Source organism: Durio zibethinus, chromosome 18, assembly GCF_047325235.1.
Source record: "Durio zibethinus cultivar Kanyao isolate XHJ-2024 chromosome 18, ASM4732523v1, whole genome shotgun sequence".
Lineage (NCBI taxonomy): Eukaryota > Viridiplantae > Streptophyta > Magnoliopsida > Malvales > Malvaceae > Durio > Durio zibethinus.
This window is the reverse complement of record NC_143179.1, coordinates 13,233,491-13,305,579: the sequence shown is the minus strand read 5'-3', so window position 1 is coordinate 13,305,579 and position 72,089 is coordinate 13,233,491. Positions and strand designations below refer to the sequence as shown.

The 72,089-nt window shown below is 31.9% G+C and overlaps 2 protein-coding genes and 1 pseudogene across 4 annotated transcripts; 2 read left to right on the top strand and 1 right to left on the bottom strand.

The window, feature by feature from the left end:
* Window positions 1-17,101: 17,101 nt before the first annotated feature.
* Window positions 17,102-24,372, top strand: LOC111300582 (ABC transporter B family member 27-like). Its single transcript, XM_022896213.2, has 17 exons — window positions 17,102-17,362; window positions 18,282-18,356; window positions 18,448-18,483; window positions 18,570-18,644; window positions 19,547-19,671; window positions 19,905-20,004; window positions 20,221-20,392; window positions 20,479-20,597; window positions 20,734-20,844; window positions 20,973-21,117; window positions 21,567-21,699; window positions 21,854-21,929; window positions 22,129-22,194; window positions 22,328-22,435; window positions 23,049-23,156; window positions 23,266-23,463; window positions 23,896-24,372. The coding sequence occupies exons 1-17, from the start codon at window positions 17,279-17,281 to the stop codon at window positions 24,097-24,099; spliced, it is 1,935 nt and encodes a 644-aa protein (XP_022751948.2). The 5' UTR covers window positions 17,102-17,278; the 3' UTR covers window positions 24,100-24,372.
* An 881-nt stretch (window positions 24,373-25,253) lies between these two features.
* LOC111300581 (ABC transporter B family member 27-like) lies at window positions 25,254-33,101 on the top strand (annotated as a pseudogene).
* A 10,162-nt stretch (window positions 33,102-43,263) lies between these two features.
* LOC111299669 (uncharacterized) lies at window positions 43,264-66,205 on the bottom strand. Of its 3 annotated transcripts, none has more exons than XM_089747646.1 (8): window positions 66,036-66,205; window positions 65,803-65,946; window positions 64,847-65,021; window positions 64,358-64,672; window positions 63,913-64,063; window positions 44,152-44,249; window positions 43,945-44,014; window positions 43,264-43,583 (listed from the first exon to the last, which is right to left on the bottom strand). In XM_089747646.1, the coding sequence occupies exons 1-3, from the start codon at window positions 66,115-66,117 to the stop codon at window positions 64,879-64,881; spliced, it is 369 nt and encodes a 122-aa protein (XP_089603772.1). In that variant the 5' UTR covers window positions 66,118-66,205; the 3' UTR covers window positions 43,264-43,583; window positions 43,945-44,014; window positions 44,152-44,249; window positions 63,913-64,063; window positions 64,358-64,672; window positions 64,847-64,878. The 3 variants fall into 3 exon arrangements, with proteins under 3 accessions (XP_089603772.1, XP_089603771.1, XP_089603770.1); XM_089747645.1 differs by having other exon boundaries at window positions 64,358-64,495; XM_089747644.1 differs by having other exon boundaries at window positions 64,358-64,495; window positions 64,883-65,021.
* Between the last annotated feature and the right edge of the window lie 5,884 nt (window positions 66,206-72,089).

The following is a 72,089-nucleotide window of genomic DNA, read 5'->3' as shown; positions in this document are numbered from 1 at the left end:
CTCCAGCTCCGACTCCAAAGATTCGCCGATTCGGCAGCCGTAGAGGAGGCCATTGCACTGATAAGTGGTGTCGTCTCTCTTCACCATGACAGCAGCTCTACCACAATTTGGTTTCAGGAGTATTGTCATTATCATTACTACTAAAGCCAGAGAAAACTGATGAAACCCCATTTTCTTTCTTTCTTTCTCTCACCGCTCAATTTGCAATTCAAGATGGAAGGGAAAGTTGCCCACTTTATAGAGGAGATAGAGAATTTATTAAGGAAATCTTTAATTAACAAATAATTCATCAAATTATATTTTTCAATTTCCAAAAACTTCGTAAGAATTTTGCTGCTTAAAGATCCATTGTCATGAGACACGAAGCACTCTACGTTTCTGTAGCTCGGCTCCACCAGAAATAGAGGGAATAAAGTTTTAGCTTTGTCCTTATCTCACCGTTACAAAATGTTACAGCTAATCAATCACTGGACAAACTTGACATTTAATTGTGAAAGTCTTATACATTATCTTAATTTTTTTCATTTTTTTTCATTAAAACAAACAAATGTATAAAAATATATTAAATAAATAATTTTACTTAAGATTATGAGTAATTTTTAAAAATAATATATTTTTCATCAAATCAAGAAAAAAAATTATATCATTAAAAGAACAAAGTTAAAATTTTGATTTTAAAAATTAAGATACTTTTTTATTTTTATAAAGTGGTTTTAATTTTACCTTTTTATAAAAAAAAATTGCATGATAATAAAGAAAAAAGATTTAGAATAGAATTGAAAGAGAAAAATTATATGAAAGAAAAAATCGTAATCAATCAAAAAGAAAAAAAAATAAAAACATGTTTGTACTTGATTAGAGACTTAAAATCTTTTTGAAAATGCTGAAAAATCAATTTAAATTTTTTTAGATTTATATAATTATAAGTTAACTCTTGTGATAACATTTGTGTAATTTAGGCATCCAAGAAATGATAAGATAAGATCAATCACATTGAACTAGAAATATTTTACTATCTTAATTAAATTTCAATCTACCAAAAAAATTCAATCCCATTAGAGTAAATGGGTTATTTAGACAGTGGTTAGTTACCACTTTTGCTATTTATCATTTAAATTTATTAAAAGCATTTAATTATTAACTTATTGTTTGCATTTCATTTTTAAAATAAAAAGAAAAAAATATAACTATTAAAAAATATTATTCATAATATGGTAAAAAAAATATAAAAGGGAAATTGTGAAAATACAAATCCAAAAATGATTCATCTAATCATCTTTCATTTTTTCAATGAAAATCGAAAATCTTGGTGTAAAACAAAAAAAAAAAAAAATCGTTTATGAATTATGTGAGTAACATGAAGCAGTTCATATTTGTGCAGTTTATGAAACTTTAATTCTATTCTCTCTTCTTTCTTTCCGCGCTCTTTCTAAGAAATAGAGAAAGTAATAAATATTCCCGTCTTTTTCTGACTTTACAGCTGGAAAACAAACAGGAAAAAGGCAAGACGTCAAACACGTGATATGACACACACATATATAATCAAAGTGGGAAGAACTCATATTATTGAAATAAGAATAAAATACGGTATTGACTTCATTAGTCTTGGTCTTGGTCTCGGTCTTTGTCATTCAATAATTGTTTTTCAGTGTTGCTATTAGCAGAACTTTTACGATGGCCATAAACTTAATATTATTAATAATAGATAAAAAAAGTTTTAATAATGTTATGAATATAGACGTTTTACTAATTGATTATATTTTTATTAATAAAAAAATAAAAAAATAGTGGTTGAGTTTATTTGGATTAAAAGGTTTGAATTGGATTTGAGATTTATAGTTAAATTTAAAGGGAATTGAAATTTCTTTTCAAGTTAAGGTTCTCATATTTTAAACTTTATAAATATAAATTTTCATCAAGCTTCAAATACACAGATTAGAAAGGTAGAGAAAAATCATACATGAAAACAGCTAAAAATTTTAGAGAAATCTTTGTTTTGAAAAAAAGATTTGTAGTTTTTTTTTTTTTAATTTTATATAAATTTTTCATATTTTGGTAAAATTTTTCAGTTGAACTTGAATTTTTTAATGAGTTTTTTAGAATTCGTTGAAGATTCCGATGAAGATTGAATTTTTTGATTGAGTTTCAACAAAAAATTCAAACACCCTTGAAGATACCCAATTTTTAGCGACCAATTTTAGAAATCGATGAATATTCATCCGGTTATTTTTGGATTTTAGAGAAAGAGAGAGAGAAAAGAAAAGAGGAGAGAGAGAGGGGAAAAATCTAAGGAAAAAAAAAAGTTTGACATTTTTATACCTTAACAAAATGACGTCGTTTTTCTCTTAAGTAAGCTCAAGATTCGTGTATTTCTATTCAAGCTAACTCGATCTAAATGCTGACTCACTTCTTCAACTTGCATCTCAATCTTTGGCTCAAGTCAAGTGGAGCCGTAAGTTGAGCCGTTCTAGCCATCGAGCTAAGCCGTTTTTATTTTTATTTTTTTGATTTATTTATTTAGTTATTTTATTTGGTTTTAAAGTATTTTTGCATGATTAAATTTTAAGAAAAATTAGAAAGTTTTTTTTCTAAAAATAAAATTTAGAAAATAAATAATAATTATCCGATGATAGAATTTTTAAAATTTTCAAATGGTAAATTTTTATAAAATTCCTAGGAAAATTTTTTTTTCTAAATTTGTCTCAAATTGTAGAATAATTTAGATAAAATTTTAATAATAATAAGTAATATTTATTTTTCAATAAAAAAAGAGAAAACATAAAAAATAAAAATTTTTGAAATTTAAATACTATTTACCCAATGATAAGATCCTTAAAAATTTCAAATGACAAATTCCTAAGAAATCTCTAAGTGAAGAATTTCTCTAAATTTGTCTCAAATTGTGAAATTATTTAGATAAAATTTTAATAAAAGTAATTGTACTTTTTTTAAATAAAAAATTATTGGTTGAAATATTTGATAATTATCCAATGATGAGAATCTTAAAAATTTCAAATGGTAAATTTTTAAGAAATCTCTAGGTTAGAAATTTCTTTAAATCTATCCTAAATGCTGGAAGAATTTAAATAAAACTTAAAAAAAAATTGTCATATTATTTTCTTTCCAAAGATAAAAAAAAAAATAATTTTTAAATAGACCCAAATGGTAAAAAATTTAGAAATAAAAATAAATTTCAATGATGAAATTCTTAATAATCGCATATGGATGATTATCTAAAAAATTTTCAAGTGAGAAGATATTCTAATTTAGCCCAAATGATGAAGTAATTAGATATATTTTCAATAAAAAAATGATTAAACATTTTTTCGATGATAAAACCTCTTCAAGAAAATAAATGAGATTCTTGAATACTCTTAAGGTGAGAAAGTATTTTTAAGAATTTTACCAGATTGATAGAGTATCTTAAAAGTTATTTTCAATATTCAACATTAAAATTTAAGACCATTAGAATCAAGACCTTAGGATAATTTAAAATAAAATGGTATTGTCCTTTGGATTGGCATGTGGGGGTACTATAACCTTTTTCCATATGTAACCAAACTCTTAAACCCTATTCTGATTAGTGGATCAGAACTTATTCTTTTAGGGACCTTTAGTTAAGCTTAGAAGTTCCTTAAAAGGATAAATTCATTAGGTAGCCAATCACATCTAGAAAAAAGATTGGTGTGACTCTTTTTGTTAAGTGTAGCTATAGATTTATGGATCTTTATATTATGACAATTTGGCAACTCCACTGGAGACAAGTCATAGAGAGTCAAGTCATTCACTTTTAAATTTATTCTATTTTTTAAGCTAATGGTTTTAGATTGTACTGATTTATGTTATCTATTTACTAACCTTTTTTGTCTTTTTTGTCTTTTATTTTTAAGGTTTAAAACCTATATGTTCCTTCACACACATTATTACATGCATTTGCATTACATGAGCTCTATACCCGAACTCTATCCTTTATTAGGAAAGAGTAAAATACCTACATTCTCGTGACATGATAATCTCCATAATGGCTAGCGAAATACTCCCACTCAAATTGAATCATTTCCGTTAGTAGCCTATGATGGGTAAGGATTAAAATGCCTTACTAGTCTATAATGGACAAGAATGTAAGGAACAATTTGAGAACCTTTAATGGTCAAAATCACTTAACCCTACATATAATCTACATTTAAGAGATCAGCTTTAAGATAAAGCCATTCTTACTCATTGATAGATGTATCCCAAAATTAGGACACACGAAGAAACAATTTGTGATCTAACCATTTTGTTTGACTTTGTGCATTTGTATTATTTCAATATCATTCTATACATCATTTTATGGTCATGTTTAACATTGTCATTTGCATCATTCTTATATAGGAAATATTTGCTATATATCAATTATTGATAAACTGGATCTCACACCTACATCCATAGAAAGCCAAATACAATCAAAGACTACATCAATTTGTTATGAATCTGCTCATCAATTGAAAATCAAGCCAGAAGAAGGTCAAAGAAAATAGGATAATTGATTGCTTGAGGGTTTTATCTCATCATTGCCTAAGAAAGTTCATCTCGATCTTTAACAAAATGACCTGGCTAACTTAAGTAATATTTGAGGATGCATGAGTAAAACAAAACAAGAGGTGTTTGATAATAAATATGAAGACACAGCTTCACTACACCAAGTGGATGTAGACAGTAATTTGATTAGAGCCATCTTTCAATTTTAGGATCTTTCTTATAAGTACTTTATTTTTAATGAAACAGATATAGTGCCAACAATTGAAAAGTACATGGTCCTACTTCACTTTGATTTGTCAAACTCAGACAAGATTTATTGGTCAAATTCGATGGGTTATCGAAAGAAATTTATGTAAATACTTGGACTTAGCTTGCCTTAAGTTGATGCATATGTCAAGCCAAAAGATGAAAGTAAGGCTATTCCATGGGGTTTTCTGTGAGACTTCATCCAGAGGCATTTGGATAAAGATCAGGGGTTAATAACAATGGCTATACCTCTATATGGATTGATAATCTTTTCAAAAGTCATTGGATATGTTGATGTCATAGTGATAGACTTTGTTGATTAGTTATAATACAAAGTTAATGCAATACCAACCATTTTAGTAGAAACCATTCGCTCATTAAATTTTTGTCATAAAAATGCTAAAGGTTGATTTAATGGGTGCTTAAAACTACTTTATATATGGATAAAAAGTCACATCGAATGTGAAAAAAGCAAGTTTCGTAAACCATACCTTCATTTTAGTATTCTAATAAAGGAATTTTGTTGCAACACATGGCCTAAAGCAAAGTCGAAAGAAAAATGGGTTTTATATTTTCATGCGCTTGATAGCCAAAGGATAATTTAAAGAGCACATTGGATGCATCATGATATAGTGTTATATAATTGTGGGAATCAACCTTGGGTGTTTTTATTGGGCTTATGAGATGCTATTAGTTATGCCCCAACTTTGGTAAGAAAACAATCTGGATGTGAGCAATTTATTCCAGAAACCTATAGACTTAACCAGTGAAAATTTTCTTTCACTGAAAAAGGGGCATATGAAATGATTGAAATGATAAAAAAGGTATGGAAACAAATCATTAGGGTTAACCAAAGGGGGCTTGCTTATGATGTCACCCGAGAATATATTATGTGGCATATAAGAAAAGGCAAGGACATTGTGCTTCCTTGAGAATGAATAGTTGACTATTCCCTAAAGTCGATTCCTTAAGATCCCTTGCTCAAATTGGAAATAGCTAAAAAGAAACTTTAAACTAAGAAAGATGAGCTGGAACAAGAAAATAAATGATTGAAAATAGAAATAAAAGAAAGTCTGAAGCTGAAAGAATAGAAATTCTTGAGCCTCAGTGAGCAAAAATATCAATGGAAAGCCTTATTCAATGATCTAGACAAGGCATATTCATCAGTTACGCCCGAACTTACCTGACTCTTAAAAATATAAATTATTACAAGCAAGGTTAGAAGAGGGATAAAAGGCCACTGCTAGGGCGCACAGACATTGCCAAATGCTACGAGGGATAGTGAATTAGCACACAACATAGGTAAAAGCCTTGACTAATGAATGCAAAAAACATGCTAAACAGAGTGAGCTATGAAAAGGTATGCGCACAAAAAAACAAAAACATCTAAAGTACTTGTTCAATCAACTATACATTGATGCAGACAAAGTATCAGAAATGAAAGAAAAAGTGAAAGATTTGAAAGCTGTGGTACAACTAATAGGAGCTCATGGGCAACGATTGCTTGACTTCCTAGATGAGGCACACGATCATTACCAGCATGCTAGGAAATTTATAAAGAGACATTAGAGTATTGTTTAGGAATAAAAATTAATGTTTAAAACTTTGAAAAACTGCTTTGGCTTTGTTAGGATGTGGTTTTAAAATTTTATTAAATAAAGTTTCAAATTGAGATTTTTTTTATTAATAATAGTTATTTGGCAAATATTATTAGCGCATTACATTCATGCGTGCATAGCAAACATAAACCATAGCAGTTCTAATAATAATGCAATTATGGTACTTAAGGTTTAATGATAGTTACACCAAGAAAGAACCTCACATAATCAACTCACCAATATAATACAAAAGCTCGAGCTAGAAAAATGGAATAAAAAAATTTTAATCATCTCAAAATAGATACAGAATACTCAAAAGAAGCATGAAAGAGAGTTGAGTAAGATTCTGGATGCTTTGAAACAAGTTAAACAAAGAGAATGGTATAGAAAAAAATACTAGCCAATAGGACCATCCATCACAAGAGGTGGCTGACCTTCTATGACCTCCTAGTTTTGGTCCATAGCAAGCATAGTCCATACAAGATGCACCACTATAACAGTTTACATACCTTATAAGGTATACATACCTCAAAATGCTATCAGCTTTAAATCCAGGGCATTGTCAGAGCTATATAATCTTGTCTTTATTGAAAAAGTAGTAAAACCAATCTAAATCCCTGATCTGAATGATCCAAAATAAAAAAAATTAAAATCAAAAGGGGATAAGTCATTAGGGGACTTATAGTTGATAGAAATATGCATATGCTTAAGGAAAGGTTGGGACCAGTAGATGAAATTTGTTTTTATGGTTTTGTGGATACTGTTGGGCTCTATTTAATCCCAGATGTTATTATTCCTTTGAAGTTAAAAGTTTCAGAGTTTAAAAAATATGATGGTAAAAAGTGTCTAAAGACTCACATTACCATGTATTGTCAAAATATGGCAGTCCATGCTAATAATGAAAAGCCATTAATACATGTATTCTAAGATAACCTTATTGACTCTACTGTTAGGTGGTATATCCAACTAGATAAGACTTGTATTTAGTCCTAGAGTAATATAGCCCACGACATCATCAGTCAATATCAACATATCATAGATCTAGCCCCTGATCATTTTTTTTGTAGAATATGAAGAAAAAAACAATTGAATCATTCAAGAAGTATGTCTGAAGGTGGCAGGATATAACTATTTAAGTGCAGCCTCCTCTAATTGAGAAAGAGACTATAATATTATTTGTCAGTACTTTAAAATCTCCCTATTATGAAAAAATGATAGGGAATGTAATAAAAAATTTCATCAACATAGTGATCTCAAGCAAAATCATTGAGAATGCCATTAAGAATGACAAGTTAAAAGGAGGAAAAATCTCTTTTAAAAAGGCACCAAAGAAAAAATAAACTAAAGCTCAAGTTGTGAGCTTTGACAAACAATAGTTCAAGGGTTATCAACCCTATCCACCATAAGCTTACTCCACATATTATCTTGTAGTGAATAATACCTCACCCTACTCATATTAACCTACCTCATAACTGTCTTATCCACCAACATATCGACCTGTTTTCAAACCCTAAATTGCTATGTATAGTCCTAATACTCAAACTCCTACAAGACCTCAGATTCATCTTGCTAGCCTAGTTAGTAGCTTACGAGAGCTACAAACTACTTGAGAAAAATCCATATTTGATCCAATCCCCATGGCTTATACAAAATTATACCAAAAGCTCTACAACAACCACTTGACTCGATTTCTCTTCATAAAAAATGGTAACAGGCTTAAAATTCATTTGGTAAGACCTGCTTTTAGATGAATATCTCGTAACAACATTCACTAAACTTTTTTCATATTTTTCATAAAATTTGACTAGAAAAAAATCCATCATCTTCTACAATTCCTATCTAAATGTTTCACAATCTTAAAGCAAATGACCAACCATCATTCTTTGGATTTTATGTGAAATTTTTATTTTCTAAGTTTTCAGGTATTAGGCGAATCATATTAACTTTCACTAGAGCAGTAAATATTTTATCCATAAGGATTCTGATCTTGCTTACTTCTCTTTTAATATTTTGAGTTATCTCGATACTTAAAGTATTTATTGATCTTTTACCTTGATTAGCTAAAAGATTGTCCCCCACACTTGGTCTGGCTTTGATTATGAAATTCAAATTTTCATTATTAATCAAGTTTTGCACCTTATGTTTGAAAGCTATACAATTTTTAGCAAGTGGCTTTGAATCCTATAATGATAGTCATTAAAAGCTTAAGGATCATACCACTTTGGATATAAAGGTTTTAAAGGCTTTCTGAATTGTCAAGCCACCAAGTATTTTTGAAATAAATAAGGGAACAGTTTCATGTAAGTCATAAGAATTAAATTAAATCATTGTTGTTTTTAATTATTTTAGGTTTCCCTTCGATTAAAGTCTATGATGTTTGACTAAAGGAAAGGTCATAGTAAAGGTGCTTGGGGATGAACATTGGTTTGAAAAGTAGGTATCTGGGTTTACACTGGTTGGTAATGGTATGGCTTTTAAAAAATGTTGAAAAAGGTTAGGTAAGAAGGTTGGTAAATAGGATTTGAGTGGTATAGGGTAAAAAATCTTGGTTTTGCTTTTTCAGTAGTGATAGCTTGCACTTCTGCTTCTTCTTCTTGAGTGGTCCTCCTTTCTTTAATCCAAAAATATCACTCATTTTGATCTTTTTATTCTTAATGGTATTTTCTATTATCACACTTGTAATCACTATATTAGTAAAGTTTTTCTTGGCATGACCAATGAGCCTGTCATAGTATAAGGCTTAAAGGGTATTGATGAAAGAAAGTTATTTCTTTTTCAGTGAGAAAAGGCTAAACTTAAATGGCAACATCTTACCATCTCTGGGCATATTCTTTAAAGTTTTTGTTAGCCTTTTTTTCCATATTTGTAAGGACAATCTATCTAGAGCTATGTTTCTGATATACTTGTATTAAGTAATAAATTCTTTGGCTAGATCTTTTGATGAATGAATACAACTCTTATCTAATTAAATGTATCATCTGATAGCTGATCCGATAAGACTATCTTAAAAATAATGGAAAAATAACTTATTGTTGTCTATATTCCCAGTATTTTTCTATAAAACATAATGATATATGCTTGAGTGCATTTGGTTCTATCATATTTTTTAAATTTTGGTATTTTAAACTTTGGTGGGCTCGCCAAATCTAGAACTAAACTAAGTTCACTTACATTAATTGTGTCGAAAATATTCACACATTTAACAACTCGTAGCTTTTCTTCCAAGAGATTTAATATCTACTATGCCTTTATATTCTCAGATTGTTCGAACGTGCATTTTTTTAGTCTTTCCTATTCTTTTAGGTCATCTACATCTGGGATCATAATGGCCTCAACATGACTTACCCCAATATTTAGATCGTGTCCTTAACTACGTAGTTGAACCGTGAAAGGAGGTAAATTAAATTGAGCATGTGGTTGCCTTTCAGGCTGTGTCATTTGTTAATGCATTTGATAAGAGGCTTGAATATAGAATGGAGTGAACCTTGGTGGATACAATGGATATTTTCTATCATTGGTGTTTTCTTGGGCTTGAAGCTCTTTTTCAGTGGTCACTACTTCAACTACCCCTTTTCTCTTAGTCATTTTTCTTATCATGTCCATCATTCCAATCATTTTTTTTTCAAGTCTTTTCTTGAGACATAGTAATTTGTTATATAACTCTTATTGAAACCTAATCATTCGCTCTTGCATATCAAATTGAACTTTTTTCATCTTTTCCATTCTAGATGCTTACTCATTTTTTATGATTCTAACTAGTGAGTAAGTGTTGGAATGATGACGAATGGTCTGATTTATATCTTTTTATGGCCTAACTATCTTTACACCTAATCGAGTTAAAAGAAACTTTTGAGATTTGTTATTTTGAAGCCCCTTTCTTTAGTCATGATATATATATATATATATATATACTTTTTTAAGATTTAGTATTGAATGAAACACATGTATGATGCATGAATGCATGAATACAAAGGATGTGCTTGTTATATATCCAATATTTGCAAAAGGTTTTAAGTCTAAACTTGAACTACCACATCATGACATCACATTATTCTTACTGAATACTTCTTTCATTATAATATTAAAATTTTCAAAAGAAGGGCACATATGTTTGTATTGCTCATAAGCACTATCTAAAAAATTGGTCAAGTATTGGTTGTGTTATCTTGGGTAAACTTTTTTTTTTACTTGTTTAGCTTCTTAGGCCATGTATCTCGCTTTAAAGTTACTTCTCTTATTTATTCTACTAGGCGAATGGCATAAGATTCCTTCAATAGACATTCTTCCTTCCAATACTATGATCTATGTTCAAATTGATCTCGTTCTTCTCTCAAAACTTGAATGGCTTCACGTCGATAGTGTATTTGCTATTTCAAGTCATCTACGAAACTTTATAGCGTCTTTTTTTCTTTCATAGAGTAACTAAGCTCTTTTTCTTTTGACAATAAATTAGACTGGAGCTATTTTGCATTCTTTATAAAATTTTCAAACTCTGTGGTTATTGAAGTGATGAATCTATACTAGCTTTTAGAAATCTCTTTTTGCACTTTTTCAAGCCTTTCAGATCTTGCTTCACTCTTATCAATCTCATCTTTCCATTCATTAATCTCATACTAAAGCCTTTTCTTTTCTAACTCTTATATTTTTTTATTCTTCAAATTTATACTTCATAATCTTCATGTCTTCAGGGATCTCTTTATGATGTTCATCTCTTTGATGGCATGGTCTTTCTTCTTTGAGACCAACTTTGCTTGTGATGCATTAACTTTTTCATATCAGATATTCAAGTGTGGCTTGTCTATATACCCCACATAATCTACTCTTTGGGTCTGCTTCCATTCTTTGATAATATCTTTCACATTTTCTAAAAATTTTGGTTCTTTAAAAGAGAACTCTAATTCTCGAAAACCATGAGTCATCAAAATGAATTACTCTAATTCTCAAAAACTATGAGTCATCAGAATGAATTACTTTAATCCTGTTATTGATGAACCATTGCTAGAGCATAGCTTATACCTTTTCACTATCCTAAAAGTGGAACCCATGACTTGTCACCACACTTGTACAACATGGCTCTCATGGCATCCATGGAGCTCTCCATATAACTTTAGTATTTATGAGATTTTGTAAAATTAATAACTACTTTTCTTTAAACTTTGATTTAAGTCCCTCAACATTACAGCATTCTTTAGTTGGCCTACTTTTATTACCATACGTAGGATGAAATTTATCCATAGGATGCTGAAGGTGACTTTTTGTCTAAATGTAAAGTAACTATGCTCACCCTATGAAATATCCTCCTCTTCTTCCATAGTGATTCAATGATCTAAAAGTTTCTACTAGCATAAAAGAAATATGATTGATTTTGTTGTCCACCCACTTGAGGAAGTTAATTACTGATAATTCAATATGCCCCAGGACCTTTAAGAAAATGATCAAGCTATAAATTGCCAAAGCTATCATTCTCATGCCTCATTCATTCTCTAAATGTTTGACGATGTAATCATACAAGATTTTCCATAAGATGCAATCACTTTTGCCTTTTATATGAGTTTACATTATGAATGGGGACTTTCATCATACAAGCAAGTTTTTTTTTAAGTTCAAAATTTTGACATTGTCAATAGATTTTATCTGAATTGGAAAGATGTAACTATAGCACTGTAGTATACTTTTCGATCGTCGGAGTCATATCTATCTTGTTAAACATGAAACATTTGTATGTATGGTTCTAAAATTGAACTAGAGCTCTTATTAACTGATTTTTTATAGAAATCTCAAGGAGTGAAACAATATGACCATATTTTTCCTTGGAAGCCATCTTTTTAGGAGTTGTTACACAGATCTCGACCAACTCAAAAAGTCATTTATTGAAGTCCTAGTTTGATTTTTTCAGGCAAAATTTCAAGTTTAGATTCTTTCAGGTAGTTTCCCATTCTGCTTTGGACTTTTAAAGATAGAGTTATCACCATATTAGTCTCTTCATACATGGTAAGCTTTTAAGCTGAAAACATCATGATGGTGTTTTCGTAGCAAGATAAAAAATCTTTTAACTAATATTGGCACATTGATAAGCACATCCCATATGCAAGTGTTTATGATGATCCATGATCATGAAATAAAAGGAAAGCATAACAAATTAGGGTTAGTAATCGTATTAAAATAAATATTCCTTCATGTGTCCTAATTTAGGGTATAATCTACAAAAATGGTATGGCTCTATCTAAGGTTGGTTCCTTAAAGTTCACTATATGCATGGTTTAGTAAGTAACACAGGCTAAAAACATCCCTTAATTAATCCTCACTGTTGTCCTCTCTGGACTAGTAAGGCCTTTGATCCTCACCCATAACAAACTGCTGACGAAAAAAGTTCAACTTGAGTGAAAGTATTTCGTTAGTCTAAGCAAATACATTATAATCTCACAAAAGCGTAGGTACTCTACTCCCTCATAGAAAAGGATAGATTTAGGAACCTGACTATAAAGCTCATGCATGAATGCAAATGTATATGTGTGTGAGGGAATGTAATAATTATTAATCAAAATAAAATCAACAATATAAGACAAATAAAATAACATAATAAAACTAGATGAATCCATCAAATTTTTACCCTTTTTTCTTTATTTTTATTCTAAGATGAGATAAGAAATTAAAATTAAATATTGAAAAGACCATAAAATCAAAATTTAGATGACACATGTTTAATTTTGGTTTGACTTTTTAGCGTCCCCAGTAGAGTTGTCAAGCTGTCATAATGATTTTTCATCTGTGGGAGACTCAATCGCTAGACTTGGAGAAAATTTTTGGAGTCACCACCAATCTCTTTTGTAGGGTGTGATTGGCCACCCAAAAATATCATCTTTTAATAAAAATCTTAAAATTAATTAAGATTTACTAAAAAAATTTTAGATCTGCGAAATCAAGGTTAAGTTCGAGAGTACAGTTATGAGTTAGAAAGGTATTAGCATCCCCATATTGCCCGTTCAAGGAATGGTATCAATTAAACATTTGTAATCCTTTAATTTTGATAATTTGGTCTTTTTAGATTTAAATTTAATTTCCTTAAATTTATTTATGAAAAACTTTTTTTTTTTTGTGAAGTTAGTATTATTATTATTATTTTCATATTCTATAAATTCTCTAATGCTTTGGTTGAATTTATAGAAAATTTTTATTTAGAAAATATTTTAAGAAAATTGATCATTCACAAAATTCTTGAAACTTATTATAAGATATTTTATTTATTTATTAAAAAATAATTTTAGGAACATCTCAACTCTTTGTTATTTTTTCAAAATTTATTAAACAAATTTTATGATCATCCTAACTCTTTGGCAAAATCCTAACAAATTTTAAGATCATCTCAACTTTTTGGCAAGATTTTGAATAAAATTATTTTTATTGATGATAATTAAGGGATTTAATTAATTAATTAATTCTTATTGTGATTATTTTTATTATTTTTTGTTATTGTTTACTGTTTATTGTTATTTCCTTTGTTATTATTTAAAAAATTTTATATTACCCTAACTCATTTGTGAAATCTAAAAAATATTAATCTTTTCTTGTATTAAAGAAAATTGAACTCTTTCAATTTTTTTAAAAAATTACATTTTTTAAAAATATTTATTCAAAATATCAATTATTATTATTTTATTATTTATATTTTTTAAATAAACCTTTATTTTAGTAAAAATAATTTTGAATTATTCCAATTTTATGGTAAATCCAAAAAATTATTTTTACTTACAATAATTAAAGAAAACCAAACTCTTTCTGTTTTCTCTAAAAATTATATTTAAAAGATTCACTTAAACAATTTATTATTATTTTATTTTATTTATTTTTAATTTTATTTTTTAGGAAAAATTATTTTCTTTAAAATATTTCAATACTTTGGTGAAATTTAAATAACCTTTTGCTTGTAATAAAATTTTATTTTCCTTAAATAGTTATTATGATTATTAGTTTTTTGCATATTATATTTTTTTAGGTCCATATTTTGTTTTAGTTCTATTTTTCATTTTATTTATTTATTTCTAAAAGAATTATTACTAGTAATAACATAAAATAACAGTAATAATAATAACAATAATATCATAAAAAATAAACAAAATAAATAACATAAAAATCAACATAAAATAAATAAAATCAAAATCAAAACAAAATGAAAAAGACAAAGAAAAAGAAAAGGGAAAACCTACAAAATGAGTTAAGTCAGCACGCAGGTTGACACACGAATCCTATAAGGGTCGGTCGCAAGTATGGATGCTTAAAGCGACATTGTTTTTGTATGCCTATAAAAGGCCTATTTCTATTTTTTTTTTCTTTCTCCTCTCTATTTCAACCTTATAGCTCCTCTCTCTAAAACTCAAATCACATCTTCTCGTCATCCGTAGCTACTTGGTTTCCAGTCGGATGTTGCTGTGTTGTCATCAAAAACTTCAACTACCGTTGAAAAATTCTAACACAACCTAGATTCTGATGGATTTTCCAATTTTTGATGGTCAAAAAATTTAACAATCATTAAAAAATTCAAATTTTTTTAGTTTTCAACGACCTAAAAAAATTCAAAAATTTTTTCAAAAATTCCCAAATTACTCATTTTTCTGTTCTAAACACTTTCTTAAAAATAGATTTTCCAAAAAAATTCCTAAACCTCTTATATCGAGAATTTCATTCTTGGGGTTTTTTTTTTTTGCTTCCAATTTTTTTTTTTTATGTTTGTTGTTGATTCCTCTGTCAAAAAGGACTATGATTGTGTTTTTTTTTTTTTTTGCTTCTGTGTCTTTTGTTTTGTTTTTTTTTTTGTAGAATCTCTAGGCTTCCCCCTTTGTTTTTGGCAGTGTTCTAGCGTCATTTTATAGAAAACTTTTTAATTTTCAAATCTCAAATAATCTAGGATTCCGTAGAACCTCTAGGCTTCCCCCTCTATTTTTGGTAGTGTTCTAGCGCGATTTTATAGAACATTTTTTAGTCTTCAAATCTCAAATAATTTAGGATTCAAAAAGATTTTCATGGCTTCTTAATTCATGCTACAAGATTAGATTTTGACAAAGGAGAAAAATAAAGCACTCTGGCAACTTGATTTTAGCTGCAAAATCCAATTTTTTTAACTTTTTTTTATTAATTTATTTTATTAGTATATATTTTTTTATGTGGACAAAATATATGTATACACTTTCATTTGGCTTTTACTTGGAAAATTAAATTCAAGATTCGAATTTTTTTAATTTATTTTTTATTTTGATTTAAATGGAGTATTTTTTTAGCCAGGATTTAAATGGAGTATTAGACATTAGCACTAAATCTATTTAAATGAGTCAATGATTCCATTTTCCTATACTCTTTAATTATTTATTAATAAAAACCATTTTAAAATAGTCATTCTGTTTGTTTGGTAACCTAACCTCATGCACAGCCAGTCCTCTCAATCGTTTGACTAAATTCTAAGAGGAATTGCTTGCAATATTTTTTTAATTGTTGATTATAATTTAAATCAAAACCCTTGTTAAACAAGCCAAAAATCATTAAAAAAATCACATTAAAATTAAATCTATCAATTTTAGATGACATGGTAATATGACATAAAAATTACAAAAGTAATTTTATAAAATTTTGATAAAATCATAAATGAATTTTAAAAAAATTAAAAATATATTTCATATTCAAATTTTATAAATATTTTAGATGAAATAGACATAATACTAATATATGAATTATTAAACCTAATTAAAAAAACCAAATCAATAAAAAAGTGTTTAAGATTCTCGTTGCTCTGTATATACACCAACCATCCATCCCCAAATAATTTTGTCCCTTGTTGCAACCTACGTCGAGGAACAACAAATTAAGAGATTAATTAATATGATAATTAATCATCAACTTTGGGTCAATTTTTGAGGACTTGTTTGACATTTCTCCATATACATCTCTCCAAGGATTGATTTAAGTTCTGACACAATTGTATTATTATATTTATGCTTGTGAGAGTTTTTTTTTTTTTAATGAAATTATAGGTATGATAGAAATTATAATTATAATTAAATATTATGTTTATATATATATATATATATATATGAAACTATTGAATTATCAAAGAAATTAATCAATAAACTAAAATATATTTAGATAAATCCAACTTAAAATTAATCAAATTAAGACATAGTAGGATTTTGAATCTAGACCTCAAAGTTTTAATACTTCCTCTTTACCTCTAATCCAAAATCTTATTAGCAAAGTTTTTCTTTTTTTTGGTATAAAAGCTATTGCGATTTGAGTATAAAAAAATGAATTATAATTGTTAAGAATTGAATTTTAAATTCAAATGCTACATTTTAAATATGATTATATGAATTAATTAAATTAAATTTTAATTTTAATTTAATTGATTATTACTCTAATCTATTAAAATGTTATTACAAGGTGAAAATTTTTTACAAATAACTAAAAATAATAAATAATTAGAAAGAACACTTATATTAATATAAGATTTCATATAAAAATAAAACTTAAAGGAAAAGTACTTTTTCTATTTCTTATAAAAAATAAATGGAGGTAAAAAAACAAAAAAAATTATTTCGTACATCAATCAATAAAATTTTAAATTTTACAAATGGGTATACAAAATTATTATGTGTTTTTTATTATATTAAGTTTTTGAGTTTTTTATTATATGGTTTTAAAAGAAATCAAAGGACATATTCATACCTAACAAAGCATCACGTTGGAAAGTTGACATATTCATAACTAACGGTAAGAGAATAACAGTTGTTGCTGGCGGATGAAAACCTGGAAATCAATGATGCTTGTCACATTTTTTAGTGTGTCTTAGTTCCTATTAAGTCTTCAAAAAGAAGTCCAACTTCCCACTTCCCGCTTTGGGTTTTATCAGTTTTTCTTGTGGGTTTTTCATGGGGAAGAAACAGCACTTAGATTGGACTTCAAAGTCCATTTCTGATTCCGGCAGGGAAAGAGTCCCTCTTTTGAACAAGGAGGTTTATTTTCTTCCTTTTTGATCTTTTTTCTTTTTAATTTAACTTTGTGGGACTCTTTTATTGATCATTCTTGTTCGCTTTTTACATTTATTTTTCACTTGATTTTTGTAAAAGAATGTTTCTTTTTGGTTTCTGGGAATCTGTTAGAACACCTGAAATTATGTTTTAAACGTTAGCTGCAAAGGGTTGTTCTTAAAAATTTTTATCCTTTTCTTTTTCTTTTTTTGATCCTTCTGTTTTCTCTTTGAAGTAGGTTTTTTTGAGTCTGACTGTGATTAGGGAGTCTTTGTTTCTAATGATAATAATTTCTTCTTATGTTTTGTGTGTCATTGACTAATATGAAATCAATTTCTGTATTAGTTTAGGCTTAAATAAGTGATTATTTTGTTTTCTTTTACTCTCAGAATGAAAATCCTCTTAGAAATTTTTGGTACTTGAGGTTGCTGGGATTTGAACTACCACTGAAACTAAGACTCGAACACTCTACCAACTGCCCGTGCAGTTGTTGGTCTCTTAGATTTTACTTATCTAATGCATATTGAAAAGAAAATTTCACAGAACTCGGAAGAATGGTTTTAGCTTTCATAATATTTCATTTTAGTTACTAAAGTGAAACATTGTGAAATAATAATAATAATGAAAAAAGCTTAGCAGAAGAAAGAAATTGAGATTATATCACACAAGCATAATGATAGAAAGTCTTCAACCTAAAATCAGTTGTAATCTGTTACCCTTTTTTCTGGGTGCTTGTGTATGTTTTATAGAAAAAACTTGCAGAAATAACAATGGAAGAAGACTCTTTAGAATATATTCTTATTTTGCAATTTAATAGAAGCAATTCACTCTATTTAGAAGGCTTTTTTATTTAGTAGAAAAGAAATACCAGTTTAATGGGAACGATTCACTTTATTTTGTGCAGGCAAGTAAGCGGACAAATGACAACCAGTCACCTAATGATCCTGTGTCAGACCTTGAGCAAGGCAATGCAGTAGAGGTGATTTGTTCATGCTATTTTCCTACATTTTTATTTCCCAATTAGCAAGTTTTGTTGCGAAGGATTCTTAATTTTTATTTGAAAATTTCAGGCAGCCAATGTCGGATTTTTCAGAGTATTTTCACTGGTTAGTGATGAATTTATTTCCCATTATCTCTGAGCTTGGAACTATAACATCTATGTCCATTGAAATAACCTTTTTTAAGTTTTCAGGCAAAGCCAGATGCAGGGAAGATAGTTGTCGGCACCATTGCATTATTGATAGCGTCCACATCAAGTCTCTTGATTGTATGTTGTTTCTTAAATCAAATTTTAGTCTCTTTATGCCCCCCAATTTTATTTTTTTTTAATTTCTTCCTTCTTTTTTACCTCCTCCTTTGATCATAATCTATGATTCTTTGGGATGAAAATGGGTGAAAAATCATTGCTGTTATCAGAAAAGTACCTTCTAGAAGTAGGATCGACTCACTGATGACTGTTTATGATAGAAAAATGTTCTGCTCCTCCACAGTATAAAGGCCATAGCTTCTTAGGGTAATCTCATTCCTTTTGTTTCAAGTTGAGTGTACTGTCAGTCTCGTCATTGTATTTTTTTCATCCATCATATCTCTAATTATGCTCTAATAAACCAAATTAGAAAGAAAACTTAAAGTGCAAAATTTTTCATGATCCATGCCAACTCAACTGTTCTTTTTTTTTCCCCCTTAAAATCAATAGAAACCCTTATTTCTCTGAACTTCTCGCCCATGAAATCCAACAAAAAGGCAATTGCTTCGATGGTGGCCAATTTTTACTGAGATTATCACATCTTCTAGCTTAGATATTTCTGTAGCAGTGTCTTTTTTTACATAAAATAGTACATTGCACAAAATTTTCACCTTCCTTGTGGTCGAAGTTGACTTTTAAACCGATTGACTTTTGAAAACTGAAAGAATTGTGATATCATGCAAGATTGTGAGTAGTTCCTTCAGGCATTCTCTGTTTTTTCTGTTCCCGCAATATTGTGCAAGCATGAATTGAACCTACTAGGGAATTCTTTCACATCAGACTCTTTTTCTAGTACCTCAAATGAACATGCTTATATGAGCCATGTCAGAAATCAAGAGCAGAATTTAACTTTGAAATAAGTTTCAATCCTTCCCTAAATCATTTTTTCCTTTTTTAATAATGTTAAAATGCTTTTATTGCAGCCTAAATATGGTGGAATGATTATAGACATTGTGTCAAGAGATATAAGGACGCCTGAACAGCAATCAGATGCTTTGGAAGCAGTCAAGAACACTGTAATATACATTGTGCTGATAGTTGTAATAGGGTATCCCTCTTTCTTTTTCAATTTTCGTATTCTACTAGTTATGGTTCTATTTCTAGTTGTCTCGTTTAACTTTTTGGAATCATCAAAATGAGAATATTGCATTTTCAGGGATTTCTGTATCTCTATTTCCTTAACCTATTCATATTCAAGCTTCAAAATTAAAACCTATATCACTTGATCTTTTAGCTTAAATGGATTGATCCCCTAGTTCTCGATTTCTCTCATCCTTTTAGGTCTCTCTGCACAGCACTTCGAGCATGGTTGTTCTCTTCTGCCAGTGAAAGGGTTGTAGCTCGCCTAAGGAAAGACTTATTCGGTCACCTTATTCAGCAGGTCAGGCCAATTAAATCAGAAACTAGTTGCAAGATATGCCCAGTTAATGATTAGTAAAGTGAGTTTAAAATTCATGGTTCATGTATGCTTGACTCAAGTGCCACCATGCAGCACGGTCTAAGACCAATGATTTGCTAGTTATTCAGCTAGTCTTTCTTATCAGCCTTTACTCAAAACTCAATTTTCAGCAATATTGATTCTAAAATAGTTCAACAGGAAATAGCATTCTTTGACGTTACTCGAACGGGAGAACTCCTCAGCAGGCTATCTGAGGACACACAGATCATTAAAAATGCAGCGACGACCAATCTTTCAGAGGCACTCCGGAATCTAACAACCGCTTTTATTGGTGTCGGCTTCATGTTTTCATCGTCATGGAAATTAACCTGTATGCTATTTTTCTTGTTTAAACAATCCTTATTAATACCCTCTATCAAATGAGTGCAGCACTCACGGTAGATTTTATTCCACTAGTGTTAGCCTTGGCTGTAGTGCCAGTTATTTCTGTTGCTGTTCGAAAATTTGGGCGCTATCTCAAAGAACTTTCACACACAACCCAAGCTGCAGCTGCAGTAGCTGCGTCAATTGCTGAGGTTTGTATTAAATATATGATTTCCTCTATTTTTATTTGTTGAGAAATTTTAAGTACAAAAAACAGGCAGGAAAGCATGGCAAGGTCATTATCCATTATTTGATATTCTATCCTTCATGAGCTACTTTAATGCTTAGGAATCTTTTGGAGCCATTCGAACGGTTAGATCATTTGCTCAAGAAGGTTATGCAATATCGAATTACTCTGAAAAAGTTGAAGAGACACTGAAGCTTGGACTAAAACAAGCTGTGAGTTTCAGGATGCTACCCTTGCTTCTTCTCTCTCTCTCTCTCTCTCACACACACACACACACACATGTGCATGAACAGCCATTCAGAAGCTAAACTTGCATAATTGATGCTGTTTTCTTCAACAGAAAGTAGTTGGCCTATTCTTTGGAGGACTAAACGCTGCATCCACATTGTCCGTTATAATTGTGGTGATTTATGGTGCCTACTTGACAATAATGGGTTTTATGACTGCGGGTTCTCTTACATCCTTCATCCTTTATAGTCTCACAGGTACCTGCTCAACGTTTGCGGCTTGCCCTATTCTCAAGTTTTGCCTAGTTTCTGCTCAATCGTTGGTCTCAATACGCAAATACCTGAAACTTAGGGAGAAATTTAACCAATATTTCTAACCTCTCTGTAAAAGTATGTCAAAAGCAGCAATGATCTTTAAATCTGATCTATATCCATTGTCATAGAACATAAAAATAAAAGTGTTAAAACGATGAAAGCATTTGTTATTAGTCAAAATCTTGGTAAGAGGCTATTTTTGTTCAATGACTTATTGACCGTGACTTTTCTTTCTCATTCTACGTATGATGATTAAATCATATCAATCGAAGATTGCTGATTTCTGATAAATAACATTCTAAGCTTAACCTATTCTGTAGTTTATAAATAAATTGATTTTATGACAAAAGCTTGTCACTAAAATTTTCATATATATTTATCTCTGCCTGCAGTTGGATCCTCAGTTTCCTCTTTATCAGGATTATATACAACTGCCATGAAAGCTGCAGGGGCAAGTAGGAGGGTTTTTCAGCTCTTAGATCGTGTCTCAAGCATGCCAAAATCAGGAGACAAGTGCCCAGAGGGGTTAGTCATATTACAATATCCTTGAAAACTTCCGTTAATATTATGCTAGGAGAAAGACAAAGTTGTGTAATTGTGTTGAAATCAAACATACAATTACCATTTTTGTGAAAACATCAATTGCTTCTAATCAATGATGTTGTATTTTCAATCACAGAAATCCAGATGGAGATGTGGAATTAAATGATGTCTGGTTTGCTTATCCCTCTCGACCAAGTCATATGGTACTTAAGGTAATGGTTTCTCTGTGACGCATATACGTGAATTTGAACATGTCACCATTTCAAACTAAAATGTATTCTCCTCTTCTAACTAATCGCTGTTGTGCATCAACTAAGAATGTACATTTATACCATGGTGAAGGATTTGGTTTAGATCAACATCACCATGGTACTTCATGATTTAAATCTGATGACACTGTTTGAATTGCAGGGAATAACATTAAAATTAAAACCTGGTTCAAAAGTTGCCCTTGTTGGACCAAGTGGCGGTGGAAAAGTAACATCATTATCCTTTTCCCTCTTACTGTTTTCCAATTTTCTCTGTTAGAGTATTTCAGAGGTCGATGTCATTTTCTCCATCTTGTAGGAACTGTACTAATAAATGAAGCTAAATTTCTTATCTGTTACAGACCACGATAGCAAACTTAATTGAGAGGTTTTACGATCCTCTGAAGGGAAAGATTTTGTTAAATGGGGTTCCTTTAGTGGAAATATCACATGAATATCTTCACAAAAAGGTAATCTTCTGTTTCTGATAACTATCAAATTATATGGATTGCCTTCATAAAAACTCTAGTCAAGTTCTTAACAGTGAGCCACCGGACTACTATGATGCCATTTCAAAAGCTACATTGACAAATAAAAGAGAAAATAGGTTTTTCAAAAGCTTATCATCACCAGAAAACATGATTAGAACAAACTTGTCCTTTGCAATTTCCATCATAATTGACTCCTGGACCAGTCAATGAGGCACTTTGCTGATCCGGATATTCAGCCCCCTGTATAATAAGACAGCAATGCATCTGTTTATCAACTTTATTTACAACTTTTCACCAACCATGCAACTTTTGTGGTCTTAAACTAGAATGAAATGAATGAAAGCATGACATAGTTTAAGCTTTCCATCAACCTTATAAGATGGAAAGGAATTGTGTAAACAATTATTTTAAGTGTATCATTTCATCCTTTCCGCTTCATGTTATAGATACTATATCCTCTTAATTCTTGATATAAATGTTTCAACATTTTTATCCTTTTTGATCCTCAATCACGTTATCCATGGTTTTCACAAAAATTTGATCATTTGCATGTCTTTAACACCCCTACTCTCATTTTCTTTATGGAATACAGATAAGTATAGTCAGCCAGGAACCTGTTCTTTTCAACTGTTCTATAGAGGAGAACATAGCCTATGGGTTCAATGGAAAAGCCAGCAGTGCTGAAATAGAATCAGTAACTGTGAGTTATGATTATCTTCTAACTTCTTCCTCTTTTACCAATATCAATAAGCCATCTTCACAGATTTCAGTTTTCTATGCATGTACGCTGATAATGTAAAATGTTGCAGAAAATGGCTAATGCTCACGAATTCATAGAAAAATTTCCTGAAAAGTATCAAACAGTTGTTGGAGAACGTGGCTTGAGGCTCTCGGGGGGCCAGAAACAAAGAGTAGCAATTGCAAGAGCACTATTAATGAATCCAAAAGTTTTGCTGTTGGATGAAGCCACAAGTGCTCTTGATGCTGAGAGTGAATACCTTGTCCAGGTGAGACTGAAGTTGCTTATTAACATTCAAGATTATAGGTTTCCATTCAAGAACAAAGGAAGTATTACAGTAGTCCTAACAATTCTAAATACGATACGGTGACATAACACAGAAACAACTAAAGTTTTAGAAAAAACTGTATATGAGTTTAATTAAAACAAAAAATGTATTTTGTGTTTAGTGTGTCAATACAAAATTTTCATGTTTTACACGAAATAACGAGGATACACAAATTGCCAAGTCAAAGAAAAAGTGAACCCTATCTCTCCTAGCTATTCTATCTTCTTTTGCTCAGAATATTACTGTTTCGCTTAGCTGGCAATTTCAAATATCTTGCAAACTCAAAAGATGTGTTTAGTTGATTTTATCTGTGTATTCAATCATGCCTCTCTTTCATAATAATACCCTAACTAATTTTCGTGCACCGGATAGGATGCTATGGATTCATTGATGAGGGGTAGGACAGTTCTGGTCATAGCACACAGGCTTTCAACAGTCCAAAGCGCAGACAGTGTAGCCGTCATATCCGATGGACAGATAGCTGAGAGTGGCACCCATGAAGAGCTTCTCAGCGAGAATGGCATCTACACCGCACTTGTTAGGAGGCAACTACAAGGATCAAACTCAAAAATCTAGTTTCAAATGGTCAAACAATGTCCATATACTTTCTCTTGATAAGACTACTTCTTGGCTACTTCTCAAATGTTACAAACTTACAATTGTAAAATTAAATATCTCGTTTATTAGATAGCATATTTCAGAGGAAACCGGCAAATAGTTCTGAGATGAAGGGAAAAAAGAATGTCCTCATTCGGCAGAATACATGTTAAACAAAGTGTAGTTAGATTGTCCTGAATTCCTTGAAACAAATCATTGCATCAATCTGGTATGGAAATTTGCTTTGTATAATAAATTATTACTATATAATCAGATCCTCTCAACCTCAAAATCGAAGTTTTATTTTTATAAGCCATAATGAGTTTTTGGTTTTTCCAAATATGTTCTTTCCAAAGTCAATTTAAGCAGACTTGTTTATGTTAGATTTAACGAATTTATGAAAAACTATTTTTTACAGTCTTTCAGCAAATTCAAACTCAAACAACAAAGAAAAGAGCATACTCTCTTTATCATTTGACGTAACCATCTGTAGGTAACAAATCAAAGTTCAATCACCTAAAACTATGACTTCCCAGGCAAGAACTGTGGCATGGAGCTAAGAATTGAGCTTTATAGATAGGAAGAGTGATTGCAGGTATCAAGATTTAAAATCTAATTTTATTGGATATCAGCTATTAAGGTAGTTACATGAATCAACTGACCTAAGTTCCAGATTCGAAATTATCATTTCATCGAGCAACAAAATCTAAACACCAAATGGCAAAATCTCGGCAATGCTCACTCCCCTTTGACCTTGCTTCTCTCTTATTAAGCACCATTCTTTTCTATGCTTAACATTTAAAATATATAAAAATTCTTCAATATGATTGTGCATTTGGTGCTTAGGCTAACCTCTTGCATACTCAATTCCTATTATTTGACTAGAAGGGTAAAATGAATTGTTTGCATCTCTTCTCTTCTAAACGGAGCCTCATGAAACATGCCATAAAACCAACAATGCACTATAATAAAATACCAATAGTTAAATATTTGAATAATTCAGTAGCCAATTAATTGAATTAAATCGATTGATTGATTTAATTATGAAATTTGAACACCCTTAGCAATGACTTTACAAAACAATTTCCAACTCCCCATTACCTCTTTTGTTTATCAATTTCTTATCCTTTAACATGGGGAAGAAACAGAACTTAGATTGGACCTCAAGCTCCATTTCTCATTCAGGCAGTGAAAGAGTACCTCTTTTACACAAGGAAGTTTGTTTTGTTACTCTCTTATATACCCATCCTAACATATACTATGTATGATCTTGTTTGGTTTTTTTGTTACGTTTTCTAGGATTCTTTAAACGTTCTTGTTAACTTTGAACCCTTTTTTTCTAATGTTCAATTCTGAAACACCAGCATTTGTTTTATCAACATGTTCCCATGCATGAATATATGGTGTAGTATTTTGAGTTATGATGCATAAATGTTTTTGTTCTAAACTATTTTTTGTTTATTTCTTTGATCTTTCTGTTTTTGAGTCTAGCTCTGATGATCAGGTCTTTGTTGTCGTGATAGTCACGTCTTCCGAATATCCTGTAGCTGTTTTAGGCTGAAATAAGTGAATATTTGGGTTTTCTTAGTCTCAGATACTGAAAACTCTCACAAATTACTGAAAACTCTCACAAATTTTCACTATCACAGACTCAAATTCCCTCAGAATCCATAAAAATTAAAATGCTCATGTCTTGAATTGCTTTGACTCTTCAATTTTCCTCAACCATACGAGTCGAGAACATATCTGAAGCCTCAATACGAGTGTATTTCACGAATAAGATGATGAAAAGCCTCAAACTCAAATCAGATTATTGTCAGTTCCCCTTTTCTCTGCCCAAGGGTGTTTGTGTATGTTAAAAGGAAAAGCCAGTAGGTAGAAATACACTGAAAGATGACTATGTAAAATGCCTTTCTATTTAGTAAAGCAGGTTAGTTTAACAGAAACAATTAATGGAATCTATCTTTTTTATTTTAATACTTGAGGCTACCATGATTCGAATCTTGGTCATTGGAATTAAGAGTCCAACACTCTACCAAACCACACGGCTGTTGGATAATGAAATCAATCTTGATTCCATTAAAAAGAAAACAAAGTACCACTAGTTTAATTCACTTGAATTAGTGCAGGCAAGTAAGCAGACAAATGATGAGCAGTCACCAAGCCGCCCTGTGTCAGACCTTGAGCAAGGCAATGCTGTTGAGGTGGTGGATGTTCATGTTATTTGTCCTATACTTTTATTTCCCAGTTGTGAAGCATATTTGATTTTGATTTGAAATTTTTCAGGAAACCAATGTTGGATTGTCCAGAGTATTTTCACTGGTTAGTCAGAATTTGCTCCTTGTTCTCTTTGTGCTATGTAGATATGCCTATTAAGTTGGAACAATTTCTTCAATTTGTAGGCAAAGCCAGATGCTGGGAAGCTAATTGCTGGCGCCATTGCACTTTTGATAGCATCCGCATCAGGTCTCTTGATTGTAAGTTGCTCCTTTCTGTCTCTATTGGGTGTTGAAATTGGGTAAAAAATCATTGCTAAATGATAACAGAAATGTACCATTCAGGAGTAGGGTTCGCCCGTTTATGAATATCTATATATGTTAAATAGACAAATGTTCTTTTTTAGAACTGTGTATGCCCCTCTACTGTAACAAGGCTAGAGCTTCTCATGTAAATCTCAGTGAAATTTGTTTTGAGATGAGTGTTTTATATCAGTCACCGTTCATTTTTGTTTTCATCCATTATGTCTCTAAGAATGTCCTAGTAACATATCAAAATTTCATAGAAAAGTAGATAGCATTAATTCATCTCTTTTATGGTAATACGGAAACGGCGATTTTAAAGACACACCCTTCACGTTGGCCTGACGCATTCAGGATTTATCTCTCGAAACCATGATAGACAAAAAAAAAAAAGAGAGAGAGAGAGAGAGAGAAAGAGAGCTTTCCTTCTTACCAACTAGACTAACCCTTACGGAGCAATGAAATGCTTATTTTGCAGCCTAAATATGGGGGATTAATTATAGACATTGTTTCAAGAGAAACAAAGACACAGGAACAGCAATCAGAAGCTTTGGATGCCATCAAGAACACCATAACATATATTGTGCTGATAATTGTAGTAGGGTACTTTTCCTTTTCTTTTTTGCTTATATGATACACGTTTTTTCCCCCCAAAATTTACATTGGTTGCTTCTAGTTTTTTTCTTTTTTAATTATTTGGAATTTTCAAATCGTAAGACATTTGGACCAAATAGTAACCAGACGAAAGAAATATGCATCTGAAACATGTTCCTTGGCATGACTACAGTAACGGTGAAGAGCATATTCTTGTTTAGGGATGTTCAATGATGTTTCCATTTGACCTAATTGTTCAAATGCTTCAAGATATACAAGGCAGTGTCCATTCCTGGTCCATGTTAAAAACAGTGTTAATTTTTCTGAATTATTCCGCATTTTTTTGCTCAATATATTTTAGATGTTGACCTTACGGCCAAAATTTTACTAGATTCTCAATTTCACTGACATCTCTACAATTCTCAGAGAACTAGTAAGAATCAATTCAAGAGTTATGAATATCTCATATCATAAATAATGTGCTTCCACATCTCCTTGGTGAACCATGAGTAAATTTGACTTTTGTATCATTTATCTGAAAAAGAAAAACCAAAAGCAATCCCAGCAATCCATCTAAGATGAGAAACCTTCAAAACCAAAAACCCAAAACCTAATGTATCCATAATTTAAAAGTAAAATTTAACTCTTGAGGTGCATTTAATGCCTTTAGATGAATGTCAAGTGCATGCTGAACTTCAAGTTAATCTGTTTAATTAAAGATTAAAATGGGTTTTAGAATAAAATTTTAGAAAGAGAATTCTGTATCAAACTGTGTAGGATGTAAAATTTTAAATTTAGTTGAAGACTAGTGCTAACAGGAGAATACTACATTTCCAAGAATTTTTGCATCTCCATTTCCCGGTCATATTATACCTGAATCCATGCTTCATAATCCAAAACTATCACTTGATATTTTAACTAGAATGGATTGAGTCCGGACTCCGGACTAGTTGGTTGAGCTTATATCAGTTGATTACTAACAGAATTTAAACTGAAAATTTGATTATAAAGGTTCTTTTCTCCCCATCCTTTTAGGCCTCTATGCAGAGCAGTTCAAGCATGGTTGTTTTCTTCCGCCTGTGAAAGGATTGTAGCTCGTTTAAGGAAAAACTTGTTCAGTCACCTTATCCATCAGGTAAGGCCAATGATATCAGCAGCTAGTTGCAAGATATACCAAGTTGACCATTATTAATGTGGGTTTCAAATCAATGGTTCATAACATCCTTGATTCTTATTACCGATACGATTCCAAGCATCACTTTCAGAGGCAGTCTAAGAGACCAAAGATTTGCAATCTATTCTGCTCTTTGTTCGTAATAATCTTCGCTCAGAACTAAATGTTTCAGCATTATTGATCCTAAAATGGTGCAACAGGAAATAGCCTTCTTCGATGTTACTTCAACAGGCGAACTCCTCAGCAGGCTCTCTGAGGACACCCAGATCATTAAAAATGTAGCTACAACCAATCTTTCAGAGGCACTTCAGAACCTGACAACTTTCATTGTTGGCATAGGCTTTATGTTTTCATCATCATGGAAATTAACATGTATGTCATTTTGCTTGTTCAATTAATTTTGATTATTCTTCTTTTATAAAAGTAGTGTAGCAATCACAGTAGCTATTAATTGTGCTTAGTGCTAGCCATGGTGGTAGTTCCAGTTATTGCAGTTGCCATTCGAAAATTTGGGCGCTATCTCAAACAACTTTCGTACACAACACAAGCTGCAGCTGCGTTAGCTGCCTCGGTTGCTAAGGTTTGTAAGAATTATAAATTATTTCCTTTGGATAGCCCTGCATGGTTTTTATGCAATTTAGAATTTGCATATTTTATATAGAGACTGTGTGTATATCATACTACATTATTATTGTTTTGTGACAAATGAGATTGTTTGGAACCATTTATTGGTCTAGATACTTCATAATGTTAGAATCCCATTGGTCTGGTTTCAAAAATAATATATCAATATTCAGATCATAGTGAAGAACTCATAACAATACGATGTAGATATTTAAAAGTAATTTTTGTTAAGAGTTAAGAACAAGAATTTGCAATTTCACATGCAATAATATGCTCAGAAGATCCTTCCCTCCTACCAGATCTCTAAACTGAAATTGGGGGTGAAAAAGAGGGAAGACTTAAAGTGTGTTTGCTTATTTACCATAAATTCTACCATTAACAGAGTGGATTGCAAAACCAATTTGCTTGTCCAAATGCTAATAGCAAGGAACTTGGGGATATAGTTCATAAAAAAACCAGCTGTATTATCAGATTGAAAGCTAACTTTACCAGGCTGAATGAACAAAAGAAAAAAAAAGATATATTTTCATTTTAAAAGTATCCATCACAACTAGGTACTAAAATATGTTACTCTACATCCATTCATATGTACTTCAAAACTCAAATGCATTTCTAAAGCGGTCTGCTTAAAATCCCAGGATATATTTTCCATATCATGTATGATTGACATTTCGAGTGTCATATGCTAGCAGGCAAGCTTGGTAAGATTTGTTTGTCATAACATTAAATTCTGTCCTTCATGAGCAACTTGATGTTTAGGAATGTTTTGGAGCCATTCAAACAATTAGATCATTTGCTCAAGAAGGTTATGCAATATCAAAATACTCTGAGAAGGTTGATGAGACACTGAAGCTTGGACTCAAACGAGCTGTGAGTTTCAGGATGCTCACCATTTTTCTCTCTCACTCACACAAGCATTTATATTTAAGATATTTGGAAAGGAAAATTGCATATGTTCTACTGTTTTCTACTACAGAAAGTAGTTGGTTTATACTTCGGAGGACTGAACGCTGCATCCAAATTGTCTATTATCATTGTAGTGATTTATGGAGCCTACTTGACAATAATGGGATTTATGACTGCAGGCTCTCTTACATCCTACATCATTTACAGCATCAAAGGTGCTCTCTCATCACTGTTCACTTGGAGCCTAAGTATTTGACTAGTTTTATGTTCAATCTGCAATTATGGTCTGAGCAAATTCACTAAACTATTTTTTGCATTGCAGGTTTGTGACAAACAACCTCTTACTTAACCTATTCAGCTGTTTATAAACAGCTTGGTTTCATGGAAGATTCTTGTCAATAAAATTTCCATGCATCTAAATCTCTCTGTCTGCAGTTGGGTCCTCAGTATCCTCATTATCAGGATCATACGTATCTGCTATGAAAGCTGCAGGGTCAAGCAGAAGCATTTTCCGGCTCTTAGATCGTGTCTCAAGCATGCCAAAATCAGGAGATAAGTGCCCAGTGGGGTTAGTAAAATTACAATATCATTAAATTCAAGTTCCAATAAAGTCTTATGGCAGGCTGTAACACAAAATTGTATGACAATGTGGATTGCATTAAAGCAATGATGTTTATACTGTCGATGGCAGAAATCCAGATGGAGATGTAGAATTAAATGATGTCTGGTTCGCTTATCCTTCTCAACCGAATCAGATGGTACTTAAGGTAATGGTTTCTCTGCTAGTGAACTTAACCATGTCACACCAAACTGAAAGTCTGAAAGGTATTCTCCTCAAATAAACTAAGCCATGTTGTGCCTCAATAATGTGCATTTATACAATTGTGATGGATTTGATTCAATCGGTCCTTTTTAGGCTCTACATACTGAGTGCTTAAACTTGAATAAGAACAATGCTAAACATGGGGGAAATGAAAAATAATTTTTTCTTATTGGCTCTTTTTTCAACCCAAAATAGTTAATAATTTGAAATTTTATCAGTACATTGATTGGCATTGCTCAACCCAAAGAATGGTAGGGAACAAATTAACTATAGAATGAGTATTTCCTTTTGGAAGTTTGTCTTTGTATCAAACATCCCCAGAGCTAAGTAAATGAATTTTAGCAATTGTCAACTACATCATCTAAAACTGATTGGACTGTTTCATTTGCAGGGAATAACATTAAAACTGAAACCTGGTTCAAAAGTCGCCCTTGTTGGACCAAGTGGTGGTGGCAAAGTATTATTACCATTCCTTTCCCTTTAGAGTATTTCTAAACAGTTTTTATTACTTTCTCCATCCTAGACTAATATATGAAACTAAATGTACAATCTGTTGCAGACAACGGTAGCAAACTTAATTGAGAGGTTTTACGATCCTCTAAAGGGAAAGATTTTGTTAAATGGAGTTCCTTTGGTGGAAATTTCACATGAATATCTTCATAGAAAGGTCATCCTTTTTCTGATATTCTCAATGTCTGCATGTCCTTACAAACTCTAGTCAAGTTCATTACAGCCTACCATAGTAGTGGTTTCTATTTCTATCTTATGCTATTCTATTCATGACGTCATTTAAAAATGTGGCCACCATCAGTAAAAAAAAAAAAAACACATTATTTGAACAAGCTTACCTGTTTTTCTACATGAGAGCTTTTCATATGCATTTGTTTATCAACTTTATTCACAACATGTCAGCATCCCTGCAACTTATGGGGTCTTGAACTAGAACAGAATGGATGGAAGCATGACATACTTGAAATTTTCTACCAACCTTTCAAGATGGAAGGGAGATGAGTGGAAAATTAGATGAAGTGTATTAATTTATCCTTTCGTATCCAATAATTCCTCCGAACGCTTGATTTAAATGCTTAAACTTTTGCTTCATTTTGGTTAAGAACCGCATTATGTAAGGTTTTTACCAAAATTTCATCATTTGGATGTCCTGATATTTCTTAGGCACCCTTACTCTCCTTGTTTTCTGGAATACAGGTTAGTATAGTAAGCCAGGAACCTGTTGTTTTCAATTACTCTGTAGAGGAGAACATTGCCTATGGGTTCAATGGCAAAGTCAGCAGTGCTGAAATAGAATATGTGGCTGTAAGTTATGATAATCTTTACCTTTTACCAAAAACAACGAACCATCTTCACAGATTTAAGTCTTATATGTGCATATGCTGAAAAACTAAGATGTTGCAGAAAATGGCTCATGCCCATGAATTCATAGAAAGATTTCCTGAAAAGTATCAAACGCTTGTTGGGGAACGCGGTTTGAGGCTCTCAGGAGGTCAGAAACAAAGAGTAGCAATTGCAAGATCGCTATTAATGAATCCAAGAGTGTTGCTTTTGGATGAAGCCACAAGTGCTCTGGACGCTGAGAGTGAATACCTAGTTCAGGTGAGATCTGCAGTTGGTTACAAGCATTCAAGCTTTGTCACTATCAACTAATATTCCTCATTCTCTTGCTAGGATGCAATAGATTCGTTGACGACGGGTAGGACTGTTCTAGCCATAGCACACAGGCTTTCGACTGTCAAAAGCGCAGACTGTCTCGCTGTCATTTCTGATGGTCAGATAGCTGAGATTGGCACTCATGAAGAGCTTCTCAAAAGGATGGTATCTACACTGCACTTGTCAGGAGGCAACTACAAGAATCAAACATCAATACCTAGTTCAAAGTCAAACAAATGCCTGAATACTAATCGTAAAATATTTTTGTATATGGGATATTCATCTCAGAATCTTTAATGAAACTAGTTGAAAAGACTACCACCCTACTACTTCTCAGATTTATACAATAGTAAAATAAAATATCTCAATTACCTGATAGCCGATAGCACCTTTTTTTTTTTTTTTTTTTTGAGGGGGGGAGATGAAACTCAAATGAGTCTGAGATAAAGAATGCTCCAGTTTCCAGAACGCTTGTGAGAAAAAAAGTAGTTTGATATATGTGGAAATCTAATCTTGATTAGTTGACTTTATCTATTTTAGTTAAGTCTCTTATTTTTAGAATAATAAGTAGTTTGGGTTAATTCACCAAATACATTAGATATTTTTTTATTATGTGTGGAGAGTTAATTAGAGTAAATTACTCCTTTGATTAGTTGTTTTAACGCATAAAAATATTGGGTTTTAAGGTTGAGAATATTCAGTTTTTAGTCTATATATTTTCATGTAATTCTAGTATTGTAATAAGAAAAATATAAGAGAATAAAATAGTTTTATTCTAGAGATTTCTTCATGGTATTAAGCCAAGATTTTTTTTTGTTGCCTTTTCTAAATCTATCATGTGATAGACTTCTTCCATACCTGCCTACACATGATGGAAGCCTATTAGTGTGGTATTATCCCACATCTAATAAATATTGAATTTCTTGTAGCCTTATATTTAGGTTGGGTCCCTCCGCTTACTAACAATTGGTTTTAAATTAAATGCTTAATATGGTATCAGAGCACAATTTGAACATTTAAAAATTTTTACTCAGAGTCCAACATAGCTAGCAGCAAAGAGAGCTAGCATTGGAGGTTACCTCTAAACCTAGAGCTAACGTTTTTTAATCATTGTAGAAAATTACCATTCATATTTGATTTTCAATCATTGTAGAACATTGTAGGAGGTTACCTTTAACCCCAAATCTAGCATTTCTCAATCACTGCAGAACATTACCACTTATATTCGATTCTCAATCACTGTAGAACATTACCACTCATATTCGAATAGGTTCTTTAAATTAGAGAAATTAAATTCATAGATCCTAGATTCCAAAGTTTTAGACCATATGACTGGGTATGCATCTATATTTAAGAAATACAACACATGTCATGAAAACTTTACAATTCGAATTGCTGATAGGTCATTTTCAATACATGTTCTATTATTATTTCCAAAGAGATAACACTTGATTTTGTTATGTTTGTCCTAAATCTAAGTTGCAATCTACTATCTATAAGCAAACTTACAAGAGACCTTAAGTATGTTACTAAATTTTCTCTAAATATGTGTGAATTTCAAGATTTGAATTTGGGAAAAATGATTGGCAATCCTAAGACGTGTGCAAGACTTTATATCCTAAGAGCTAATAATTTTGAAAGATAATATCAAAAGACCTCTTATGTGGCTTTATCCTTTAGTAATAATAAAGATAATATTATCATGTTGTGGCACTATCAGTTAGGTCATTTAAATTTTTTGTACCTCAAAAGGTTGTTTCCCTTATTATTCAATCAAAATTCTAACAACTTTCAATGTAAAGCTACCAACTATCTAAACATACTTATATCATATATCATAATCAGCCTTACAAATCATCATATCCATTATCAATGATACATAGTGACATTTGGGGTCCTCCAAATTAAATAACATTACTGACTTTAGATAGTTTGTCACATTTATTGATGATCACACTAGGGTTATTTGGGTATTCCTTATGAAGAAAAAACCCAAGTGGGCCAGCTATTCCAAAACTTCAACAATATAATCCAAACTTAATTCAAAACCAAAATTCAAATGTTAAGAACCGATAATGGAAGAAGATACTACAATTCAATTCTTTGATCATATCTGATGAAGCATGGTATAATTCATCAAAGCTCATGTGTCGACACTTCTCAATAAAATGACGTTGTTGAAAGAAAGAATCAACATTTGTTGGAAATTGCAAGATCTCTCATGATAGCTGCCTATGTACCTAAGCATTTTTAGGGTGAAACTATTCTTATTGTTACATATCTTATAAATAGAATGCCTTATTAAGTCCTGAAATTTCAAAGCCCTTGCCAATTTTTTCTCAGTTCTTATTTTCACCTTCGAATCATATTGTCTATTTCTATTAAAGTGTTAAGATGCATTACATTTGTTCTTACTAGCCAACAAAATCGAAGCAAATTAGATCCTAAATCCATAAAATGCATATTTCTCGGACACTCCCCGAATCAAAAAAGATACAAGTGTTACTCACCGTAACAAATAAATTCTACCATTCCATGAATGTTTCCTCTTTTGAAAATTAACCTTACTTTCCCTAAACTACCATTCAAAGGGAGAATCCAATCACACAAGAATATTAGCTTTGGGAAGATCCTATTATCAAACCACCAAACACTTCACAAACTCTTTTTTATGTCCAAAACATCCAACTAGATCTTCCAACTACCTTTCAAGTCCAAAACACCCAACCAAATCCGTCAAGCCAAAAGTCCACACAAGGGAAAACAAACAAAGAATTAATTGTCTATTCAAGAGGAAAAAAACTCAAAAAGATATGAGAGAATGTACACCTTTAAAGCAAAACCAAGAATTTGAACCAATTTTAGAGATACTTGAAACTAACATAGGTAACACTCTTACTGAATCTGATTCAATTGAATATTTTAATGATCTTGATCAACCGATTACTCTAAGGAAATTTGTGAAATCATGTACTCAACACCCAATCTGTAATGTGATTTCTTATGAAGGTTTATCACCCAGTTATTGGGCTTTTTGTTATCACACTAAACAATATGCATATTCTTAATAATATTCATGAAGCGCTCATACAATCAAAATGGAAGATGGCTATTTTAAAAGAAATCAAGGCCTTAGAAAAGAACAAAATATAGGAGATTTCAAAACTACCCAAAGGAAAAAATCCAGTTTGGTACAAATGGATTTTTACTATCAAGCACAATACAGATGTGTAGACACCGATTTTGTTTGGGTCTACTAATTTCAATTTTTGTTAATAATAATTTTTTTTAATAATAATAATATTTGTTTAATTAAAATTAAAAATTAATTAAACAAAAAAAAAGAGAAACAAAAAATGGTAGAAAGCAGGGCAGCTGATGCTTGGCACCAGCCACTCTGCAGCCACCACTAACCACCCACGCTCTTACCCTACAGCCACTCTACAGCCTACCCTAGCCATCCCTACAACCACCCTACTCCACCTAATCTTTAAAAACCCCTCAGCTTCTTCCCCTTAATAGAGCTCTCTCTCAGACAGATCCAAAACATCTCTCAAATCCCCACCTATTAGAAAACAAAAAAAAAAAAAACCTAAAACAAATCCACAAAAAAAAACTAAAACACAGTTCTCCCCGCAAGGAGGAACCTCAGTGCCAGAAAGCCCTATAAACAAGCAAAGAAATCATCAATTTAAAAAAAAAAAAGAAAGAAATAGAAAGGAGACTGAAAGCTTTAAGCCCTGATCAACGTCGATCGGGGCTGTTTTTGACAAAATGGATGTTGGATCTGAAAAGAGGGCGTTGAGGTGAATGTTTAGGAGTCTTTTTGGTGTTTTTTGTCGACTGACGACAACCACTTGCCACGGTCGACGCGACGACTGGCATGGTGACAAGAGCACCGGCGATCTAATGCCGGTGGAACCCATAGAGATCTTATGGAGCTTTAAAATTTTTTTGGCAGAAAAGATGAAATGAAATAGAAAAAAAAAGTTGACTTTTATATAGAAGCCAAAGTAGCAAAACGACGTCGTTTTGCTTAAAGAGAAGATCCGGGCGTAGACCCGGATCCGACCCAGGATCCGCGTAAACCAACCCGTTAACCCATCTCAGCCAACCTACAGTCGATCTAGATGAACCCTCAGCGAACCAGTTTGAACCGCCTCAACCGAATCGCACGCCAAACTGAACCATTTTTTATCCAACCAAACTGCCGTTGACCAATCCGATTTAGGTAAAAAAAATTTTTTTTTTAATTTTCTATTTTTTTATATATTATTATTTTATTATTTTGAGTTTTTTTATATATTTATGCATGATAAATTTTAAATTTTTTTAGAATATTTTTTTAATTTTTTAATAATAATAAAAATAAAATAGTAAAATAATGACTAAAAAAATATTAAAAATGCTTAAAAAAGAATAATAATAATAATAATCTAAATAATAATAATAATTTTTATTATTTTCTCTACCTAGATGTTGGAAGGAATAAAATCATATTCCTAAAAATAATTTTGCCTAGATGTTAGAAAATTATTATTAACAAATTTTCATAAAAAAGAAGTATATAATAAATTTTTAATTAATTTTAAAAATTATAAAAATCGAACTTGCTTCTTAAATCTGCTTAAATGTTGAAAATTTTTAGAGATGTTCGTGTTTTTTAATAAAAAATAAAAAAATCTAAACCTTAAAACCTCCAAACCATAAAAATTAAACCCTAAAACCAAACCTTAAAATTAAACCCTAAAACCAAACCCTAAAATTTTTAAACCCCAAAACCTCCTAACCTTAAAATTAAATCTCAAACCTTCAAACCCTATAATTAAACCCCAAACCTCCAAACCCTAAAATTAAACCCTAATACTCTAAACCCTAAAACCAAAACTTCAAACCTCAAACTTTAAAATCAAATCCCTTAAACACTAAATCTTAAATTTCAAAACCCTAAGATTTTAAAACCCCTAAAATCCAAAATCCCTTAATTCCTAAACCTTAAAATTCAAAATTCTAAAAACCCCAAATTCGGTATGCATTCCTGAATCATTACCAAAAAAATCATTTAACCTTTAAAACCTCTATTCAAGCCCTTACTCAAAACATTTTAAAAATCTTAAGGACATATGTGAAAATCTCATTTAAAATAATTTGTTCTCGAATGCCGCCTAGATGATGGGGTATTTAGAAAACTTTATTTCGTTAAGTTTTTTCACACGAATTCTTAATTTGCATTAATAATAAGATTAATAAATAAAAACTATAATAGTAAATTGAGATCTTAAATATAAATAGTCGCACTTAAGCTCTGCCTAGATATTGGAGAGTAAGGGTGATCTCATTATACTTAAGAACCCAACTTTTAAATTTTATTTCATTTTACATGACATTCATTAGCATACATATGTTAACATGTTATCATCAATAATTGTCTACATTATTCTCTCTTTAATTTACTGTTTGATGATAAAATATTTTATAATAAAAAAAATAATACTTTTAAAAAAAATTTTGTGATATTATAAAATAAAATAAAAATAACATTCCGAAAGAAATAATTCTAAGTACTCTGCCTAGATGTTGGAGAGTCACTAACAATTATTTTTTATAAAGATTGTTATTTTATTTTAAAGATTATCGTGTTAAATCTTAAGCGAAAAGAGTTATTTTAAATTTTGCCTAGATGTTGGAGAATTTTAAGATAATTCTTTAACTTAAAGATTTTCTCAATATTTCTAAATAAAAATTTTAGCAAAAATATTTTTTTTAAAACGAAGGGAATTAATATTAAATTTCAAGTCAAAACCATTTTATTCAATACCGAAAATAACGCGTAATTAAATGGTACCAATTTATGGGTATTATGGGGGTGCTAATCATTCCCCACAAGTAACCAACTCCTAGAGCCAATCTAGTTTTTCGTAGATCAAAATTTATCTTTTTTATAAACTTTAAACTCGCTTTTATAGTTTTATTAAAAAGATAAATTTTTGGGTGACCAATCACACCCTAACAAAGATTGGTGATGACTCTCTCATTTATTTCGATTTTAAAACTCATTTACGTCTAGCGATTTCAAAACCGTTACGACAAAATGGAAGTATTAACAGATTCAAAACTTACCTTATTGTAAAAGGATTTACTCAATATTATGGTGTGGACTATGAGGAGAAATTTGCTCCGATTGCTAAACTCAATTCAATCCGAGTATTATTATCATTGGCTACAAATCTAGATTGGCCACTCCACCAACTAGATGTCAAAATTGTATTTTTTTAATAGTGACCTAGAAGAAGAAGTTTACATAGAATTCCTTCCAAGATTCAAAAACCAAGAAATTATAGCAAGGTATGTAAGCTTCAAAAGTCTTTATATAGTCTCAAACAATCACCATGTATATGGTTTAATAGATCAACAAAAATGGTAAAGAAGTATGATTTTTCACAATGCCAGACCAATCACACCATGTTTGTCAAACATTCACTTAAAGAAAAAATAACCATTCTTATTGTCTATGTGGGTGACATTATTCTTACTGGAAACTATGTGGAAGAAATTAGCAACCTAAAGAACCTCCTAACCAAAGAATTTGAAATCAAAGATTTAGGAAACCTCAAATATTTTCTTGGCATAAAGGTAGCTCACTTAAAGAATGGCATTTCTATTTCACAACGTAATCTGTCCTAGAGTTACTAAAAGAAACTAAAATGCTTGGATGCAAATCTATTGGCACCTTTATGTTCACAATGAATAAGGTAGGAATGAAAAAAGGAAGTCTACCAACATATAAGGGTAACTATAAAAGACTTGTTGAGAAACTCATCTACCTCTCTCATACAAGATCATATATCAATTTTTCAGTTGGCATGGTAAGCAAATTCATGAACAACCCAATCGAGGAACACTTAAAAGTTGTGTATTGAATCTTATAGTACCTAAAAAAGAGTCATGACAAAGGGTTATTTGTTAAAAAGGCATCATGTTGAAATGTTGAAAATTATACTGACGCTGATTGTTGGATTCGTTATTGATCGAAATTCAACTACTAGTTATTGTACCTATGTGTTGAAAATTTTTATTACTTGACAAAGCAAGAAGCAATCTATGGTGGCTAGATATGTCTCATGGCATATGTGAGGGAATTTGGCTGAAAAGATTGCTAGGGGAGTTAAAGGTCTTTGCAAAAAAATCCATGAAGATATTCTGCGAAAACAAAGCTACCATAAATATAGCAAAGAATCTTGTTTATTATGATAGGACTAAATATGTAGAGATTGATCGTCACTTCATCAAAAAGAAAATAGAGAAAAGAATTTTTAGATTAGTTTATACTTACACATACTTTCAAACTGTAGACATATTTATTAAAGCTCTCTCTCAAAATAACTTTGAGAATCCAAAGTCCAAGTAAGGCATGATTGACATTTACCACCTAGCTTGAGAGGGAGTGTGAAAATCTCATTTTCATTATTACTTGATTAGTTGATTTTATCTATTTTAGTTAAGTCTCTTATTTTTAGAATAAGAAGTGATTTGGGTAAATTCACCAAATCCATTAGATATTTTTCTATTATATGTAGAAAGTAAATTACCTTTTTAATTAGCTGTTTTAATACATGAAAATCTTGGATTATAAGAACGAGAATATTCAGTCTTTAACCTATATATTTACATGTAATTTTAGCATTGTAATAAAAAAAATATAAAAAATAAAATAGTTTTATTCTAGAGATGTCTTCAATATATAAAAACTTGATTCCTTGTATTTACGGGAGAATTGTCACTTGAACCAAATTAAAGTGGAAGGATAAAATTCTATATAGCAAAAGGCATAATAAAGTAAAGAAGCAGAAATTAGTCCTAGTGATTCATCCTAAATTTGTCTTTGACTTAAATACAAATAAAACATAATTCAAATCAACCAAAAGATTGAAAATGAATGGAAATCATTACCTATAAAATCACTCAAGTAACATGTAAAGCACCAATATATAACAACTTAATTTCATCCACTTTATTTTAGAAGACAAAAAAAAGAAATTAAGCCTTGTTTTGAGTCTACATTTTCTGTCTAATTTACTATCCTATTGTATTGGTGATACTTGAAAACATATCAGATGATACAACACTCATAGTGTAACATCTCTAATCTTACATTGGAAGAATGTGTGTATAAGGAATGATATATATGTAGAGATCTAAACCCAAAACTTGTGAGGTATCTTTTATGAGATAAAATCATGAAACATTCGGTCAAAGCAGACAATACCTTGCAAGTTAGGTGCGAGTCTCCATAAATGGTATCAGAATAGTCACCAGTCAGTGGTTGTAGAAGTCACTAAGTGCTACACGATGGGGTTGTGGGAGTCACTAAGTGCTACATGGTGGTCTTGTGCAATCTTAGTCTTGTGGTTGAACTCAGCTTAATAGGGCTGTTAAGCTTTAAAGATGAAAAAATTATAACGTCATCAATCCCACATTAGAAGAATATGTGGATAAAGAATGATATATATGTAAAGATCTAAACCTAAAACTTATAAAACACATTTTATAGGACAAAATCGTGAGACTTCGAGTCAAAGCGGATAATACCTCGTAAGTTAGGTGTGAATCTCCACTCCAAGAATCAAGACTAGGATAAGTCATCCCACATTGATGGATTATCAACGGTGGATTCAAATGTCAGTAGGGTATCATAGTCGGAAAATTTTTTCTTGAACATTCCTTAAACTTTTCCCTAAACACCTTTTTTTGTTAATAAAATTGATAAATCCATAAGAAATTATATATATATATATATATTATAAGTGCATGTTTCTAAAAAAAAAAAAAATCATGAATCCGTTATTGTGAATTGTCTACATTGATGCTGCGAGACAAGGTTAATACTATCTTCAGGTAGCAACGTTCACCATAGTGAGGATTGATTTTGTCTTTCTCAACATCAGCAGCCTCTTGCAACTCCGATGCAAATTCCGGCTTTTCTATCACATCATTCATTGATGGCCTATTGACTCCCTCTCCTTGTATGCAATTTTCTGTAATCTCCACAAACACCTTAAAACACTCTGGAGCTGTTTTTCCTGTTATACATGGATCAATGACTTGATAAAGGGTCCCATGGGCAATGCATTTTTTAGCCCAGTGAGCTAGTTTCGTTTGGTCTTCTGGTAATTTCTTATCCAAAGCTTTTCTTGCACATAACACTTCAAATAACACCAAATAAACGTCTGATTTTTTTTTGTTAATGTATGACCACTAACATACTCAGGATCCAAGTATCCCCGCGTGCCTTTTACCTTTTTCTTTTTTTTTAATTCTTAATACTAAATCCCCTATCCCTAAACTTGTCTTATTGAAAAAAACATTATACACATAAACTCATTTGAACCCACAACCTCCAAATATCTGTTCTAATATCATACCGACTGATCTAAGGGTCAATTGGCTCCATGTGCCTTTTACTTCATAAATGAACAAGTTTAACTTTTGGGTCAATTTTGGACAACCTAAAATCAGAAACTTTGGCAGTAATTTTCTCATTCAACAGAATGTTTGCTTCTCTTTACATCACAATGAACGATTGTAAGCTTCACTTCTGCATGAAGTTAGTTCATTCCAATAGCTGCTCCTTTGCATATTTCAAGCATTTTCTTCCACATTAGAGGATCATAATTTGTTGGCATTAGTCTATGAAGTGGGGAGAGGAAGAAAGAATGAAGAAAATGAGCTTTTGTTAAGGGGGAGAATCAAGAATGGCAGCATGCACAGACTGCTTTTTCATTGCAATTTAAACACATTATGCAATATTAAATGACTGCCTAAATTTGTGGATTACCACAAACGTTACAATCAGTCTTACTTAATCAACCACATAACCACAGCAAAAGTGCCAACTCGCTGCCTGCAGCAGATAACGTAATTAGAGCCAAAATTTTCGTATGAAACCTGATAAAATTAAGTAGAGCCGCATGCATGAATTTCCATCTAGCACTAACAGGGAAAATGTACTTGAATTCGGAACTAGAGACGCGAGCAGTCATGTAAGGGACGGTATCTACTGAGCCACCTTTATGATTAGCCTTATATGCTGCTGACTTATTATGGGATGATTCTACTAGATCAAAGTTTGAGTTTATGTCTGCAGTCCAGCAGCAACCATCTGAAGCAGTTGAGTTGCCAACAGCTCCACAATCCAGGGTAATATCATCTTTAGGAACATAAAGGAGGAGCAGATGTGATAATCATAACGAGCAGGTTAAACAAGTGTTGACTAAATGATCAAAATTGACTCATCAGGAATTAAACAAATTTGAACAGATAGCTCGAGTCACTTGCAGCCCCACCATTGATATCAAAACCTTTGGCGGAAGATATCTTTCCTCCAAACTGTTAGTCTATTTCCAGTCGTCAGGTTACTGCCAATTAAAACATGCAGCAGAAAAGCTAAACTGGCTCCTCTAAGCTTTAAGCCTTTAAGAGTAAAATCGCATAAGTCAGAGTTTAGTAGCTTGATAAAGAAAATGTAATTGTGCCAACGGCCCCGTGATAGTGTTTGAGTTCTTGATTTTAATAATCACTGTTTGGGTTCTTAGTTTTAGAAATCGGAGTTCAATGCCTAATAATACTAAGTAAAAAAAAAAAAAAAAAAAACCCTGCGATTGTCAGTGCCTTGGTTCCTCATTAGTAATAAAGAATCTGCAATTATGCCAACAAGCATGTTATTATGTTTGGATTTTTTTTTTGTTTATTTTAGTCATTAGAGTTTGATTCATGACAAACTCAAGTACCCAAAAAAAAAAAAAAAACAAACAGTAATTATCAGTGTGAGGAGGATCAGATGGCACTAGCAAAGAGTCACCCATGAAGAGCTTCTTAAACCACTTATAGCATCTACACTGCACTTGTAAGGAAACAACTAGGATCCAACACCAAAATCTATTGCAGGATACAACGAAAACCATGGGAATATGTAAGTACAAAGTTTTGCCCCACCCTCAATCTGATTTGTTGCTGGATAAACAAGGTCTTCCAAACAAAATGGCTAGCTAAAGTAGCTATAAAAGAATAACTAACGAATTGCCATCACGTGCGTGGCCTGTAAGCCTTCTTCAACAACCTAGTTTCCTTGAATGTTGCTGATGAGACAGGCAACATTACCCTGGTAAATGAAATAGACCGGGTCACCAAATGCAAACACAAGTTAAATCAAATGAAAGACATACTGCTTTGGACACTATTTTACCCAAACAAACTTTAATCAGACATATATATATATATATATATATATATATCTGATGAATCGAATAGTAGTTACTGATAGTAACATAGAAAATGCAGAAACAACTTGGAAATATTTTCAACCAAGATCAACAAAAATGTGAACATTCAAACAGATAAATGGCCGGGTAAATAACAAAAGATATCCTTTCCTTGACAACTGCTACATATATGGGGCATATCACAGAAAGAAAAGAAACTTTAGTGAAAAAATAATGCATCAATTGTTTGAAATTCTTTACCTTCCATCTTGCTAGTTTTGATCAAACAGACTGCTATTGATGCTGTCCAAAAATGCGCTCAGAACAGCAGCTGCATGTTAAACAAAGAGTTGAATTTTAAATTAAAAAAAAAAAGTATCTTCTAGATTAATCTGATGGACGACAAAGAAATTAAATTAGACAAACTTGAATCACACAGGCATCACACAAAGAGTGAGAACAGCTTACCTCACAATCACACCCTGATTCACTTGATCCATTTTACAGTTGATTAACTTAGCAGTTATTGCCTTAACAAGCCATAATTCCACCTCATCATCATTGATCTACAAGAGAAATACATCAATGAAAAACCTAGAATAGCATTTAGGTAAGTAGGTGATACGGTTTTTCCTAGTTTACTGCAAGTTGACAGGTCGTATAAGTAATAAAGTAGGAAGTATTAGAATATCGTCTCCACAAACATTGGGTGCTAGACTTTGGGTTTAGTGTTATTTCTACACCTACGATATATCTAATCAACTGAAAGTTTTTGTTTTATAATTATCCTATTTACCTAAATGCTACTCTAATATGCAAGAAATGTAAATTAACATAAAAACAAACTGTACTAACATAAAATATACTTGAAATGAAGCAAATAACTTGAGTGACCTACATGTGAAAACCGAAAATAATGGAAATAAAATGGCATGCAAAACCGAAATATAAATTGCAAGCTAAATGCATCCTATGGCCTAAAATGCTAAGCAAATATGAACTGACCTAAGGGAATTGTAAAAACTGGGTTCATAGGCCTTAAAATAGACTTGAAAACAAAACCAAAACATGTAGGTAAGCATTTTCTAAAAGCAACCAGAACTGGCTGTAAACAAAAATAGTGATGAAATATAACCTAAACTAGTGACCCAATAAGCTAAATGCATTCAAACGTGAAAATACCTACTTGCTACATGAAAAGCAAAAATGCAGAATCAAAGTAGACTGGAAATTGAAGGAAAAATCCGAAGACGAAAATGAACAAAAACTGAAGAGAATGTAGATTAAAACTGGGTTGAAATCGAGCAAGAAAAGCTAACCTAACCTAAGGACTAATCAACCTAAATGCTAACAAATCTGGAAATCACTACACGAAACTTGAAAACCAATGACACAAGCTTAAAATAGACTTAAAATGGGCAGAAAACATGTAGGTAATAAACAACAAAAACAGAACAGAACCTAAGAAAAATCTGGGTAAAAGATGCATGAAGAACATGTAAGGTAAATGCAAGAAATGCACATCTAAGCCTAAGGCATTTAATCAAACATGTAACAAACTTGTAAATACAAAATAAAAGCAATAAAAAAAGATCAAAACAGGAAACAAACAGCTTGAAAATGTAAATAAAAGTGCATAATAAAAACTGGCAGAAAACTAAATAGCGTTGAATATAAAGAACTGAAAATAAAAAGCACACAATGATCAAGCTCTTGGAGCCCTATGATGAGACCATAACATTAACATTCAAGGCCATCCTTTTCAAGCTACAATGAGCTCAATGACAAGCAAAAGCTACTGGAAAAATAAAGGAAATTAAAATCTAGAAACAAAAAATAAAATCTGGTAGTAAAGAAATGAAAATGAATTGCATTTAACAAAGATAAAGTAAATACAAAATTTAAAGGTTCCAAGGGAAATGTAAAATAAACAAGTTGAAAGTAAACTTGAAGAATAATAAAAGAGATGAAAAAGTAACTAGAAAAACAAAGAAAATAGGGCTTCAATGGAGGTCTGATGGGCCAACAATCATGCTACCATCATACCTTGGAAGCTTATTGAAAAAACTTAAAGAAAAAATAAACAAGAACCAAAAAACTCCTAAGGTCAGCTATTGGAGTCTTATAGGGAAATTTTGGGACTCCTCTAGTTGATTGCTGGTCCAAAATGCTCAATCTCAGACCTCCAAAAAGCCAGCTCAAAGGAGGAAGATTCTGGACTGGTTTGGAAGCTCCCATGTGCTAGTTGCCGAGCTGGAAATGCCAGCTGTCTTCTCCCCATGTGATGATTGTCCAGCTAATCCAATGGCACTCCTTGAAAGGTCCATGTGCTAGCTGAGTTGTCCTCGTTCTTGAACTTCAAAGGTAGCACCTTTGGCTGTACACATGGGCCAATCACCAGCCAGTAGCAAATCAGGACAGCTTGGGGCAGATTCGGTTGTAGCCGGGGGAGGCTGCTTTTACAAGCTTCTTGGCAGCCATGCAACAAATCCTAGGTGGACCAATGACACCTCAAGAAGATGCCAAGTCAGCTACTGGCTTAGCTCCATCTCAACCTTCTGGAATCCTTTCCAAACCATGGATCCAAGAGAGCTTGGCAGCTTGCAAATTCCAGCTTTTTCGCATGCAAGGCTCTCTCATTTTTTTTGGGATCCTTATGCATTCTTTTTAGCCAATGAGAGAGCATTTTAATTCCACATCATCTTTGAATTTTTCAGCCCAAGATCCCTTCTAGAAACCTACAATTTCAGCAACGCAAATTTAATTCCCTTAGATTTGTCTATCACCTAGTGCATGTACAATGTAGTCCACTAGTTTTCACTCCACCCATCATCTCTTTGACTTGATCAAGGTCAAAATAATTACTCAAGGAACTCAAGATCACCATTAATTCATCCTACCAAGAAGTCAACCAAGTCAACCCTCATAAATCAACTTTTTTCTATGATGCATCATAAAGTCTCAACTAGGGTTGGCAACCCAACCCGAGCCTGACGGATTCCGACCCGACCTGACCTGACCTCATAGGGTCGATTTTTTTTTTTTTTTTTAAATCGAGTTTTTGGTCGGGTCGGGTATTACTAAGAAAAAATCGGGGTTGGATCGAGTTCGAGTTTTAGGCAAACTAGATCCGACCCAATACTATATTAAAAATTATTTTTTAATTTTTTTAATTTTTTTAATTTTTTATTTATATATAATTATATATTTATGTGTTTATATTTAAAAAATAATATTTTATATTTTAAAAAATAATATTTTATTAATTTTAGGTCGGGTCGAGTCGGATATTATTTATGTAATATCGGGTTTCGAGTATTAAAAATAAAAAAATTCGGGTCGGGTACAGATTTTATCATTGTAAAATCGGGTTGGGTTCAGGGGAGAGCAAAAACATGTCCCGACTCGACCCGTTGCCAATCCTAATCTCAACTTTGCTCTAACTTGGTCCACTTTGCTTAACTTTGATTTTTTGGGTCTCATGGCATCCTTAATCCATCAAATTAGTGCTTAATGACCTTGATTCACTTTAAATTATTAACCAACACAAATCACAAAAAAAAACAAGTTTAGGGGAATTTTAAAAAAATTGCTAAAAAGCAAGCTTAAATTAAATCTAGAATGTTAAAATTCATACAATAAAATTGAGGATAATTCTATAAACTATAGAATTATTCTCAATTTTATTGTATGAAAAATATAGAATTATCCTAGACTTTATTGTATCAATTTCACCATTCTAGACTTAATTTTAGTTTATTCTTTAGTAAATTGTTGCCAATTCTCTTAAGCTTGATTACTTTGCCTTTTGGTGTAGGTTACTAAGTTAAAAATGCAAATCAAGGTCAAAAATGGAGCAAGAATGCCATAATTCCAAGAACCCTATAAATGAAACATATGGATCAAGTTGGTGCAAGAATGCTTACCTAGGTTTGTGACCGAGATCATGAATGGATCACCTTTGATAATGTGGACTTTTAAGGAGTTGGGTTGGAAGAGGATATGAGCTAACCATTAGAGTCATATTTTAACCTTGATCAAGTCAAAAGAATGAAGGGTGATGGGGTAACAATTAGTGGACTACATGAAAGCACGTGCATTAGATGATAGCCAAACCTAAGGGATTTAAATTGAAGAATTTGTACTGCTGTAATTGTTGGCTTCTAGAAGGAATTTTAGGCTGAAAAATTCAAAGATTCCAAAAAGATAGCACAAGAATCACCAAGAATGAAGAAGGTTATTCACATGAGCTAGCTAGAATTTGCAAGCTACCATACTCCCTTAAGGTCACGATTTGAAGAGGATTCTAGAAGATTAAGGTGAAACTGAGCTACCAATTGACATGAAATTCTCTTAGGAGCTAATTGGTACACACAGAACTACCAAGAAGTTGGAGAAGCAACCTCCTCTAGCTAAAGCCGAATATACCCAAGCTTTCTTGATTTGCTACTAGCTGGTGATTGGTCCATTTAGACAACCAAAAGTGCTGCCTTTAATGCTCAAGAAAAAGGAACAAGCCAGCGGATGAGCCTTGAAGAAAGCCATAGAGAGCCAAGCCAATGTACAAGAAGAGCGAAGGAAAAATTCAGCTATTTGTTGCACAAAAAGACATAAAAAATTTTGCTGCTTTCCTTGCTCCATATGTCACGGTTTTTGCTCAAATTCTTAAGGAATGAGAACTTGCTGAGCTGGAGGATAATTTGGCACTTCAAGAAAGAGGTATTGGTCCACCTAAAACCTTCACATGGGCTGCATGAATGAGAGAAGATGACACCTACCTCAGCTGAACCGAGAATGCTGCCACTGTTGTCTTGATTTGCTCCCAGCTGCTGTTTGGTCCACTTGGACAGCTGAAGATGCAACCTTTGAAGGCCTTAAAAGGATGACAATTGATTGGGTCAAACTGCAAGTGCACAGGCCTAGACTAATTGCCTTTTATCCCCATACCCTTCTATAATTGACTCAAATAACCAAATAAACATAAAATCTAACTATAAAAATAAAAGCAAATAAAGTAAAAAAAAAATGTAGGGCTAAGTAAATAAAGAAATGAAAAAGACTAATAAGTGCATGAATGACATAAAATGTATAAATCTATCCAAGAACATTATGAGAAATGAAATTGAAAAGCAAGAGTTGAAGAAAAATCACACAATACAATGACAAGAGAACAAAACCGAAACTAGTAACTACTCTTATGAACCGAACTTAATCAATTATTCTAGATCTAAACAATGCAAAAACAAGTGATCATGAGATGGAAATGAAAAAAATCAATTAAGGAACTAGAAGGAAAATTGATTTGGAGAAAAAAATGCAAAAAAATGTAAGATCTAACTAAGAAAAACTAAAAAAGAATTGAAATTCAACCAAAACTCACTAAGTTAAGAGAAAAATAAGATCTAGAAGCCTATACTGAAAATAAACTTAAACTAAGCTATTATATCATTCATCAACAAGTTAAATACAAAATCTAACAATAAAATCGCATCAAATAAAAGGAAAATCAGCTCAATAAACTAGCAATTCAAACAATGCACAAAACCAAAAAAAAATAGAGCATGTAAAAGAAATTCAATCCAAACAACGATCAAATACATGAAATAAATTACAACAAAATGAAAATAAGCAATAACAAGTAAATCTAAGAGATTAAAGGTTCAAAGAATCAAACAATTCACCACGATGAGAGAAGCACCAAGCTCCAACTTGAATTGCACGCCTGATCTTCATTGCCTCTAAGATTTCAATCTCAACTTGCGAGAATTAACTATGTTGATTGGGAACAAATTTGATGCTAATTTTCTAATATGTTAAAGCCTAATGAGTTACAAAACTGTGAAAAAAAAAAATTGGAACAAAAACAAGTACAAAATCATTAAGTTTTGAGGAAAACATAGAAACTAGGTCAAGTGCGAAAATGTAGAAACAAAATTGAGATCAACAAGAAAACTTGAAGATTTGAGCTGGAAATCAATCAAATTTGCAAATTTAATTGCTAAAATCGTAAATAATACTAAAAAATACTTCAAGAAATGTAAAATTACAATCAAAATTAATAGAAAAACAAATCAAGAGCTATTTGGTTACTAGCAAAGTGAAATGCAGTAAAGGAAAATGCAAAAATTAAAGAACAAGAAAAATTAAATCCTAAACTAAAGTCTCTCTAAAATGGTTGACTCTACTCCTATTTATATGTAAGGGAGTGGTGAGTTGAGCTCTAAAAATTCTCTCCAAGATATTTGAAAATGAGGGGTTCTTTGGTCCTTTCTCATCCTTGGTACACAACTGTGTCTAACTCCTTTGTACCTTCTTTGGTTAGAAGCCTTATCCTCATGCGTTTTACCTCTTCCAAAAGTCCAAATTATAGCCAATAAAAGCTTCCATAATGTCATGTCTTCAATCCATTTCACTTTCTGCAAATAACCAAAGGTTGGCGTCAACTTCTCATGGTTGCATGAACCATGCATGCTCCTAATTTACTTCTTTAAGCACCAATTATTACTTCAACTTTTTTCATTTTGGTTGCCAAAAAATTCAAGTAATTTAATAAACAAATTTATCATTAAATTCTCTAGAAAAATTCTAAAACAAAGCTCAAAAAATTATAGAAGAAAAAATCAAGAAAACTTCCTCAATGATTAATGTAACTCAATGACACTAGTTTAGACCATTTTCACAATTTGCACAAAAAATCCTCCAAAAATATATCCAAATTGATCAAAATTCCTCATTTTCTCCATTTTTACTTACATGTGAAAAAATTGTACGTTTTAGAAGTATTTTTGCCACAATTTACAAGAAACAAGCTAAAATATAAACAAAATTACACTAAAAATCAGCATGAAAATACTAATATTTTAGTGCAATCAAATACTAATAAAATAATTATTAATATGCTTTCTTTGATTAGTTCTTCATAAAGCCAATGATAGGTAGAGATTGAGATTTGAGAATGAATATAGCTTTAGCAAAAGACTAAATACGTGTGAAGTATGAAATGATGTTTAGGTTTAGTGACATCTTGAGTATGAATTTTCATTTGGGAGTTGATACTTTGAACATTGAATTGCATTTTTTATCCATTGATTAATTATGTTAACATGAGATATAATTTTCACTGATCTTTGAAGTTGTGTTTCATATTCTAAAATTTGTTTTGTTCATCTTTCAGGGTGAAATCCTATAGGATGCACAATTAGGAAAATGATATAGACCATCTTTGGATTGTTTAAGCCTTTCAAGTGAACCTTGGACAACACTTCCATAATCATCTCATTTAAGCCTTATAATATCCTTTTCTTTATTTTGAAACCACACTACAAGCTCATAGCTTTAATTTGTATATTTCCTATAATTTTGGTCCCATGCCCTATATGCATTAGGACATTCATGCACCATTTTGTGAGCTATGCATTATTAGAGAAGAAGGGTGGAACTTGAAAAAATTGAAAAAAAAACCGAAAGGAAAAAAAATTGAAAAAAAAAAAGTCAAGCTAACTTGCAAAAAAAGAAAAAAAAAAGAGAAAAACCAAAACAAAATAAAAGAAAAAAAAAAACAATAAAGTGGTGAAAAAGCAAAGAAAAGAAAAAAAGAAAGAAAAATGGGCAAAATCAAAGTTTTTTTTTTTTGGGGGGGGGTTATTCTTTAGTCAAGCTTACTTTTGTTACCTTGGAAGCTCAATTATGAATGATCCTAGACAAATAAGGCATTGTTAGGGTACTTGAGCTTAAATGACTTTTCCCATGCATTGACCCTAACCTTACATTACAAGCTTATGAAAATCCTAAATGATCTTTGGTCATATGTTTATCTACGTTAGTGGAGAGAAATGTGATGAGCAAACTTATGGAACTGTAGCACACTTTATTGATCATTATTATTTAAGTCTCATGTTTTGCATAACATTACTAGATTTCATGCAAGGAGATATGAGAAGTGTTGCTTTCTTGTGGAACCATAATTAAGAATGACCTTAACTTAGGTAGATTTTTATACATTAACACTTGTTCATGATTTTGCTTTAGTTATATCTATTGATCAATCCATGAGGCATTCATGTTGAATAAGGCATTGAGAGCATATGAAGATTCTTGCTCAATCTTGTTTTGCTTGAGGACAAGAAAAAACTTAAAATATTAGTATTTTCATACTTATAGTGCAATTTTGCTTATATTTTAACTTGTTACTTGCAAATTGTGACAAAAATACTCATATGCACATTTTTCTCATGTGTAGGTAAAAAAGAGAGAATGAAAAATTTTGATCAATTTGGATACATTTTTTGAGGATTTTTGGGGCAAATCATGAAAATGACCTAAACTAGTATCATTGAATTATTGAGAGAGTTTTCTTGATTTTTTCTTTGAGCTTATTTCTAGTATTTTTCTAGTGATTTTAATGATAAATTTGTTCATTAAATAACTTGAATTTCTTAACAACCAAAATAAAAAAAGTTGAAGCAAGAATTGGTGCATGCATGGTTCATGCAACCATGAGAAGTTCGGGCCAACTTTTGGTCATTTGAAGAAGATCAAATAGGACTAATGACATGGCATTATGGAAAGCTCATATTGGCTACAACTTAGACTTTTGAAAAAGGCAAACACACGAGGAAATGGCTTGTAACTAAAGAAAAAACAAAAAAGCTAGATGCGGCCATGTAACAAGGATGAAAAAAGAGCAAATAAATCTCTATAAGACTCATTTTCAGATATTTTATAGAGAATATTTGGAGCTCAACTCACCATTCACCTGCCTATAAATAAGAGTGGAGTCAACCACTTTAGAGAAACTTTAGCTTAGGATTTAATTCTTCTTGTTCTTTAATTTTCATATTTTTCTTTATCGCATTTTACTTTCCTAGTAACCAAATAGCTCTTAATTTCCATGTTTTTCTATTGATTTTGATTGCAATTTTACATTTCCAACTCAAATCTTCAAGTTTTCTCGTTGATCTCAATTTTGTTTTTGCATTTTCACACTTAACCTAGTTACAATGTTTTCTTTAAAACTCAAAGATTTCATACTTGTTTTTGCTTTAATTTTTTTTCACAGTTTTGTAATTCATTAAGCTTTAACATTTTAAAAAATTAACATCAAATTCGTTCCCAATCAATACAATTAATTGCTGCAAGTTTGGGGTTGAAACTGGAAGTGTCATCCAATTCTTGTGATCCAAGCTAAAGCGCGACTCTTCTCTTCTATTGGCTAATTGTTTGATTCTTTCAACTTTTGATCTCTTAGATTACTTACTAACTTGCTTATTTCCATTTTGTTTCAATTTATTTCATGCATTTGATGGCTGTTTAGATTGAATTTCTTTTATATGCTCTGTTTTTTTTATTTTGTCACTATTTGAATTGCTAGTTTGTTGAGCTGATTTTTCTTTTATTTGATGCAATTCTTTTGTTAGATTTTGTAGTAAACTTGTTGATTATTATTAGCTTAGTTTAAGTTTATTTTTAGTATAGGTTTCTATATTTAATTTTTCTCTTCAACAACTTATTTTCAATTGAATTTCAAATTCTGTTTTAATTTTTTTAGTTAGATCTTATATTTTCTTCCATTTTTTGTTCTCCAAATCAGTTTTCCTTCTAGTTCCTTAATTGATCTTTTCATTTCTAGCTCTGACCATTTGTTTTTGCATCATTTAGATCTAGAATAGTTTATTTAAGTTCAGTTTACAAGATTAGTTACTAGTTTCAATTATGTTCTTTCATTGCATTGTATGATTTTTCTTCAACTCTTAATTTTCAATTTCATTTCTCATAATGTTCCTTGTTAGATTTTGACATTTTATATCATTTATGCACTTATTAGTCTTGTTCATTTTCTCATTTATTTAGCTTTACATTTTTTATATTTTATTTGCTTTTATTTTCATAATTAGATTTTATATTCATTTGATGATTTGAGCCAACTATAGAATGGTAAGGTGATAACAAATACTTAACCTAGGAATTTCTTTACCTAATCTCTATAATGTGATATCTCAATCAAAATGTCACTATTATTACTTGTACGACCTGTACAATTGCAGTTTGACCCAATCACTTAAAAGGAAGACAACTCACCTTACATGCGGAGCTCTCAAGACACCTTATTGGACCAGGCAAGCAAGTATCACATGGAACGAAGCTGAGCTGAAAATGCCAAGTCATAATTTTGGTATAGCCAAGGAGCTTCTACAACACTCTAGAATTTTCCTCCTTTGAGCTAGCTGTTTGAAGGGTTGGGATTATGCATTTTGAACCATTAATCAATTAGAAAATTGCCTATAAATAGGACCCTAATAGTTGACCTTAGGATTTTGTTATTTTCCTTTAAAGTTTTCTTTCAAGCTTCCAAGGTCTGATGGCAGCGTGCTTGCTAGCTGATCAGACCTCCATTGCAACTCTATTTTATGTGCTTTTCTAGTTATTTTCTCAACTCTTTTATTGTTCTTCAAGTTCTCTTTTAGTTTAGTTTACATTTCCTTGCAACTTTCAAACTTAGTCTTTTTTTTTACCTTTGTTAAATACAAGTTCAGCTTCTTCTCACTATTGCCAATTTTTATTTTATGCTTCCAGCTTTCGGTTCCTTTTAATTTTCCAGAAATTATTGCTTGTTCTTGAGCTCTTTGAAGCTTAGAAATGATGGCCTTGGATGCTAATGTGATGGTCTCACCATAGGGTTCCATATGCTTGATCATTATGTGCATTTAATTTTTGCTCTTCACATTTGATGCTATTTATTTTAATTTCATGTAGTATAATTAGAAAACTAAATTTTTTGGTTGTCTAGATATACCGTAGGTGTCAAAACAGTACTTATCCTTAACTCTAGCACCCAATCCTTGTGGAGACTATACTCTAATACTTCCTATTATATTACTTGTACGATCTATCCACTTGCAACAGGCTAGGAAATCATATCAAGTTTTTAGCGCTATTGCCAGGGATTGACAATTTAGTTTAGAGGTAATATTGGTAGTATACATGCTACAATATAAGCTAGTCTCTTATTTCTTATAAATATTTTTTAGGTTATTTCTTTTATTTTTATTTTTCTTTCTATTTACTACTTTATTTTTTATCTGCTTCCTTTCTATCTGTATCTTTTATGTTCTGTTATTCTATGCTTGATACATGCATGGACTAAAAGCCTTGATCTAATTCCTTTAGACCTTGAAATAGAGAAAACCCTAAGAAACATTAGGAAAGAAAGATTAGGAAATCTTATTGCTGTTCATACCATGACCAACCCCATAGTTAATTGAACCTTGCAAGATTACGGTGCACCTAATGTGAATGGGTTTCAGCAAAGTGTAATAGGGCCAGCAATCCAAGCCTACGATCATTCAAATGATCAAAACTTTTGCTCAATTTGGGGTTTAGCTAGTGAGGATCCAAAACAACATTTAGGGAACTACCTAGTGAGTTACAGTACTTTTCGCCATAATGGTGTTACTAATGATGCCATTAGACTTAGGCTGTTTCTACGCGATAGGGCCAAAAATTGACTTATTTCAATGTCCCCAAGATCGATTGCAACATATAGTGATTTGGTTTAAAAATTCCTTCAAAACTTTTTCCTTCCGGCCAAAACTGCTAAGCTTCAAAATGATATCAACACCTTTATTAGTTTGAGTCAGCAACCTTTTATGAGGCGTGGACCGATATAAGGATATGCTTAGGAGATCCTTGACCATAGCTTACCCTAATGGCTCAAAATCTAAATCTTTTACAATGGACTCTTAGGCAACATTAGGACGATCATTAATGCTACTGCCGATGGAATGCTCATTGGAAAGTCGATTAAAGATGCTTATGATCTTATAGTATGACAACCAACCACAAAAAATGGTCGTCCAAAAGGCAAAACCCTAAAAAAACCACGGGAGTTTATTAGATAGATGCCTTTAACACGATTACTGCTCAGATAGCTAGTCTAGCTAAAAAAATAAAAGCATTAGGATCTAGCTCTAGTCCTACACCCATTCAAACCCCCTACCCCGTTTAGTCCATTCAAGACCCATTCTTTAGTTGCAATGTCTGTCGAAATAGCCATTCCTCATAAAGGTGTCCCATTAGGTTAGAGTCTGTTCATTCCATAACTCAACCTACTAGGCCACAAAACAATCCCTACTCCAATACATACAATGCCGGTTGGAAAAATCACCCAAAATTTTCTTGATAGAACAATTAGAGATAGCCATCAGTTCCTTCTAGACCTTAACATCCTCCCAACCAACATGCCTTGCCTCAACATTAGCCACCACCACCACCTCATCCAAAAAAAAAAAAAATCTTCAACGATATTTTCTCATCCATCCTCCAAATCAAAAACAATATGCTAGTTAATCAAGCCAACATCCTTCAAGGGTAATATGTTATCCTTCAGAATCAAGCAACCGCCATCAAAAATTCGAAGGTACAAATGGGGTAGCTAGCTAGTGCCCTCAACAACCATTTGCAAAATACCCTTCCTAGCAACACCAAAGTCAATCCAAGAAGGGAAAGAATAAACATTGCAAGGTGATGTACCTTAAGAGCAGTAAAGAGTACCTAGTGGCACTAATAGGACCACCCATATAACTGCACCCATAGAGCCTATCGTGGCGGAAGAATCCAAGGAAGAGGAAATTAAAAATAAGAAAAAGGTGGAGGATCAAGCAATACAATCATCTGGTACTGTTCCCTATAGGCCACCTATCCCTCCCCCAAAAATTCTAGCAACAACGAACTTTTGTTCAACAGTTCTTAAAATTTTTAGAAATATTCAAAAAGTTGCATATTAAAATTCCCTTTGCGATGCCTTGGAATAGATGCCTATCTACACTCAATTCATGAAAGAAATTCTATTAAAAAAATGTAAGTTGGTCGATCACGAGAGCGTGGCACTTAGTGAAAAGTGTAGTGCCATCATTCAAAGCAAGATTCCACCAAAGCTCAAGGACCCTAGATGCTTCACTATTCCTCACACCATAAGGCCACTGTTCTTTGATAGAGCACTTTGTGACTAAATGTCACGGGTCGAGACTTAAGCTCTGAACCTGCGCGGCTCCGGGACCCGGGCATTCACCCTTTCGGCATCTCAGATCAGCCTTTTGCCACGATTCACACCCTTGTGAGGTATTGTTCGCTCTGGCCCCCTGGCCTCACGGTTTTGTCTTACAAAAGATGCCTCACAAGGCGGAGATGGTGTGAACCCTTTTATACTCCAATGACCCTCCTATTATGTTCGATGTGAGATTCAAGACTCCCCCTTAGGTCCGTGATATTCTCCCGCACCAAACCTCGTGACGCCCTCGTCACGGAAGTCGACCACCCTGCCTACCTCCCTCGAGGTGCTCGACGTGAATCGAACGGTTTAAAGCTGGCTCTGATACCACTTTTATCACACCCTGAGATCAAGACGCAACACGATCGTATTACCTTGAAGAAAACCCCAAAGTAATACGAAACCTTCTTTCTTAATCATTCTAAAATTTTTCAATAAAACAATCTACCAAGTAAAATTCATATCTTTAATCCAACTAATAATACATCTTTATATATACAAATACAAACCATATAAAATATAAAACTATCTCTTAAGATCTCATTGGTCAATATTTTCTCCAACGATTAAGTAATCTTTTTCATTTCATCTTCTAGCTTCACACAAAACTAACCAAACTTATCACTTAGTCATCTGTAAAGAAAAAGTAAAAAAAGAATGAGCAAACCACAGCTCAGTAAGTATAGGCAAACACACCTTACCAGATCAAGCATCGTTTTCTTACACATCATATAGATCATTCAAAACATTCATCAAATCATAATATCAAAACATTTTAAGATCATCGTTTTGTCAAATATTTCATAAATTCATAAATCAATATCAAAATATGTCACTTCATAAATCATTGTAAAATACGCTATCATTCAAATATCATAATCAAACCAAATAATGGATCAATCATTAAAATCATCATAAATCATCATTATCATTCATTTATCGTTAGCTACGGTCACTACTATAACCCGTGACATTAGTCGTATCGACAATTTCATTCTCATGATCATTGCTAACTATTATAACCCGTTAGCTAAGGCTTACGCTAACTACTATTACCCGTTAGCCAGGGTCGTATGATCATGTCTTTGCTAACTACTATTACCCGTTAGCTAGGGTCGTAAAACTAGTCCTCATGATCATTGCTAACTATTATAACCCGTTAGTCAAGGCTTATGCTAACTACTATTACCCGTTAGCTAGGGTCGTAAAACTAGTTCTGGTGTCGATGATCCCACTTTCCAGGGATATAAAAACGTAGCTATCATAAAATCATTCTTTAAACATAAATCATTTTCTCATTTCATTCATAAGCATGATCCATCATTTATATAGAGAAACACAAAATAATCATATGCTTGTTCCTATTTTCATACACTGAAAATAATGAAATAAAATATTCTTTCATTTAGAAACATATATATATAGAGATTCGAAAACAAGCAAAGTGTGTGAGATTCTACTTACCTCCATTCGATTCCATCACTTAGTTTTTTCCCCAAAATAATTAATGGCCTATCCAAGATCATATCAACATATCAGAATTTAATCAACTCTTTTTGAGACCATTTATACAAAAATCAACTAAGTTACACAAAGGGTTAACTTAACTAATTAATATTGGCAGCCTGACCTCTTTTCATTAAAACAGTTATATCTCTTCAAAAGGATGTGTGGATAAGGAATGATATATATGTAGAGATTTAATCTCAAACTTGTGAGACGCCTTTTGTAAGACAAAACCGTTAGACTTTCGGGTCAAAGTGGATAATACCTCGCAGGTTGGGTGCGGGTCTCTACAAATGGTATCAGAACGGTCACCAGTCCGCAGTCGTGGGAGTCACTAAGTGCTTCACGGTGGAGCCATGGGAGTTACTAAGTGTTACACGATGGTCTGGTGTGATCTTGATCCTGTGAATGGACTCGGCTTGACAGAGACATCGAGCATTAAAGGTGGAGAGATTGTAACGCTCCCAATCTCACATCAAAAGGATGTATGGATAAGGAATGATATATATGTAGAGATTTAATCCCAAACTTGTGAGGCACCTTTTGTAGGACAAAATCGTGAGACTTTCGGGTCAAAGCGGACAATACCTCGCAGGTTGGGTGCGAGTCTCTACACTAAAGATGGCAACAAGTCGAGTCAGGATAGGTTTTTGCTAACCCCAAACCAAACCCAACTTTATAAACTTAATACCTAAACCCGTCCCAACCCAATAGTAAAATATTATTTTTATACCTAAATCTAACCTACATATATTTAAACCCACAATCGACCCGACTCGACCCGACCCGAAATTAATGAAATATTAAATTTACAAGACAACCAAATCACCTAAGGGTTAACCTCTCCCTTAAGCTTACAAACTCACAATACAAAATAAGAATATTTTTACAAACTCAAAAACCTTTCGAAGGTTGGGTATTTGCAATTTTAAGTACAAATGAATGCTTTGAGTGAAAACAAGATGAAATGAATACAAGAATGAATTTCAACTCTTTCACTCAACAAAATACTCTTGGATTAAAGAAAACGAACAATGAATGGCTTTTGATCTTTGAAGACTCTTCTCACTTGTCTTTTCTTATGTGTATGGCTTGTATTTATAAGAAGAAATGAAGAACCAGCCGTTTGTAGCCATTGTCCCCTTTGAAAATATGCAAAATTTCAAACAAAATAGCCATTTGGGATTGTCTAGGCAAAAAGGATCAATCCAATACCAAGAAGGAATCAATCGGTTCAAGAATTGGAAAGCTAAGAACATGGCGTGAAAGCATAACTCGATTGATTAAGTAAAGGACCTAATCGATCCATTAGCTTACACGATTGATCTTGTCGCCCAACCAATCGATCAGTTTTGATGTTTTCAAAATCAATTTAGCTATTGAATAAAAAATGGATCAATCCCTACAAAGAGAGGATCGATCAGGTCCAATAAAACCCTTGTACCAATTAGTCCATACGGAGAGGAGATCAATTGGTTTTCCTGAAAATCACACAAGAAAGCTTACTGGCCGAAAAAATGATCAATCCCTTAAAGAAGGGGATCGATCCCTTCCTTTCTTTTAAGTACAAAAACGTTTTAAAACAAGAGAAGAAAGGTTGTTTATGTTTTAAACCCATTTTTCACTCAATAAAAAGCTAGAAAAATATTCAATTTGAGTTCAAACCAATTTAATTCAAGTTTAGCAAATTTTTATTTTGTCATTTCAAAATACTTGATCAATTCAAGGCTAACAATCCTAAATTAGTAATGCATGATTAAGGTATTTAAACCTAAAATATCTTTTTATCCTACCTTTACCCTAGCTTAACATTACAAGCTTATAAAGACCTAAGGATCCTTAATTTGGTGATGTTATACATTAGAGTAGAGGTGTGAAAGATAAACATATAAAATATAGGTGCTCTTTGCTAATGCTTTATTAATTCCTTGATTATATATTCACAACTAGATGATATGTGTCGATATGTGAAGAATGATGCACACACAATACTACTTCAATTAAATTGATGCATGATCTACAATGATTCTTGTGATTAGCACATATTTATGTTGACCTTAAGCTATAGTCATTATGCAATTCTTAATGCATGCATTATCAATTCATCATGAGAAGTAGAATTAACTAATAGCTTAATTTTGATTTTTCTTAAGGACAAGCAAAAGATTAAGTTTGGAGGTGTGATAATTCTATATTTATAGAATTATCCTAGGCTTTATTTCATACACCATTCTAGACTTAATTTTAGCTTAATCTTTTGCAAATTCTTGCAAATTCCCCTAAGCTTGATTACTTTGTCTTTTGTGTAGGTTACTAAGTTAAAAATGCAAATCAAGGTCAAAAATGGAGGAGCAAGGATGCCATAATTCTAAGAACCCCATAACCAAATCGTATGGATCAAGCTAGTGCAAGAATGCTTACCTTAGCTTATGACCAAGATCATGAATAGAGCACCCTAGACAATATGGACTTTTAGGAAGTTGACTTGGAATAGGATATAAGCTGACCATGAGCTGATTGGAGTCATATTTTGACCTTGATCAAGTCAAAAGGATGAGAGGTGATGGAATAACAACTAGTGGACTAGATAATAGAAGCATGTGCATTAGATGATAGCCGAACCTAGGAGACTTAAATTGAAAATTTTGTTCTGCTATAATTGTTGGCTTCTAGAAGGAATTTTGGACTAGAAAATTCAGGATGATGTGGAATTAAAATGCTCTCTTATTGGCCAAAATGATAGCATAAGGATCACCAAGAATGGAGAAGGCTATTCACGCGAGCTAGCTGGAATTTGCAAGCTGCCATGATCCCTTGAGGTTATGGTTTGGAGAGGATTTCAGAAGATTAAGGTGGAGTTGAGCTAGCAGATAACTTGGCATTCTCTTGGGAAATATTTTGGTACACCTTGGAGAAGTCACATGGCTACCAACAAGCTTGGAGAAGCAAACTTCCCTAGTAAGGCCAAATATACCCCAAGCTGTCCTGATTTGCTGCTGGCTAATGATTGGCTCATTTGGACAACCAAAGGTGCTGCCTTTGAAGCTCAACAAAGAACAAGCCACCTGATGAGCCATGAAGAGAGCCATTATGAGCCAAGTCAATGTCCAAGAAGAGCAAAGGAAAAATTCAATTGCTTGTTGCACAAAAAGACCAAAAAAAATTCTGCGGCTTTCCTTGATCTATGTGTCACAGTTTTTGCTTAAATTCTAAAGGAAGGAGAACTAGCTGAACTAGAGGATGATATGGCACTTCAAGAAGAAGGTATTGGCCCACCTAAAATCTTCACATGGGCTGCATGAATGAGAGAAGATGACACCTACCTCAGCTGAACCAAGAATACTGCCAGCCTTGTCATGATTTGCTGCCAGCTGCTGTTTGGTCCACTTGGACAGCTCAAGATGCAACCTTTGAAGGCCTTAGAAGGATGACAACTCACCTCACTTGTGGAGCTCTCAAGACACCTCATTGGACTAGCCAAGCAAGCATCACATGGGAAGGAGCTGAGCTGGAAATGCCAAGTCAGAATTTTGGTGCGGCCTGGGAGCTTCTACAACAGTCCAGAATTTCCCTCTGAGCTGGCTGTTTGAAGGGCTGGGATTGTGCATTTTGGATCATTGATCAGCTAGAGGAGAACCCAAAATTGCTTATAAATAGGACCCCAACAGCTGACTTTAGAAGGTTTTTTTTTTTGTTTTCCTATAAAGTTTTCTTTCAAGCATCCAAGCTCTGATGGCAGCATGCTTGCTGGCCGATCAGACCTCCATTGAAGCTCTATTTTACTTGCTGTTCTAGTTATTTTCTCAGTTCTTTTATTGTTCTTTAAGTTCTCTTGTAGTTTGTTTTATTTACATTTCCTTGCAACCTTCAAACTTTGATTTTTTATTACCTTTGTTAAATACAAGTTCAGATTCTTTTCACTACTGCCAGTTTTTATTTTATGCTTTCAGCTTCCGGCTCCTTTTAATTTTCCAGCAACTATTGCTTGTTCTAGAGCTGTTTAAAGCTTAGAAAGGATGGCCTTGGACGCTAATGTGATGGTCTCATCATAGGGCTCCATGAGCTTGATCATTATGTGCTTTAAATTCTTGCTCTTTACATTTGATGCTATTTAGTTTTTCTGCCAGTTTTTATTATGCTCTTTTATTTACAATTGCAAGTTGTTTATTTACTATTTCTTGTTTTATTGCTCTTATTTTATATTTACAAGTTCTTTACATGCTCGATTTAATGCCTTAGTCATAGATGCTTATTTCTTACATTTACATTACATTCTCTTCAGGCATCTACCGCCCAGTTTTTCTTCATGATCTGTGCAGTTTTTGTTACATGTTTTCTGCCATTTTTAAGTCTATTTTAAGCTTGTGCTGCTGGTTTTCAAGTTTTATGTAAAAATTTCCAGCTTTGGTAGCATTTAAGTTGATAAGTTCTTAGGTTAGGTTAACTTTTAATTTTGCTTTCAACCCGGATTTTATCCACATTCTGTTCTCTTTTTGCTTAATGTTGCCTATGCATTTTTCCTTCATTTTGCAGCCTATTACGATTTTGTACTATTGGTTGTCATGTAGCAAGTAGGTATTTTCACTTTTGATTGCATTTAGCTTATTAGGTCATTAGTTTACGTTAGCTTCCATTACCAAATTTTCAAAACTGTTTTGCTTCAATTCTGGTCACTTTTAGAAAATGTTTACCTACAAATTTTAAGTTTATTTTCAAGTCTACTTTAAAACCATGAACCCAGTTTTTACAATTCCTTTTTGGTTAGTACATGTTTTCCAAGCAGTTTAGGTCATAGGTAGCATTAACTTGCATTTTCATGTTTCAATTTTTGCATGCCATTTCTCTTCCATTTAGATTCTGTTTTGCATGTAGATTCCTATAGGTTAGATGTTACATTTTAGGTCTATTTAAAATCAGTTTTTATGTTCTTTTATATTTCATACATGTTAAGAGTAGCAAATAGGTGCATAGGTCATTTGGGAATTTAGGTTAATTTAATTGCAAGTTTAATTTTCTGTTTTTACTTTAATTTCCTGCATTTAAATTTTTATGCCTTAATGTTTAGTTCCCAATTTAATTATGCTTAAACTGTATTTCATGCCTTAGCAAATTTTTTGCTTAGTTGTTAGACTTTCTCTTTTTAGAAACTTTCTATTTTTAGCATGTTCTATTTTTAGTAAGCTTTAGTCTTTAGTTAGTTAAACTTTTTCATAATTTGTAGTACATAGATTTTTACTATTTGGTAATGTTTAATTCATATAGGATAATTAGAAAACAAAATTTCTGTTGACTAGACATACCATAGGTGTAGAAACAGTACCTAAGTATAGCACCCAATCCCGATGGAGATGACAGTTTCATACTTCCTACTATATTACTTGTACAACCTATCAACTTGCAGTAGGCTAAGAAATTGTATCAATTATGCAACAAACATGGTGAACAGGTAGCTAAGCAAGTTTACTCTAAGAGTATCCTTGATGATGGCATATGGAATTTTTCCAGATTCATTAGAGCCAAGACCAACCAATGACAACAACCTCATCTTAGTTATACAATCTTCATGAAGAAGACCTGAACCATGGAGAGCAATAATATTGAAATATATTGAAATTTGGAGGGACTTTAGCTCATGCGGTAGCCCATAATAATAGTTAAAAAGAAAGACAAAACATTACCATAACTTTTCATTAAGGTAGAATTTGCAGCCTGAAATTCCAGAAAGGCAATCAACTGCTGAGTCAGAAATATCTTCAGAAGCTGATAGACCAATGCATGTTTAGCATCCTTCTCCAATTGCACTACATCAGGCATATCTAATAGATCACTCTGCAAAAAGACAACAAAAATTAATCTATGAGCAACTAACCCTGAGCTTAAACAAGAAAAATGCAGAAAAATAAATGCTCATGCAAAACAATGCTAGAATGGGGGAAACAAACAAGCCAAATCTTTAAAAAGTTCTAGAGGGATGACATAAAAAAAAGTTTAAAAAGCCAGAAAATATAAGGGGGTTGTTGTTGGAGGAGCATGGAAATGGCTAGAATAAAATAAGCTTAAAATGAAGAAACGTATATATACAGACCAGCTAGGATCTGCAACATCAGTAAGATATTAAGATACCTGAAACATGTCAGGTGCCTTCACAAATTCTATGACAGTGCGCACAGCTTCCTCCTTAGCTTCACTTGTTATGTATGAGTCCTCACCAGAGAAAGTTGCCAAATACTTGGTCAATAATTGAAAGAATCCTTTCCTGAGCTGGATTTGCAGAATGTAAGAGTACAACCAATATAACAGAACAAGTATAATCACATAAAGGTAAAGGTATAATTTATTCTTTGAGGTTCCTATGTGCCTCTTGTTTTCTTTCAGTACGTGTGCAATGGTAAGGAAGAGGTCCCTTTGATCCTTGATATATTCCACTCTTTCAAGACACTATCAATCTTTTTGAAAGATGATATAATATGATCAGTAACTTTTCCATTCAAAGCCAAATTTAAGGCTTGCATGTATACAAAGAACCTACTATCCGGGCCCTCCAACAAATTATAGAGATTAAACAGGCTGGAAAGAGAAAATTAGAAACATGAGAGAGAGCCTTGAAAATACTATAAGCTATAATTCTGGATAATCATTGCACGTTACATCTTTAGACGCATTGCAGGCTTGTCATTTGGTTGTTGAGTGATTTTTGCTGATATGAGTTTTGCCACCTCAAGTTCATCATGTGGATTTTCAAGCTTTGAGACAAGATTGCAGATAACGGTAAAGATACACTCAAGATCTGAAGAAATATAATAAAAGAAATTAATTATTTGTAAAACTAGCACTTCAATGCAAATTTATAAATTTACAATGGCAGTATTGTAGAAATCTTATTAACTAAGTCCAGGGTATTCCTCATAAACTGAATGTTAATCGCATTTGTATCAGCTCAATCCATTTCAATTTTGCCATTGCAACTCAAATGGGAAAAGAAAAAAAATCTACATTAAGTCAAAACAACAATTCAATCTTTCCTATATACACTAATTACACAAAATTTATTCACAAGGAAAAATGCTGGCTTGAACAATGAGATCTCAACTATTTTGTCAGGAAAAGAAATAGCAGAAATACTAGCTCTTAGAGACTCGAGTTTTCAAAAGTACGTAATATATTGCCTCAAAACATCACGATGTAAGAAGGATCCATTTCAGGTGTTGCTTTAGCTACAAAAACATTGCAAAAAATCAAAATTCAAAATGATTAAAGGAATGACTAAAACCGCCAAACCAATTACAACATAATTTTTCCATTCTAAACTAAAACCAACCATTTATTCTCCAAAAAGTTCAATCTTTAATTTATAAATTCTTCAAAACATTGGTTTTATTTTATATCCAAACACAATTGAAGCCAATGCGAAAACAAAGAAGTACCTAAATCATCTGCCAATCAATTAATACTAACTTGAATTAAGAATCTATCAAACTCCATCGAAGCGCAGAATGAACAAAGAAAATTATATTAATCTCAATTTATAAATCTCCTAAAAATTATTCAAATAAATGAAAAAATAGTACCTTTACCAGAGACCTTGGAAAAGACTAAATCAGCAGAAGTAAGCATTTTAGAAGCCAAATCCAACCATCTTCCCATCACCATAGACTCTTGCACTTCCATAAAGAGCCTCGTCAATTGCGGCTCCTCAATTGCGGCTCCACAACCTTTTAAAAATAATTAAACAAAAAAGATAATGAAATTTTCAAAATTCGGATTTAAAAATTAGATTTTAGGAAAATAAATTGAGGTTCACCATCGCCCCAAGCGAGATCGGCAGTGAACTGGACGACTGCGAGCGCCGGATCTTCTTCGGAGGTTAGAATGACGGTCGTCATTGTCAGTTTGAAGCTCTCTGCAAAACCCTGGCTTACCTTTCGTTATGGCTAGAGTTGGCATAGGGCGGGGCGGTTTTTTGCTTTTCCCGCCTCCGATCCGATATTTCAATATTTTTATCTGATACTTGATCCGCCTTCGTTCGAAGGTTATTATTGAAAAATTCGATCCCGATCCATTAGAATATTATTTATCCGAATTTAATTCGATCCGATCCAATTTGAATTCAATCTATTATCTATTTAAATTTATCAAAAACGTAATAAATTATAATCTAAATATATTACAAGCATTAACAAATTTAACATAATCACTCACAAATTCAAACTTAATACATATTATTTTTTTATCTAGTAAAAATCTCATAAATTCTCATCATAAATAATAGAATTATAAAATACATAAAATATAGTAAATTTAAACTCACAAATTCTTACCATAGATGATGGAATTATGAAATATATAAAACTTAGTAAACTAAAATTTAAATATCAAACAAGCATAAGTTAAAAACTAAATTTAAACATAATACACGATACAAGATGAACATCAAAGCTTAAATCACCACAATAAAAAGCTAAATTATTTGAACATCCTTTCATCCAACATGATAAAAATCTTTCAAGACCACAATAAATCATTCCATCATCACTAAGCTCCATATTATCATTCTCCTCTAATTACACTAGTCCTATAAAATAAAATAATAAGATAAATAAATAAATCTCATAAAATAATATATTTAAAACTAATAATATAAAAAATGAATTAACTAAAAAAGATAATATTATTTACCAAACTAGTTATCTTTTCCTCAATCTCACTCTCATCAACATTTTCATAAAAATACTTTTCTTCTAATGAAATTGACCCTACAAATAAAATAATAAAATATTAACAAATAATATATAACAACAAAATATAATAACTAACAATATGCTAAAATAAAAAATAAAATTGCATAATATGCATTATTATACCTTCTTCTTCAACCCATAACCAATTTTGACAACATGTTAAAGCTTTTATAATTGATGGATGAAGTCTATTACATTGCGCACTCACCAATCTCCATCCAATACTAAAAGTAGACTCTGAAGCAACAGTAGAAATCGGTATGACATAAATATCTCTAACAATAAGTTGTAAGGTCGAAAATTGAGGTCCAGTTAATTTTCACCAATTCAATATATCAAAATCTCCTTTTTTTGGTATGACTTCTTCATCCAAATAGCGATCTAACTTTGATTTTACTTTTGATTTTTTCTTTTTTTTTTCTTGAAACAAAATCATCATAGTCTCACAAATTTCTCAATTCAGTAGCATCAACACCATCTATGAATGAAAAGCTTGAACTAGAAGGTCATTTTTCCTTTTACAAAGCCAATTTCTCCTCATACTCTTTAAGCAAATCTCGACATATTTGTACAATCCTTTCAATTTCAAATTCAGCATTTTCTCCATAAATCTTTTCAAAGTAATACTCTATTTTGTATTTTGGATCTAAAATTATGGCAACACCCATTATACCATGCACATCATTCTAATATTTTTCAAATTTGCCTAACATGTTCACAGCCATACATGAAATAATTCTATTAGTATGCATAATCCATTCATTAAATGCCAAATGATTTTACAAATATTAGGAAAATAAAGATTTGCAGTAGCATATTTTATGCCAAAAAAACCTTCAGTGATATCATAAAACAATTTTAACTTCTCACAAATCTCAGTTGCAATTATCTAGTCAATTTCAGTTGGCAAATATTTGTATAAAAGATCACCATGTAATTGCACACAACGAGGAAAAACATCTTTATAAAACAAAGTTGTTCGAAGCATTAAGTAAGTGGAGTTCCATCGTGTTTTGACATCAACACACAACTTTTTTTAAGTTGGAATGCGCAATTGACGCACTGCCTTTTCAAAATTTTCCCATCTCTTTGGTGTAACACTCCAAAAGAGGACACTATCACGAATTTTATCAATTCCATTTCCAATCACACTCAATCCATCTTTCACAATCAAATGCAAGATGTGTGCACAACAACGCACATGAAAAAAAGTCATATTAAGCAAAAATGCATCACAACCAATTCTATCAATTAAAAACTCAATAACACCATCATTCACACTATAATTATCCACTGTAATCGATGAAAGTTTTCTATCAATATTCCAATCTAAGAAACATTTCATCAAACTTGAAGTAATGACCTCTTTCGTATGTGGAGTTGCTCTTTCGTATGTGGAGTTGGCACATATTCAAACCTAATTAAACAATCAATTATTTACACTAATTTAATAATTAATTCAATAATAATAATTACTTAATAAAAAATGAACAATATCAAAATAAGACAATTTAATAAAATATACCTGATGATGCGTTTTTGTAAGTTCCATTGATTATCGATGTAATGAGCAATGATAGTCATGTATCCTCTTTTTTGGTGATCAGCAGTCCACATATCAGTTGTGATAGCAATTCTCCCTTCATTAGCTTCTAACTTAGATATTGTCTTTGCTTTTTCCTCTTTGAAAATCTTTAAAATATCACTCTTTATAGTATTTTGAGAAGGCATAACAAACAAAGGTTGGAGACTATAAGAATACTTTCTGAATTGCACATGATCAACCATTGATAAGAGGTATTCATGCATGATTATCATCTTGGCAAGCTCCCTCCTTGTGACATTTTGATCAAATGAAAAGTTTTTTAATGTTACTTTTCCATCTATCTTTCTTTGATTTGCTAGCAACACTTGTTGATGAATATCCATTTGAAATCATTTGCTGCACCTCTCTGAATGATCACGTAAATGACTTGTCACATTCTTATAAGCACCACCAAGTTTTTTCTTACAATAATTACATATTGCCTTCCATTCATTATTGATCTTCTCTTTTCTAAAATGTTTCTATACTTCTAATTTTAACTTACTTGAGTTATACCCACTATTATCAACTTCAGCACCCTCGTTAGTCACACTTAATGATAGAGTTGTATTTTCGTCAGATGTTAGAATGGGAGTTTGCTAAATTGGTGACTGATGTGAGGTAGAAGTAAGAGGTGTTGGAGAACACGAATTATCTCCCAAATTAGACATTTCACCTTCATTCATAAAAAAGAAAAATTAGAGTTATTAATTTTGATATTAACAAATAAAGCAACTAAATAAATTAACTGTTACTAAAAGCATAAGGATTAAGGATAACTATTCTTTTTCATGTTTCTCAGCATCCATTTCTCAAGACTTTAATATTGTACTCCAAGCAACATAAGCATTTAATCACAAACTTGAAAATAATGATTTTATGCAGACTCTTCTAGGTTGAGACCACAAGTAAAATAATATTACACATTCTCCTATTGTCACAACTAGAAGCCTAAAAAATAATACTATAAACCTAAAACAATGACACTGGCAACATTCAATTCAAGCATATTATATTGGGGTCTAGACATAGATTCACAAGGACATCATTTAAAAAATTTGAAAGGAAATTTAGGCACGTAGAGAGAAAGAGAGAGAGAGATTATAATGTATGTCATGGAATCTACACATCAGAATAAGATCAGTGAGTAGCAAAGTTTGACAAGCAGGATTTTCTCAATCCAAGTTAGAAGTGTAGTAACAAGAAAATGACAAGGATTAACTTGAAAATTTGAACAATACTATAGAAAGAAGTAAATACCATAAGTCAAGCCAATAAAAAATTTAGCCAAAGCTAAAAAGAAATGGTTAAAAATCCTAAAGGCTCACAACAAAGTAATGCACGAATGGTCAACCAAATCTAAAAACATGCCAATAATTTTACTTAATAATAGATAATTCACAGGTCCAATTTTAATTACAGAGCATGTCTAAGTATCAATACCTTCATAAGGGTAACGTTATATGTAGAGACACCTGTTATGGGTGTTGAACTTTCATTTAGCTTTTAGTAAGTAGACATATTTTATTAGCATTTTTTATTGACAGAAATTTAATTTATTTGTATTATTAGCCTAGTTTAATAATTTACTGGATGATATAATGCACACTTTTGCCATCCACGTGTTGTTCTTACGAGTTGAATAACAGAGATGAAGATAGTTAATGGTAGCAGACCATCTAAAAATAACTAAATTTAATCTAAACATTGACTGATCAAAGGAATTGCTACTTGTGCCTTGTCAGTGAAATCTTTGTTACTTCTTCTGACAGGCTGTCAATGCCTAAAAGTGGAAATCTTTATAACTCTAAGATAGTTTTCATCCTACATGTGTTTTGATGTAATTAAGGTTTGCAGCGTGTTTGAATTGTTAATGCTTTTGCAAGTTTTATTTACGTACTGTAATATTGCAAGTTTTATTTATGTACTGTAATATTGCAAGTTTTCTTTTTTCTTTGCGGTAGCTGCACTTGTTTGTGTTGCTGATTTTGTTCTTTTATAGCAAGACAATATACACATTTTGTGCATAATCTGTCCTGAACTATAACAGCATGGTTTTGCATTCTGCGTTTTACATTCACATTTTACCCATTTTGTTTTTGGTTTTACTTCATGATTGTTTCAAAATTCAAAGTAAGCTATATAACACTAACATCGTATCTGCAGGTAATCCAATATTCGCATTCTGCTTTGAATATCTTTAGTAGTTGTCCATCATGGCTCACCTACCTCAAGTCTGATATTTTTCTTTCCAATTGAAATTCTATATCGACTCAAATAATATTGTATCTTACTTAACCCTCAATTTTTTTAAAAAACTACCAGTCTTTTCATATTGATAGTTGGTTGACTTGTGGTACTTAAATTTTGCTATCTATATATTATTCCACTCAAAACAGAAACACTTATGAGTTTTGAGTATTCAATTCAATAACCAAGCCATTAAGGCCTCAGTATGTTCAATCATTTTGTCTTGTCTCTAAGCTATTAGCAAGCATTTAAGGAAATCTTAGATTCAACTATGTGGATAAGATTTTTAGTTAGATTTTCACTACCTAATGTGGAGAAAGGATATGAAAGAACAAAACAGGGTCTGTCGAAAGAAACAAAGTTTAAAAACCCTAAAAGAAAATTACTTATATATATAGTAAGGGTATTTTGGTAAATATTTCAGATCGGGTCGGGTTTCATATAAACCTGACCCTGACCTAAATCCGACATTCAAAAAAATAAAATCGATCCAACCCGAAACCCGTTTTTTTTAAAAAATCTGCCCCTAAATAATTGGGTCGGGTCGAAACCCGACGATTTTCGGGTTGATTTGCCGACCCTAATTATGGCAGCCAAGCAGAGAGAGAGGAAGAGAAAGTGAAAACCCTAGCGCTTTTTAGATTTGTAGTTTTTATGTGTCCACTAACAATATGCACGCGGGTTGCGGTGGTTTTAAGGCTTTTATTTATTTTTATTTTTATTTTTATGGTTGATATTTATTTATTAATAAAATTATATTAATTTATTAATTATAATATATAAAATTTATAATAAATTAAATTAGTAACTATAATTTTGTATATAATTTTTTAATAAAAATAATTATTAGTAAAAATTTATTAATTAATTTAGGGATAATAAATATTTTATTCTCATAATTTATATAACAAGTCAAATCTATATCATCATTTTAAATTTATCTTTATAAAAAATAGTTAAAAAACAATAAATTAAATAATTAAGAAAAACTTAAAGAGTTAAAACTAGAAAAAAGAAAACCTCCAAGTAAAATGAAATAAAGTCAAATAGGGATGTCACGAGATACCTTCCCTTAAAAATAACAACAACATTTAAGGTAAAAGTGGGTTTAAAAGTGGGTTTATACTCATCATGATCCCATTCAAGCATAAAATTATTATTTTTTGCATTTAACCTAACCCCACATATATGTATATATGTATAATTAGTATCTAATTTATTTGACACAAAATAAATTTAACAATGCAACATTTATAAAAATATTAATTTTTAATATAAATTA

Bases quoted from the DNA above. Each gene is read 5' to 3' on its own strand.
- LOC111299669 (XM_089747644.1), bottom strand. From the start codon at position 66,117: ATGACGACCGTCATTCTAACCTCCGAAGAAGATCCGGCGCTCGCAGTC. The intron at 65,947-66,035 runs GTGAACCTCAAT...TATTTTTAAAAG, and splicing joins CGATCTCGCTTGGGGCGATG to GTTGTGGAGCCGCAATTGAG. The intron at 65,022-65,802 runs GTACTATTTTTT...ATATTTCTTCAG, and splicing joins TTCCAAGGTCTCTGGTAAAG to ATCTTGAGTGTATCTTTACC.
- LOC111300582 (XM_022896213.2), top strand. From the start codon at position 17,279: ATGGGGAAGAAACAGCACTTAGATTGGACTTCAAAGTCCATTTCTGAT. The intron at 23,157-23,265 runs GTGAGTTATGAT...AAAATGTTGCAG, and splicing joins CTGAAATAGAATCAGTAACT to AAAATGGCTAATGCTCACGA. The intron at 23,464-23,895 runs GTGAGACTGAAG...TGCACCGGATAG, and splicing joins AGAGTGAATACCTTGTCCAG to GATGCTATGGATTCATTGAT.